General features: G+C 39.0%; 1 protein-coding gene and 1 non-coding gene across 2 annotated transcripts; both read left to right on the top strand.

Annotated features, from left to right (window-relative positions):
- The first annotated feature begins 14,810 nt into the window (after window positions 1–14,810).
- On the top strand, window positions 14,811–70,027 carry BUB1B (BUB1 mitotic checkpoint serine/threonine kinase B). The gene is made up of 23 exons (XM_005888937.2): window positions 14,811–15,070; window positions 18,003–18,149; window positions 23,100–23,159; window positions 23,547–23,691; window positions 27,598–27,794; window positions 36,832–37,001; window positions 38,178–38,392; window positions 38,554–38,645; window positions 40,337–40,563; window positions 47,227–47,339; window positions 47,861–47,976; window positions 48,560–48,609; window positions 50,134–50,194; window positions 50,327–50,432; window positions 54,158–54,432; window positions 59,535–59,668; window positions 59,962–60,102; window positions 60,434–60,534; window positions 62,604–62,753; window positions 64,363–64,505; window positions 67,001–67,172; window positions 67,950–68,056; window positions 69,478–70,027. Exons 1-23 carry the CDS (start codon window positions 15,036–15,038, stop codon window positions 69,707–69,709), a joined length of 3,189 nt encoding a protein of 1,062 aa, XP_005888999.1. The 5' UTR covers window positions 14,811–15,035; the 3' UTR covers window positions 69,710–70,027.
- On the top strand, window positions 32,715–32,786 carry TRNAS-AGA (transfer RNA serine (anticodon AGA)). Its single transcript has one exon. It is a non-coding gene; the product is annotated as a tRNA-Ser (tRNA).
- Window positions 70,028–72,089: the final 2,062 nt, after the last annotated feature.

The raw sequence follows: 72,089 nt of genomic DNA, 5'->3' as shown, positions 1-72,089 counted from the left end.
AGTGCTAGTGGCAAAGAACCTGCCTGCCAATGCAGGAGATGCAGGTCAGATCCCTGGGTCAGGAAGATCCCCTGGAGGAGGGCATGGCAACCCACTCCAGTATTCTCGCCTCGGAAATCCCATGGACAGAGGAACTTGGTGGGCTACAGTTCATGGGATCACAAAGAGTCAGACACAACTAAAGTAACTTAGCACACATGCATACTCCCCTCAGACCATCCCCCCTAGGGAGGGGATCCAGGCCTCGGAATTTTGTAAAACTCTCTGGGTTATTCAAACAAACATCTGAAATTTAGGGCTACAACTCTAGATAGAGACTTACATTAAAAAGGAAAAAAGAAGATTCAGCCTTTAAAATTAATAAATTTACTAATGCAGGTTGTAGTTAAAGTCCTAAAATGCCCCTTTTCCATCGATGCCTCCTCCTCCCAAATATGCCCTACAAGAAGGGAAAAACGAGAAAACAGAGCCACTTCTCTAACCTGAGGTTGAGCTAGTGGGTGTGGAACAGTGTGTCCTGCCCCTTTCCCTTAGGGTGACTGTCATCCCAGGGAACAGACACTGCAAGTTTGAGCCTGATGTTCATTTTTAATCACCTATGTTAATTCCCTCTGGAAGACTAGCAGGCGTCTGCCTTGAACACAGAGGGTCTCACGTCATTCAAATCCTTACCTTATTCATGAAACCAGAAAAATCCTTCATCAGCCCCAATCGTGCACCACAGAAGCCTGATCCAGGTTGTTCCAGCATGTAGCCTGTTCGCTGCATGTACGCTGCATGTACACCTTGCCTGATCTGGTGTATCTTTGATGCCTCCAAAGTCCAAGACTACTTCTCAGACAGAAAGAGAACTTGGTATGGAGGTCAGCCTCTCAGAGTGAAATGGAAGCCAGGGTGGCCTAGAGCTCTTTTATCAACCTATATAAGTGGTTGTGCAAGATATGGCCTCTGGAGGCAGCAGATATTTGCCCCTAGCCTTGCCAGCGATTACGAGGATAGCCACCAGTCTTGGTCGGGCTTGCCAGTAAAGCAGAAGCTTCCTCTGCTATGGGCAGTTTTAGGGAAGTAGCTAGTTAGTAAAAGAAGGGTGGAGTTTGGAATCTCAGACAGGAAGAAATCCTGCTGTGTCCCTTATAAGTTACTTAACATTTTTGCATCCTAGTTTCTTCATCTGTTTTTAAAAACTGGGGATTAAAAATGAGATGACGCACAAGCTCATCCTTAGCTTGGTGCTGATCACATAGATGCTCAGGAAATGTTAGTTTCCCTTCCCTTTCCCAGAAAAGGGAAGGAGCAGCAGGGGTATGATAGGCCAGTCGCCTGAGTCTCCTCTGTGACCTCCCAGAACCACCAGTGTCCCTGTATCTCAGCATCTGTGTCTTTCAGAGCTGCTGCTCATTAAAAACAGGATAAGATTTACATGTTAAATACCTCTTCAGTAACTACCCAACCAGGGCTGCAGCAAACCTGTGGTTTAATCCACTTTCAGTTACAATCTACATTCTCAGCACATAATTTAGAGACTCAAATAGCTGAGTATAAACTTTGTTTTAATTCCAAAATGATTATGACATTATTCAAAAAATAATATGACAATCTTACGACCCTATTTCTTTAATGGAGAGACAGTGCTTCCAGGCTGTACCCATTCCCATGAAAACTTGGGCTTTTTTTTTCTGGACTTTCAATTTTGGTTTTGGGTTCACATTTCTCCTTTCCCTCACTGAGTCTAAGGCTGAATTTCTACTAGAAAGAAGAAAAGGAAGTAGAGGGAGAAAGGACTGTTTTAAAAAGGAAACAGTTCTGTCCTTTAAATGCCCCCAACCCACATGAACCCCACGTGAACCCTGCATTTCCAGCCCAGGAACCTGAACAAAAATAACACTAAGATTCTTGGGATAGTCCAGATGTTGTTCTTATTTGCATATATTTGCATACACTTATAAGCAACCATGCACAGTGAATTAATTAGGGCGCCCAGTGGTGACTGCAATCAACCCTAATATTACAAGCTGGCCTGTGAAACAGGTGGCATGACCACAGGCCAGGGCGGAACAGTGCCACAGCCCAGAAGCTCCTACTGCTCTGGGGGGAGCTCCCTGAAGTGAGGCCAGAAACCCAGTGCCACAGAAACTGAGTGTTCTCTGTTAACCTCTCTACCCTCTTTACTTCCCCCTTTGCTTTGTTCCAGATCCAGATCCATCTGCCCTTCCCTTCTCTCCCTCCAGATCCAGGGAAGGCCATGGCTCAGTGACTCCCTCCTGAAAGCACTGAGTAAAGGCAGGCCTGAGCCCCCATGAAGCCTCAGACTGCAGAGAGTGCCCCAGTCTGGGAAGAGAGAACCTGCCAAGCACACATCCCTTTGGCAGTGCCTACTTCCCCCCAAGAGAATACACACAGCAGTTAGAGTAGGGCAGACATGTAGCAGCATGACAGTAGCGTGGAGCCTTGTAGGAAAATCTCCTGGAAGGCAGGCAGAGGAGCAGACCCTGGGGGGCTGGAGGGTGGGGGGATGGGGCAGGATTTGGCCCTGATCCATTACACCTGCCTTTAAAGTACACCATTAAAGTGGCATGCTGTTTTCTCCTGCAGAGCCCTTTGTTCTCTGGCCATTGCTGACCAGCCTGGCTCCAGACAAACCCAGACAGATTGTTCTAAAGTTTGAACTTTCAGGCTCTCTGCATCTAATGAGCTGTCACTCAGAACTCTGTCCTAGAAGCCTGGCGGTGCCTGGAGGGAGTAGGAGGGGATAGCATGTGTGGTGCACCCACAGCTGGGACTGAGCCTCCCCCAGTGAGGAGGAAGTCTGAACTCTGGCCCCAGATTTCACTCTCAAGGAGCTCTGTGCCCTTAAGCTGTTGAGTTACCTGGTTTCCTGAGGGCAGAGCCCAACCATGACTCATGTCTCTAGATCCTACATGACCCTCAGGCCAGAGCCACCCACACAGCATTGCGAAAGTTACCTTCTCTCGTCACAGGATTGTCCATACTTAGGCCAAGAAGGTAGGTGTTCATGCGGAATGACCTGAGAAGTGTCCCCAAAGCTCTCAGTTTCCACAGCCTGCTCTGAGGCCTGCAAATCCCACAGTTGGAATCCTTTTGGAGTATCGCAAGATCTTATTAAGATGCAGCAGTTGCTAGAAGAAAGGCTTGGAGAAAGAAGCCGAGGCCTCCCCTATAGAAGGTGCTTCAGTTTATCTGGGGTAAAGTTCAGCCACAACCTCCTCCTGAGGGCTAAGGGGTTTGTTCCCTCCTTTGACAAAAGCCACAGACCCAAATTTCCCATTTTACTTCCCTCCACTTCCACATGGGGCTTCACACCCTATGTGTTCAGTTGGCCATCCTTGGACAAACTGCTTTAGTGCAGTGTGCCTCGTAAGTGATTAAGAGGAATCAGCCAATGGGGTATGAAGCCTGCTAAGAAGGATGGTCCATTCTAAAGGAGATCAGTCCTGGGTGTTCATTGGAAGGACTGATGCTAAAGCTGAAGCTCCAATACTTTGGCCACCTCATGCGAAGAGTTGACTCATTGGAAAAGACTCTGATGCTAGGAGGGATTGGGAGCAGGAGGAGAAGGGGACAACAGAGGATGAGATGGCTGGATGGCATCACCGACTCAATGCACATGAGTTTGGGTGAACTCTGAGAGTTGGTGATGGACAGAGAGGCCTGGCGTGCTGCAATTCATGGGGTCGCAAAGAGTCGGACACGACTGAGCGACTGAACTGAACTGAAGAAGGGTGGTTATTACAGCCACAAGGAGGAAAATGACAGGTGCATGTTCACAACCCCTCATCCAAAACTCTGAAATGCTCCAAAATCTTAAAGAAACAAGCAAAAACCCACTTGGCATCAAAGCCTATTAAAATGAGGTGAAGCTATTCATAATTTCTATTCCACTTAGGGTAATTAATACTATATTTTTTCTGCCAAATTAGCAAAGTATTTACAAATGCAGTGCTGGCGCAGACCCTGCTGGAGGTGGTAGAAAAACCCCATGGTATATGCACCATATTATCTGGCCCCAAGGGTACATATAAGAGATTGTAAACACATATAGAAAGCTATTACAGGTGGAGTAGAAACAGGAGCCTATATAGACTATGTTAAGAAAGTAGGCTTTACATTACATTACAAAAGAAAAGAAAGAAAGCAGACTGTGACTCTGACCTGCTGAATTCAAATTTCTAGCACGGAAAGTACAGAGTCCTAACCACTGGACGTGGGGGCATTCCTGATTTCATTGGTTTCAATCAAAAAGTGCAATATATCAAACCTCAAGCTACTGGACAGATTTAATGCCTAAGAACATTTGACAAGAGAGACAGCTGGGAGGCACAAAAACATGGAGAAATATGGACGAAACTGACATCTGTGTGATCCAGAGGAATATGCTGCTCGGGTCCTCACTTTTCTTCTCTCCCTTCTAATGGAATTTGCTGGAGAGGAAGAAACCACCACTGTGTCACGGCCAGTGTAGATGTTTTCCCATAGTCAAAGAGGGCCCAGGATGGGCCTTGGGGAGGCTTGGAGAAATAAGCTAGAAGAAGGGGACTAGAGGGTGGTGTGCGAAGACTCAGATGTGGACCCTTCTTGGAAAGGGAGATGCAAGCAGAGAGGACCCAGAGAGGGGCCACGTGTAACTCATTATGTGTTAGTTTTGGATTTTCGCCATTTCTAAACATTGAGCCCTGCTTACTTCTTTCAGATCAGACCTACTCCAAGGGGTACAGATTTTGGTACAATCTTAAATCTTACCCATACCCTGATGATGCAAGGGTAAGACCATCAGTCTCATCACTCAGTATCTGTGCAGGGTGGGAACCACCATAGAATCGTGGGCTTTTAGATATGGAAGTTCCTTCCTTGGACCCAACACCTTCCCTTTAAGGTAAGCAAATACCAAACTCAAATCCAGTCCCAGTGTTCTCTAGAAGAGTCCATGGTGCTTCTCTTTCCCCTGGAGGAGACAGCCTGAACAAGGACAGCTGCACAGTCCTCACAGAATCATCCCTGTACCCCCTCTGCAGGGCACGAAGGACAAAGAGAAGAAAAGCAAATCCTCTGCCTGGGGTGGAGGGTGGAGGGCGAGAGGATTGGTTTATCAGCTTTTGGGCCACCCTTAGAGGCCAGCAGGCAGGATTGTATTCCTGGTGATTCAGTCTCAAGCATGATTCTCAAGAGGACTCTCAAAAGGACTCTCAGGAGGGCCTGCAGGAGGGGGGTCCAAAAGGTACCACCCCAGAGTCAGGAAGGACATGTGTCCAGATTTGCCTAGGATAGTCCAAACACGTAATATGTAACTGCTGCCCAGGCATAACTATTAAAAATGCCCCCTTTCACTACCTTGGGGCTTCCCTAGTGGCTCAGAAGTTAAAGCGTCTCCCTGCAATGCGGAAGACCGGGGTTCGATCCCTGGGTCGGGAAGATCCCCTGAAGAAGGAAATGGCAAACCAATCCAGTATTCTTGCCTGGAGAATCCCATGGACAGAGGAGCCTGGTAGGCTACAGTCCACAGGGTCGCAAAAAGTTGAACACGACTGAGCAACTTCACTTTCACTACCTATCACTGTTATTATTTTAGACAATCATTTCTCTGGTCATCCTGGAGTAGCTCTGAGTTTCTGTCTGGTGTCTAGGTCTCCACTTTGGTGAGAGTTATGGAGAGACACCCTTGGTGTGGTCAGAAAATTGCTCTGCCAAGTTTTCCTCAGAATTTCTCTCTTTCTCCTCCACATGTCCAAGCTGCATATGCTACCTCTCCTGAATCACTGACCCCACTGTACTGCAATTTTCTTTCCCACTAGGCTGGGGGTGACTTGGGACAAAGATCCCACCTTATTTGTGACCCTCTTGCTCAGTTAGTGCCTGGGATGTAATAGTAAATGCCCAATAAGGATTTGCTGACTGAGTGACTGAATGAAGAAATAGGAGTTGGACTGTGCCCTCAAATTTGCCCCCATTACATACTATGTGACCTTCTAGTAGATAACTTCTCTGAACCTTGGTCTCCTCATCTGTCATTTGAGAGAGTTGCTTTAGAAGACCTCCAAAATCTCTTCTCATTCTGACATTTGGTGATTTTTTTAACTCCCACCACAGACCAAAAAACTCCCGCCTTGGCAGGTGTTTCTTTGGTTTGAAATGTTAGCTCCTCACACGCATGCGTGCGTGCTAAGTCACCTTAGTCGTGTCCAAGTCTTTGCTATTCCATGGACTGTAGCCTGCTAGGCTCCTCGGTCCATGGGATTTTCCAGGCAAGAATACTGTAGTGGGTTGCCATGTCCTCCTCCAGGGGATCTTCTCAACCCAGGGATTGAACCTGTGTCTCTTATGTCTCCTGCATTGGCAGGTGGGTTCTTTATCACTAGCATCACATGGGAAGCCAGCTATTCAGATATCCCCTGTTAAAATGCACAACCACCACATGAGGAAGTTATAATAAAAAGTGCATCAACGTCACTGAGGAAAATTCTCTGGTGTTTATAATTAGATGGTCTCAGAGACAGGTGTCTGGAGGGAGGGGCCATAGGAGAGGTCTTTGTTGACGTGGATAGGAAAGAAAGTCTGAAGCAAGGTGAACTGTGTATTCTGGGGCTAACTGAGATTCTGCAAGAACAGGAGGCTAGGACCCTGGGTAACTGGAACATAGGGACATAAAGACATTGGGGAATTATAGGCACACGGAAAGTTGCCAGAGAAAACACCAACTGCCTGTGTCTGTCTATCAGAATAGCTGAACACGAGTCAGGCTGTGGAACAGACAGGCTGTGGATCTCAGAGCAGGCAGGGGCTGATAGCTTGCTCCCGGAAGGCAGACCAGGGAACTTGATGGGAGGCATCTCTGGGCGGCAGGCTGTCAGGATACAGGCTGGAGCCATTGACCTTCCACTGCGACACTTCATGGGACAGTCCTGGCATGGCTAAAACTGAGCAGAAGATAAAAAAGCCTGTCTTCCTCACCTTCCAGATTCCCCTCCACTCTGCATATACGAGGAAAGAATCAGACCCGAGGGTGCCTACTTTTGTCATTTGCATAACCTGTCACGTTCTCTCCCCCTCGCAGATAATTTTGCCATCAATATAATGGTATCACTTTATTATTAGTCACTTGCCCTGTGTAAATCACCTTTTTTTTAACCCCAGGTACACTGGATTAATCATAATCCTTGGTCTATAGCCCCCTTTCTTCACTGATCCTTGCATGGTCCATCTTTGTGTTTATTTATGTTTAACTGTTTATTTCAAAATAATATAAGAAACTGTCATGAACACTCAGTGCTAGAACCAAAATACGGACTCCAGCCACCTCTACCTATGTGCTCCTCCTTCAACCTGTCCCCCTCCTTGCCACCCACTACCCTCCACAGTTGTGGTTGCTTTCTTTTTTATTTGCTCTCCAAGGCTGATGAAGTGTAACACCCACTACCAAGCTTACTCATCAGGACCACGACCCAGTGCTTCTGATGTCTAACTGGCTGGGTGCGATCATGCTGAGAGGAGCCCCAGTCTCAGCGGATGACGTGTTCACAGCATCGTGGCTGGAGTCACTAATGCAATGAAGTGGCAATGAAGTCAGATTCCCCACAAATATAGTTCCCATTGTTTAAAAATTTTATCCGAGCCAGGGTTTCTCAGCCTTGGCAATACTGACATTTGGGGCTGGGTCATTCTTTGTTGTAAAGGGCTGTCCTATCCATTGGTGGATGTTCAGCAGTATACCTGGCCTCCACCTGCTATAGATGTCAGTAGCACCCAAGCCCCTCTCCCCCAACACTCCCAACTCCCCTAGTTGTGACAGTCAAAGTCAAAAATGTCCCCTGAAGGAGGAGGCAAAATCACTACCATGGAAAACCACCAACCTAAGCAAATATTTGGCAATATTCAGTTTAACAAATTCGGCAGGTAAAATGTCCTTCCCTAAAAGAAAAGACATGCACATTTGTGCTGTAAAGCCTTGCTTTGAAAAATGTTTGTGGTCTTGAACCAGCAGCACAACACCTGGGAGTTCATTAGAAATGCAGATGCTCAGGCCCCTCCCCAGACCCTACTGAGTCAAGATCTGCATTTTAACAAGATCCCCAGGTGACTTGTGTGCAGTGAAGTGTGAGGAGGAACACTGCTGCAGAGATTACACAAACTGCACCCTGTGAATAAAGTGGGCTCTGATGCAGTGTTTCCCAACTAGGGAAGTTACTGCCATTTGAGGGGACAATTCATTGTTCTATGTGGTTGTCCCGTGCTTTGCAGGACTTCCCTGCCCCATCCCCAGTAAATGCACACAAGGAGCTCGGTCTCCTAGGTGATCACAGTTATCCTCACCCTCTGGATGCCCTCTGGGGACCAGAACTACCCTGTGGTACAAACCCCCCGAGTGGAATGTTTCTTGAAGTATAGACAATTTGTCCAACAGCAGGCTGCCTCAGTCTACAGTTGAATCCAGGAGGCAAGGAAAGGCAGAAGTTAAAACATCACAACTCTCCACCACAGCCCCAGTTGGGGGAGGGTACCAGCTGCCGAGCACTGGCCTGGAGGAGCCACTCCAGCCAATGGGAACTCGTCAGAGCTGGGGGTGGAGGGAGGAGCTGGAGGAGGGGAAGCAGGGGAGACATAGGAGCCCTCTGGGAAAGACAGAGCTGCATCTGCAGCCCAACCAGTCAGACCAGCTGGGGCAGTCCCCCCTGGTCCTGGCAGCCTCGGCAACCTAGTCGGGATAAAGCAAATAAATGACAACAGTTTGGCATCCGAGAGCTGTGTCTGAGGTGAGGAAGGGAATGCATCCAGGTAGGCGAGGCGCCCATTCTGTGCCCTGCGCTGCCCCCTTCTCACCTGGGATGGAGGAGAGGGATCATCAGGCCCTTCCCAGAGCCAGCTGGAATACGTGGTTCCATAGCTGGGAAAACTGAGAGCTCCATGGAAGAGCTCCAGCTTCTAGACTACAGCTGGACGCCTGCCCTAAACGGGAGGTGAGAGGGCTGGGTTTGCCCTCCAACCTTGCAGTTTGCCAGGCGTAGGGGGCGGGGGCATCCATAGCCAGGTCTCCACGTCTCCTCTAAGCGCCTACCTTTGTAACACCCAGCGCACTCTCTGTTGCCTAGGATGACACATTAGCTATGCTGTTCCTTCTGCCTTGAAGTCACTTCCTCCTCTTCCAGTATCTCCTACACATTTTCTAGGACCCCTCTTCTGACTTCCCCTTCCCTCAGCTCCCAGGAAGGGAAGAAACTACATTCTCTTTTGAGTTCCCCTAACTCCAGGCTCATAAGCTGCCATATTATAGAATTTTTTTTAAGCACAGGACTTATGCAATTGTTCATATTTATATGAAAATGTGTCCATACCTGTCAGGTTTGGTACCTGACATGAAATACTTATGCAGTGTTTGTTGCGTGAATTAAGGACATCCCGCAGTGCTTGGTCTACCAAGGTCATGTTTTTGTGCTCATGCTGAGTCGCTCAGTCGTGTCCCACTCTTTGCAACCCCATGGACTGTAGCCCACCAGGCTCTTCTGACCATGGAATTCTCCAGGCAAGAATACTGGAGCGGGTACCCATTCCCTTCTCCAGGGGATCTTCTCAACCCAGGGATCAAAGCTGGGTCTCCTGCATTGCAGGCAGGTTCTTTACCATCTGAGCCATGTTCACTTCCATCAATCTGGGAATTCAATGAAGAGCCAGAACCGTGATACCCCACATCATGGTTCTCTTTTAAAAAGTATTTATTGTATTATTATATTTGGCTGCATTGGTTAGTCGCAGCATTCAGGATCTTTCACTGTGGCAAGTGGGCTTCTCGTGAGTTGAGGCACATGGGCTCAGTAGTGGTGGTGCATGCGCTTAGCTGCCCCGCAGCCGGCGGGATCTTAATTCCCCTACCAGAGATCAAACTCATGTCCCCTGCATTGGAAGGCAGATTCTCAACCACTGGACCAGGGAAGCCCCACCTCATGGCTTTTACACCCCACTGAGGGACACACTGTAGAATGTAGAGCCTCTGACTGCTCAGAGGAGCCAGCTGGTCCAATTTCTTTGTTTGCAGTTGAGGAAGAAACTGTCTCCCACAGGTGGGAGGGCTGAGCCTCTTTCACACCTGTCTGTGAGGCGTCATCTTCCCCATGAGAGCCGCCATAAGTAATACGCATCCAGGGTCTGTCTGTCCCAGACACAAGGCTCTCAGTTGGTAGAAGCCAGCCTCTCAAATACCACAGCTCCCCTGGTGAAGTTACAAGGACCACAGCTGGCAGATGTCCCTGGGTCACTTTTCTTGGAATGCTCACTGCCTTCTCTAACTCCTTACAAAGGGTCTGGATGGAAAAATCAGAAACAAGATCAGATTGATCTACTCTTGTCTTTAGCTGTTAGGAGATGGTATTTTTCTAACTCTGCCTGTTTCTGGATTCTTTCTCCTTCCTTCAGTTTGGGAACCTGCGTTGAAAGAAAGACATGGAAACTTCCCAGAGGCAACATGTCCTGAAGACCTCCAAGGAGAGAGAAAGTTTGTATGGTTCTGATCCAGCTCAAGAGCTTAGGGTTCTCATCACTGGCATGTCCAAGCCCAGGAGTGAGCCTGGGACTCTGAAATGTGAAGAATTTCCCTAATGTTGCTCTAGAAGTGGCCCAAGTTCAGGTCTTTCACTGGCTCTCAGTCTCAGAATTGACTTAAGAAAGGAACAATGTTGACCAGTCCTGTGAGGACCCACCCTTCCAAGCAATGATCAGAAAAGGACAGCCTGTAGAGGAGCAGGAGGAGGTGGGAGCAGAGGTCAAGTAACTTGTCACATCACTTAATTCTCTGAATCATCTCCCATCTAGCCACGGCCAGCTTTTACTGTGCAATCCAAATATTTCCATGCTTGGCTCCCACATTCAGCCAAACTAAGTTGTTTCCAATCATCTCATCCTGTCCCAGCCTGGGGGCCTCTGACCTCTAGTCATTTCTTGGAAAAGCATCACATAACCCAGATCCACAGAATGTCTCCCACAGCTGGGCCCCTCAGAATGTCAGAAGCAAACTTTCCAGTCTGCACCATACCCCAGGAGGCAATAACTGAGAAAGGGAGTGAGGAAGCCTTCCAGGTAGAGAAGTAATGGGAGGTGGGGTACCCATGCCCTACACACTCCATCCTCCTGTCAGTCTTCCCACACTGGTTGGCTCTGCCAAGAGCTATCCCAGTTGTGATCCACCTAGCATGTTATCACTACCTCCTTGAATGAGGACAGACCAGTATGAAATTCATTCTTAGCTCAATGCTATGGAGCCACCTGAACATGAATAATGAAAATTCCACTGGCTCTTCCATAGGCTCTCCAGACCCAAGGTCTTGGTTAACACATACATTGCTTTGTGTGAATTAGAGAAAGGAGGTCCCTCTGGGCATATTCCTTTTTAAAGTGCCTACTCTGAGTGAATGAAGCAGGAAAAAGCTTCTCCATTCGTGCCTCTGGCCAGGCATTCTTGGGCATAGCATAATTTGGACAATTATACATGAAGGCCTGACTCACCCTCCCTTTCAAAGCCTCCCCCAGGTCATCTGAGTGTTTCCCAGAGATCTGGCACTCAGCAACCAGTCCATTCCCCGCTGAAGCCACCCAGTATTTGCCATGCTTTTCCCTCTCTGCTCTAGCTCCCTGGTTGAAGGCCTCTACCTCTGAGACCACTGGAGGATATTTCCCCTCTGCTGGAGCCTGCAGCAAGGGTGCTGATGTGGCACTAGCACAGGGTCCAGGAATGGCCTCTCAGTGCTCTCACGATGGCCAGAAATTGAGATGTTGGAGCTGGGTTGTGCCCTTGGCAATTGGGCCTGAAGACAGTGCTGCTGGAGGCCAGCATTACACAGTATCAGTTTCTACAGCCTCTGCCTGTCAGTCCTTTCTCTACAAAGCCAGAGTCCTTGGGGCCAGGTCAAGAAGGGTCACTGCCCAAGACAGATATCAAGTGGCCCTCCCCATTCCAGTTCTCCCCAGGCCTATGGTTCCACCATTTTTCTTCCTCAAAACAAACAAAACTGCCTGCCAGGCACCCCATCCTTTTTTTTTTTTTTTTAATATCCAACATGTTGGAATAAGTGGAGGTTCCAACTCTTCATAATACTAGTTTCCTCCCCAAGAATTTGGCACCCAGAAGCTGAAGTTAATTAAACATAAACTTACGTTGAAAGAATTCAACATAAATTAAGATTGAATCCCTTAATTTACAACTGAAATTTGTGGCACCCAGATCAGTGGTCTAGAAGTAAGAAGCTGGCAGCATTCAGATCCTGTTCTGTTCTTCCTAAAATGGGTGACTCTCATTGCTACTCACTTCCTTGAGGTTGGATCACCTCCTGTATAAATTGAGTACAATGATGAGTATTTGGCAACTCTCTAAATTCTCCAAGACCTTCCTATAGGGTGAAACTCTGGTCGGGCTAATTCCAGATCAAAACAGCTTACTTTTGCACTTCTTATTGATGACATAGCTTGTATCTTACCTGGTATCTTAATGGCCCTGCCATATGAATGCTTCTGTTCTTAGCTTGTGATCCATTCTGACCTTTTGGCTCTTTTCTGCCAGATGCAGAAAAGTTGATAACTGGTATCTTCTTGTTCAGTATGTGTATTTTTTGCATATATCAGTGTGGAAATTCAGGGTCAGGCAATCTCCAGTGATTTGAGAAGACCCATGAAAAGTAGGGTAGTTCTTCCAAGAGCAGAAGTAGAGTCCAGAAAGAAGTTTTCATAGAATTGGAGGGAAACCCAGCTCCTAGGACAGTTCCCTAATACCTTGGCACAACAGCTACTGTGAGATGCAACTAGGCAGCAGCCAGTAGCTGCCAGCCCTGGGATTAATGCATCTTCTCACCCTTCCTCCCAGCAACACAAAGATGGTTTGGATTATTATGCCTCCTCCTCATTGGTTCTTCTACCTCAGGACAACTCATCACTGGTAAACACAAGATGCAACCACTGCCCTGATTGGCTGATCTGTTGCTGGGGCAAAGGGCAGCATGGTGATGCTGCTTTGCCAGATGTGGTTTCCTTCAGGTCCTGAACACACATACCCTCATTCAGTCTCTCTTGACCTTCCTCCCATCCTCAGAAAGTCCCTCTCTCCTTCTGTGGTTGCACAGTAAACAAGCAGTTTGTCCAGGGTTCCCTGGAGACCCAGAGGTTTTCATCTTTGCAGTGTTTAGCCTGCTAAAGTAGGGTTTTGTATAATTCAAGAAGGCAAAGTTGGGGAAAATCAGCCTTTGACAATCAAGAACACACACATCCCTCCATGACCAAGCAAGAGATCGTATATTTTCTGACAACTAAACTAAACTACCACTGATGCAGATAGGTATGGTTTTGCACGTAAATGGGTGAAAATGAGAGGCTTGCTAGTCCCCAACTCCTACCAGTTGCCACTGAACCTGAAATTCCATCATTAAGATTTATTCTGCTATAAATTTTCTTCCCCTGGGACCTACTGTTAGACTACAAAGAGCCAAAATCTGTTCTGAAAGATGTGTGAAAAGGCTTCTTTATGGTCAAATAAGTCTAGAGATGGCAACATATTTTGGCATCCCCTGTGGTAGGCAGAATAACGGTCCCCAAAGATGAGTAAGTCCTAATCCATGGAACCTGTGAATATGTCACCTTATGTGGCAAAAGAAACTTGGCAGATGTTTTTAAGGTTTAGGACCTTGAGACGGAAAGGTCATCCTGGATAATATGAATGGGTCTGATATAATTATATGAGTCCTTCAAAACAGAGAGATTTTCCTGACTATGATCAGAGAAAGACATGTGGTGACAGATACTGGGTCCGGGAGAGTGATGCTACTGGCTTGGAAGGTGGAGGAAGGGGGCCACAAGCTAGGGAATACTGGCGAATGTCTCTAAAAACTAGAAAACAGGAAACAAATTCTCCTGAAGGGCCTCCAGAAACACAGTCCTGCCAACATCTTGTTTAGTGTGAGACCTGAGTCAAATTTCTGACTTACCAAATTGTAAGGTAATAAATTTGTGATGTTTTAAGCTGCTAAGTTTATGGAAGTTTGTTAGCATTAGAAGACAGAATATACTCCTCCCTCAGAGATTCATGAGTGTAGTGAATCGGTCAGGACTGCTGTGCAGCTAGGCTTGTTCAAAAACCCTGCTCCCCAGCCACATCTGAGCTTACCATGGTTTCTTCCTCAAGAAATCAGAACTGGGACTAAAGAATGTCAGTAGAGGCTGGTCTGCTGAAGGGGAAAAGAGGCAAAACCTCCGGAGCTGTAGCATAGCTGTATTTTCTGCCTGGGACTGCAGCAGAGAAGCAAGGTGGTGTCATTACCACATTACAGATGAGTTAAAACTGAAGGTCAGAGAGAATATGTCGCTTGCCTAAGGCTGCACATTTGGTATGATTTCGACAGAATTAGATTCTAGTTTTCTTCAATTCAAGTGCGGGGCAGGAAACAGCTGGGTCAGAGCCGCCTAAGAACTCTGGACACTTGTGACACTTGGGGCAGACAGCAGGGGGTGGTCATAGCCTGGCCAGCCAGTCCAGAAATCAGGTCAAGCGCAAGCACTCAGAGATATCTCACTATGCTCATTATATCAGAGAATTCTGATGCTTAAAATGTTCCTCGCTTGGCTCAAAGATTAGCTCTAGAGCCTGGACGCAGAAAGCACCTGTTGAGAATTTACACCTCCTGAATTTACACCCGCTAAGCTTGCAGCACCTGGACAGCCACAATCCCCGGAAACTACCACTCCCACTATGCACCGCGACAGCGTTGACTAAACCCGGGATAAACTACAAGTCCCAGGATTCCTTGGGCACGAGCGCAGAGGAGCGGAGGGGCGTAGCACGTTGTCCGCGCGGGACCGTTAAATTTGAAACTTGGCGGCTGGCCGTGAGAGCTTGGGGTGGCTGGTTCGTGAGGGAATTAGGTGCTTGCTTTTTCGGGGAGCACCCTCCGGTCGCTTCAGTGCCTCGAAGGGTAGGTTGCAGAAGGAGGCCCAGGCGATCTGAGGCTCTGAAGAAAGGCCCGCGGGAGGACGAGGCCCTGAGCCGGGAATGCAGGATGGCGGCGATGCAGAAGGAAAGGGGTGCTCCGAGGTAGGTACCGGAGAAGGGCGGCCGGGAGCTGGGCCTGCGAGCTCCTAGGGTGCCTGGCAGTGACGGAGGCTCCGCTGAGAGCAGTCCAGGAGAAGAGCAGGCCCAACCGAATCGTCCTCCCTGCTGGAATTGGACGCGAGGAGTGGAGGTGAAGGCACAGGGTTAGCACTGACCTCAGTGCGCTGAGGGCGCGTGAGAATCCTGCTGCGTCCAGCTGCAAAGCCAAGGAGGCTGTGGGACCCCGGGGGTCCAAAGGGCTTGGAATTTGTGGTCTGTGTTTGTATCTCAGCCCAGCCATTCGCTAACTCTGTGACTTTGGATACGTCTTTAAATGGAAGATGCTGCTGTTAACGCTACCTACCATTCCGAGTTCTGGGAGAATTCAGAGTATTTGTAAAGTAACTGCCTCCAAATAAGTGCTTAGTACATGGTAGGTGCTGTCTTTAAGTTAGTAGCATAGTTAGAAATCTGAAAAGCCCTTCTCATGCTTGCTGCTCTTCCTTATTTATCCATAAAGAAATGGCAACCCACTCCAGTGTTCTTGCCTGGAGAATCCCAGGGACGGGGGAGCCTGGTGGGCTGCCGTCTATGGGGTCGCACAGAGTCGGACACGACTGAAGCGACTTAGCAGCTTAGCAGCAAGCTCTTCTGGATTGAAATTCTATGTGCGTTTTCATTAGGGGCTACACGGTACTTATGGGCTTCCTAGGTGGCGCAGTGGTATAGGATCTGCCTGCCAATACAAGAGACACAAGAGAGACTCGGGTTCGATCCCTGGGTTGGGAAGATCCTCTGAAGCAATAAATGGCAGCTCCAGTATTCTTGCCTGGAAAATTCCATGGACAGAGGAGCCTGGTAGGCTACACTCCATAGGGTCACAGAGAATCAGACACCACTGAGCACTACCACCACCACACAGTACTTAGATAAATGTCATTTTACGAGCTCTTTAATTCATGCAAAAGATATATATACTTTTTATTTTATATTGGAGTATAGCCGATTAACACTATTGTAATAGTTTCAGGTGGACAGCAAAAGGACTCAGCCATACATGTATCCATTCTCCCCTAAACTCCCCTCCTATCCCGAGTGCCACCTAACATTAAGCAGAGTTCCCTATGCAATAGGATAGGACCTTATTGGTTATCCATTTAAAATACAGTGATGTCATGCGAGATATATTTATTAACCACCTACAAAGTACTAGGTGTAACAAAAACACAAAAATCCCTATCCTTATGAAGCTTAAGTTCTGGGTGGGATGAGGGTAGGGAAAACAGGATAAATAAACTAAAAGGTAGATAGTGGTTGGTACAAAACAAACAAAACTGGGGAGGAGGAGGGTTGGTGCAATTTTTGATAGTTTTGAACAGAGGGCCTCACTGAAAAGGTGTTATTTGGATCAAGACTGGAAGGAAACTCAAGAGTTAGTCATGCATTGATCTGGGGGGAGAAGTACAAAGACTGAAGGTGAGAGTTGGGTGAGGCAGGGGCACTGGCTGAGTAATTGGAGCAGAATGAACCAGAGAATAAAAGGAAGTAAAAATGGTGAAGATGCAGGCATTGGAAGGACTTGGCTTTTACTCTGTAGTTGAAAGTTATTGGAGGGTTTTGAGCAAAAGAAAGACATGATCTGACATGGGTTTAAACAGGATCACTTTGGCTGCAGTATCGAAAAGACTAAAGGTAGAAAAGGATGGAAGCAGAGAAACCAGTTTAGACATTATTTAAATAGTCCAGGCAAGAGAAGATGGTGGCTTGAGTCAGGCTGAAAACAGTGGAGATGCTGAGAAGAAGGCTTATTTCTGGATATGTTCTGGAGGTGGAACAAACTGGACTTGCTGGATGACTGGGGGCTGTGAGAGGGGTGTCTAGGTTGGCATTAAGATTTTTTACTTGAGAGCTGGATAAATGAAATTGCCATTTATTTGAGATGAGGGAAAAAGCAGGTCTTTGAGGAGGCAAGAGGAGAAGGGAGGGAGGAAGCAATCCCAGCTCAATTTTGGACATTTAACAGATATTTTAATTGCTATTGTAAGAGAAGAAATCTAGAAACCTCAATATTTATTCACTGCTTACTACTGTTAGATCCTGTGTTAGATCATGAGAATAGAAAAATAAATGACATGGCCCTTATATTTACACAAAATAGTTAAAAAGATAAGAGTAGTTACAACTTACATTATTAATCACTTACACTTTGTTTTCCTGAAGGGAGTTTTTAGCTCTCGTCTAGACTGAGGTCACACAAAACTTTCACTTTATTTTTGAAAAATAGTGCCTGTCTGTCTCTGTTTTAAACACAGAAATAGCATCTCTTGGCCAGAAGTAAACTTCTCTTCGAGGATTGTAGAGCTCTGAAGTTCAGAGTATATACCCTTTGTGGTGATTACCTCCAAAAAGCTTTTGCAGATTCCCCCCCATAGAATTGACATAATTGGAGGAGCCATTTATGACCAGTAAACTGTATTTTTGTCTGCTTCTACTCTGGGCAACCTATATATATAAACTTCAGCTTTAAGTAATCAGTTGAAACATGGGGTTAGTCTGATAAACACTTTGCTAATTTTAAATTAAACAAGGTGATGTATTCAGTGATAGGCATCAATCTGACTTTTGTCTAGTTTGCCAAATTTATAATATTTTTTTCCCTTCTTTCTTCCTGTCATAAACTTTCTTCTTAGGATATTGCTCACAATACTGTAGCCATGTTCTCTCTTCCATTAGGTAATACTGCAGCCTTGAACTTGGAAACCAGGTCACAGATAGAAGGTTAGGAGTATAACATTAATAACACTACTAATCTGCTGGCCCACTGTATTTAACCCAAAGATCATGAATTATCACTTTTCTGAAAACATTTACAATAATCCAGTGTTGTAACAATTCAGTGTTAGTATGAGATTTACTTTTGTTTCTCTCTTCACAGTGAAGTCATGTCCTTGGAGGGAGATGAATGGGAGCTGAGTAAAGAAAATGTCCAACCTTTAAGGCAGGGGCGGATCATGTCCACACTTCAGGGAGCTCTGGCACAGCAAGAATCTGCCTGTAACACTACTCTTCAACAACAAAAACGGTATGTAGGATGGTTGGGGCTCCAACCAGTCATCATTCACCCCCAGCTGTGGTAGTTAATGTGGCCGTGGACCCATGCAGGATGGCATAAGGAGTGGAGTACTAAACTACTCTTCAAAAATTGGTAGTCTGAGAATCTGTTCCCCTCCTGCTTTCTTATCACACAACAGCTATCTAAAGATCCCCTCAAGCGCACTTAAGAAAAAGAGCTATAGGATTCCATTTCACTGGAGCAGCCAAACTCTTTATCAATAGAAATATTTCTCATACAGGGGTAACTGATAAGCAAAGCAGTATCATATTATAGTATTTACCAAAAGAATTATGTCATTCTGAATCCTGAAACAGAATTAACTCTTTGAGACTAATCAATTAATGAAATTGCTTCTTTGTGTTCTGAATACTGAGGGAGAGTGCATCTGTTTATCCTTTGTCTGTACTCAATTATTAATGTTCTAGGAAACTATTTTTGAGAATGTGTGCAAAAGAAATAGTGGTCTCCAAAGAAAATGTAAGCCTTGGAGAAACTGAATTTAAGGAACTCAGGGTGATGAAAAGCTGAAAAATACCACTATATTGTTCAATATAGTGAATGATAAAACTTGCTCTCCTTTGACAAATGTTTTGATAAATACACTTCTTTTCAAAAAGGTAAACTAAAGTATTGGTTTCTACCTGCAGTCTCGTGACCAAAAAATTCTTGTATTATCAGAAAATTATCATAATTTTGATCTAATGTAATGATTACCCTTGATCATCTCTTTGAATCTTTAAAAGCATTGGATTTTATGTTTTTGTTTCACAGATGGTGTTCTATTCTTAAATCTTTTTGATGACATTCTGTGACATTGTACTAGTTTTTCCACTTCACTAACTACTGTTCCTTTTTGCTTGTTGGCTTCCTACTTCATTTTACCTAAGTTTGTGTTCTTTGCCCTCTGTTCTCATTCCATATTCAAATTTTCCAGCATTATTTAACTACTGTCTACATCTCTTACTTGCCTTCTAAATATCTTTTTATCTTCCTGTAACATATGATGAGATAAATATTTCACTAGTGTATTAAATACTGAATATCTTCTCTCATGTAGGACCTTCCTTTTTCTACTCCATTTTGATTAATGGTATGAATTAATCTGAATGATTAATTAATTCAGATTAATTAACCTGAATTACCTCACTGCTCTCTCATACTCATTGATTTAGTTGATTGCTAGGAATTGGTGATTTTTTTTTTAAAGATCTAATTATTATTATTTTAAACTTTTGACTGTGCTGGGTCTTTGTTGCTGTGTGCAGGCTTTCTCTAGTTGTGGTGAGCAGGGAGTACTTTTTGTTGCAGTGCGCAGGCTTCTCATTGAGGTGGCTTCTCTTGGCCACCTAGGCACATGGGCTTCAGTAGTTGTGACTCTCAGTCTAGTAGTTGTGGCGCACGGGTTTAGTTGCTCCAAGGCATGTAGGATCTTCTCAGAGCAGGGATCGAACTTGTGTCCCCTGCGTTGGCAAGAAGATTCTTAACCACTGGACTACCAGGGAAGCCCCTGATTTTTTTAAGTATAATTTGCATGCAGTGAAAGGCTCAAATTTTTAAGTATGCTTAGGTGATTTTGATACACATTTCAAGACAGAACATTTTTATTACCTCCGAAGATTCTCTCCCGCACCTTCCCAATCAATCTTCCCCTCCTCCATGAAGAAACCAGTGATCACATTTTTATCACCATAGGTTAGTTTTGTTTATTTTACTATATATAAATGGAATTATGCAGTACTTTCAATATATTTTTTAGGCATTTTCACGTTGCATGTATTTAGTAGATTGTTCCTTTTTTTTAACTGAGTAGTATTTCATTTGTTTATCCATTTATCAGTTGATGGACAAATGGATTCTTTCCAGTTATGTGTTTTGTGGGTAAAGCTGCTATTTACATTCTAGAGTAAGACTTTTTGTGGACATAGATTGTCATTTCTCTTGGAATAGCATTGCTAGGTCATAGAATAAGTGTTTGTTTTCCAAAAAGGTTGTAATATTTTACACTCCTATCAGACACGTATTAGAATCAATTTTCTCCAGATCCATTCCCATATTTAGTGTGGTGGGTTTTTTTTGTTTTTTTGTTGTTTTCATTTTAGCCATTCTGGTGGATGTGTAATAGTATCTCATGATGGTTTTACTTCCCATCTCCCAGGTGACTACTGAAGTGAGCACTTATTTATTTGTTTATTGGCCATTTATATATCTTCTTTTGTGATGCATTTGTTCAGATATTTTGCCTTATTTTACAATTGGAAGATCCCCTGGAGGAGGGCATGACAACCCACTCCAGTATTCTTGCCTGAAGAATCCCCATGGACAGAGGAGCTTGGTGGTCTACAGTTCATGGGGTCGAAAAGAGTTGGACATGACTGAGCATCTAAGAATAGGACTGAAAGAGTTCTTTATGTAGTCTGTATACAAGTCCCTTATCAAATATATGTGTTAAAATATTTTCTCCCAGTTCATGGCTATCTATTTTCTTGGTATTTTTTGACAAGCCGAAGTTTTTAATTTTGATGTCTGATTAATTAGTGTTTTTCTTTTAGTACCTTTTGTGTCTCCTCTAGGAAATCTTTGCCTGCCTAAAAGGTCCTTTTTTCTGAAAAAAGGAAAATATCCTGTAATTTTTTTTTTTCTCCTAGTAGCTATGTTTTAGCTTTTATGTTTAAGTCTGTGATTCATCTTAAATTTGTCCTTGTGCATGGCGTGAGGTTAGAATAAAAGGTCTTATGCTTCCGTCCCTACCCTCATATGCCTATCTGCCTTCAGTTGTTGAAGAGAGTTTTTTGTCTTTCCCCATTAAATTGCTTTGGGGCTTTTGTCAAAAATCATTTGGTTGTGTATGTGTGGATCATTTCTAGACTCTATTCTGTTCCATTGATCTAACTGTCTACCTTTTCATCAGTTGTATGTTGTCTTGATTAGCTTTATATAATAAGACTTGAAGTCAGAATAAGTTCTCCACTTGTTCTTTTTCAAAATTCTTTCAGCTATTATTGGTCCTTTGCTTTTCCAAATTTTAAAATCATTGTGTCAGTTTCTAGAAAAGAGACTGCTAGGATTTGAATTGGATTGCATTGAATCCATAGATAAATTTGGAGGTTTGTTGATTTTTATCAATAGTGTCTTGAATTTTTTTTTTCATTATTTCATTATCTTATACTTAAATCACCATTTTAGTCACACAATTGTGGCCCCTTTTCTAATTTCTCCTATTCTTATACTGTTGTTATCAAACAGGGTTCTTGGATTCTTTAATCAATAGAAATTGATAAGAGGCCAGACAAGACATTCAAGCAAGGCTTTACTGGGACTAGAGCTGCAGGGAGCAAAAACAAGTAACAGGTTCCCTTGCTTGCTTCCTGAACATGGGCCAACTGGTGCCCTAAAGGGAATGAGGGTAGCGGTGGGTCCAAGGTTTGGGCTGGAGCGGTGGCTCCGGTGATCTGCCCACCCCCTTGGTTTTGCTGTATGCAGGGATCATACTGCAGTACCCTGCTTTTGCTCTGGACACCTTAGAAGCAGCAGTTGAGTTTTTGGACTTTTTGTATCTTGTTCAAAATTTGTTCCAGCTGTGTTCATGTACACAGTTATTTTTAACTCCCTTATAGTTTCTTTATATTCTCTTGCTCCAGAAAACATTTCTCCAGGTACAAGCACTGTAGCCAAGGGTCCCAGGTCTCAGCCTTTTTCAGTGTTACCTGATTAATCTTCTTGAAATCTTTACTTACCATATTCAAGATACTCTCCAACTGAAGAACCAGTACTGGCTTGAACAGGCAGAATCCAAGCTCTTTAAATTTGCATTTAAAGCATTCTCTTACCTCTCTAGATATCTCCATTTATTCCCAATACTGACTCTATGTTATAGCTGGATAAGCTCTCTGATTTTGACAACTGTATTCAATACTGATTTCCCTCTCTCTTGGAAAACTCTCTTTTTCTTTGAAATCTTATGTTTCCTTCAGAGTCCCACCTTCTACGACTGCTTCTATAACGCCTCCTTTTGACATCATGAAGCCTTTACTATCAATTCTTGGCAGTTGTAATATACTGCTCTGTATTGTTAATTTTTCATTTATGTACTGTCTTTCTTATTAGAGTTTAAGGGTCTTTTGTGTCAGGGACTACTCCTTTATGTTAAACATAATCCCTTATACAGTTGTTATTGATAAATTGTTTATTTAAATTGTGGTTTATTACATAATGCTTCCCCTCTATTCTGACTGGTCAATCTTTAACTTCATCTTAGCCCTCTGCCTTTGTAAGCACTTTATAAAGTCATATTTCACACTTTCTCTGAAACATTCCTCCAATTTTTATATGGTCTAATTCTTCTTTGACTAATGTTATCCATGGAATTTCTCTGTAAGAGTCTTATTTCTGGGTATATATTTATGTGTGTGTATATATTTAGCTTCTTCAGTACTATCATATGCATATAAAGGTAGTGGGTGTCATTTATTGAGTACTTAACTACTTACTTTGTTAAACACTTTACACTTAAGACTAATCAACCTAATAAGATAGATCATATTATTATCCCCATTTTACAGATGAGGTAACTGAAAGCAGAGTTTAAGTAGCTTTTCTAATGTCAGTTAGTGATTAGTGGAGCTGCACTGGAACCTTGGGAGTCTTGTTCCAGAGCTTTAAATGCTGTGTAATAGTGCTTTTCTATAAGTTGTCTTGAAATTTCTCTAATTTCTTCATATTTTGTCTCTCCAGTTATGTTATCAAACAGAATCCTGATTATTTCTATTCTTTTTCTTTCTGTTTAACAAGCTCTCAAACTCCAATACAGTTATCTAGATTGATATTAAATACTTAATAATGAATAAAAATAAAGGTGACACTTGTTCATTTGGCTGTTATCACTATTGCTTATGCTAACATTTTCTGTTTAAATTTCAGAGCATTTGAATCTGAAATTCGATTTTATGCTGGAAATGACCCTCTGGATGTTTGGGATAGGTGAGTCTTTTTTATTTAACAGGGCAATAGAAACTCAATAGATGGAGTTCTTTTAGCTATGCTTCTCAAACTGGGTTGTGTGAAGCAGTGTGTTAGAGTAGAGAGTAGTGTTTTTGAGACACAAAGAAGCAGAATAATCATAGTGTATCTTCCTGAGGTGTGACTGTGAGCTATACCCGTCTGCCACCATCCTCATTTTTTCCCACAGGTACATATTAGCAATATTTAGAAAAGTTTGAGAGATACAGGTTTAGGACATGTCACTGAAAAACTCTAAATAAACATTGTCAACATATTAGATATTTCTACTTTGAAAAGTCCAGAATGGATCTTGGAACAAGACATGTTAAACTTGAAAAATAATTCATTTCCTCTCTTCCTATTCAGATATATTAACTGGACAGAGCAAAACTATCCTCAGGGCGGGAAGGAAAGCAATATGTCAACATTATTAGAAAGAGCTGTAGAAGCACTACAAGGAGAAAAACGATATTATAATGATCCTCGATTTCTTAGTCTCTGGCTTAAGCTGGTAAGTCTTTCTGAAGTGCCATCTGAGTTTAAAATATTAAATTAAGAGATATTTCTCTATAGGTATCTTATACATCCAAAAACTGAGCTGTTCAGTAGATACTAAACATTCCATAAATACTCAATATTTGTTAAATTGTTTCCATCTAGAGATGCATTTTACTATATTTTTTTAACCTATTAAAAGTGATCATAAGGCCATATCTGGCCATATCATAAGGCCAGATAAGATCATCTCTCTCTGTAGGAATGGGTTATTTATCGATTTTAATCATCATTAGTCCATGCAGCTGTACTTGGGGAGGACATATAGGAACCAGCACGTGGTAGGTAGTAGTACAGTTGTTTGGGAAAAGCTTTTGTAGGTGATTCTGCTGTTCCTTTCTTCCATTTTTTGAATCATCACCATAAAAAAAAGTGTTGTTTATATTTTATCTATCTTTCATTTTTTTTTCATTTAGTATGTTGCTATAATTAAAACTATTGACCTGACCACTTTGTACTGTCTTACTTGACATGTAGTTCTTTTAAGAACACTTTTGAGGATTTTTTATGAAAACATCTTTATAAAAATGATGACCAGAGTTTCTTAGACATTAACTCTTCTCTTTTATTCTAAAAGAGATTAGAGAAAAGCAACTGGGGACTTCCTGGTGGTCCGTGGTTAAGAATCTACCTTCCAATGCAGGGGACACAGTTTCAATCCCTGGTTGGAGAACTGAGATCCCGCAGGCCATGGGGCAACAAAGCCCACACACGACAACTACTGAGCCTGCACACCACAACTCGAGAGAAGCCCACACGTCTCAAAAAAAGACCACCTAACCCAACTAAGACCTGATGCAGCCAAAAATAAATAAATAAATAATTCTTTTAAAAAAAGGAAAAATGCCAAGTGGTAAATATTTAGAATAGAATTTTAGGTGATAGAATTAGATATTGGATAAAAACTTTAAATAAAATATATAAAAAATTAAAAATAAGTAGTCAAGTAATTCTAAATAATAGACTGTTTTCAACAATCATTGTAATACGATGAAATACCAACATTGGAAATTAATAAGTTTTCTGGCTAAAATATATCTCCATATTTCTGGCTAAAATAAAATAATTATTAATATAGTTAAATGAATCTTGAAGACATAATTATCTTGATTTCTGCAGGTCATTTGACATATCTTGGCATCCTTATGTAAGTTGGTGACATTACCTTAGGGATAGTAGTTATGGAAATTTATAAGAAAGGGTGGCACACAAAGAATGCTAAACAGATTTGTTAGTATGGAGACTGCGGTTCCTGATGGTGTACCAATAGATTTTGTTGTTCATTCTATATATAATATTCTTATATGTGACTTATTAGAAGGTTGAACTAAATAAACCTCTAAAGTGACATTTAATCCCAGGTTTCTATGATTATATTTAGTTGGGGCTATTAAAAGTAGTAATTGGAATAATTTCTCTGTTCACTTGTGTTAACCCAATGTTTATAGTGAAGAGTAATGATTATCATAGAGTAAAAAGCATAATCTAAACCAGTGCTCCTGAAAGAATGATCTGTAGACTGTTCAAGGTAAATACAAAAATTGAGAGTAAGCGTTTAGAAATTTTATTAACAATTTAATGTTGTGCATCTATGCACATCATTTTTCTTGTAACTTCTATTTTTATTGTCTTTTTAAAAAATATTAGTCAACAATGCAATGAAAACTTTTAAACACACACGCCTAAAACTGTCCCCTTCACCACAGGTAATTGGAAAAGCACTGGTCTAGATAACCCTCAAGTTCAACATTTAAAAAAAAAAAAACTGCCCCCTTCACCACAGGTAATTGGAAAACACTGGTCTAGATAACCCTCAAATTCAACATTAAAAAAAAATAAAAACCCTCAAATTCAAATTATTAGTCCTAGAGTGATCAGCAGTAATCTCTAAACTTTATACCTGGGAAACAAGGTGCATATTAAATTATTTTGCTCTCTTTCTTAGTCTAAAGGAATAAAGATGGGTTCCTCAAACTACTCTTTTGCTTTGCAGAAAGTTTTTTCCAGTCATTTTTATAAAGGATAACTAAAATCTAGCTAAGGAAAAATTTGTTCTTAGAAAATATCCAGTATTTTTAGTTAAAAGTTTAAAATGGTTTTAATTTGGCTTTTTAAGAGTTACCAGAAAGATATGTTTAATAACTTTTGAATCGATTAATCTAACCATCTTATCCTTTTATTTATTTCTTAAGTGATCTTATTCAGCACTCTAGAATAACCCAAACTGTATTCAGTGCCCCATGCTGCACCACAGTTATTCAGAAAACCATTACTGAAGTGCAGTCAATTTTAAACTTTATTTATGTAGTAATAGATATCAAGGACTTGCTCTTACAGTGATAAACATTGAGAATTATTACTTTGCTTGAAATATCATCACATGTGGGAAAACATCTCTAATTTGAATAAGCAGAAAAACTCCATTACTGAATTACTGTGAAATTAAACTATAAGATACTAATGGATTTTGTTAAAGATATAAATGGAACATTTCATTTTTTTCTACTAGACCGTGGGTAGGGACTGGAATGTAGTAGAGAGCAATGTTTTCTGCCTTTGTGGGACTTACTTTATTGAGAAAGACAGATGGGTTAAGTCTAACAGAAGAGAAAGAGGGAAAGTGTTGAGATGTATGGTAAAACATACGAGGCAGACTAAACCAAGGCTACGCAATCAGGAACAGAAAGATATGAATGAAAATACATGTAGTAAATGAACAGGAGAAAATATTATCCTCTGCAGTAGTAAAAGAACTCTTAATGAGAACACTGAAATGTTATTTTTATATGAAAGTAGAAACTTTTAAAAATAAATATTAGCTATGAAATTATATTTGGAAATAACTACTAACATTTTAAATTTGTATAACCATCTTAGAAAGCAATTTACTTTTTAACATAGTTCCACTTATAGGAATTTATCTTAAGGGAATAATGTAAAATGTGAAAGGCAATATGCTTAAAGGTATTCATTACACAGTTATTTACAATTGGGAAAAATTAGAAGTGATTTGTCCAAAAAATAAGGGAATAGTTAAATGATGAAAGATCTACTAGATGGAACATTGTTCACCTGTTCAAAAATATTAATTAAGTAGCAGCATGGAAAAATGAATGATGCACAGTTAAATGGAATAAAAATATTTAATTATGATTAAAACTATAAAATGACAAAAATCTTTTTATCCTGTGGAAAAATGATATATGTTCCTTTTTTTCCTCAAGAGAAAAATAAAGACTGAAAAAATACATCAAACTTGTTAGTGGTGTGGGATTTTACTGATCCGTTCCCTTTCCCTTTTCGCTGCTCGAATTATCTGTATTGTAGCTGGTCTTAATAAGGTCCCTTTTAAAATACAGGTTTGACCGTGTCATTTCTTAGCTCTCCTACCCCAACACATATAACATTGACTATCAGGTATATTTACAATTGATGAGCTTGACTTTCAAGCCTGGTCACACCTTTTTTCCTCAAACTTCTATCTAGCCTACACCTCCACAAATTTAGTCTTCCGTGTCTTTGCTTATGCTTTTTCCTCTGCCTAGAGTGCACTTCATTTCCCACTCTTTACCTTATATAAGTCTATTTCTCCTTAAGGGCCACACTCAAATGTCATGCATTCTTGAAAGCTTTCTTCCCCATTTCTTTTTCTTACAAATTAGTTCCTTACTTTTGTCAGGTAAGGGATTAGTGTAAATGTGTTTTAGGTCCTCCCAATATATTCCTTATAATCTTGTGTTATAATAATAGATAATATTTTTTTCAGTGCAGAAACTACATATTGTATCTCCAGTGACTGGCACATAACAGACAAAATGTGAAGAAAAATTGGTTAACTGCTAATGCTTTTAATTTGTTACAGGGGCATTTATGCAATGAACCTTTGGATATGTACAGTTATTTACATAACCAAGGAATTGGCATTTCACTTGCTCAGTTTTATATCTCATGGGCTGAAGAATATGAAGCTAGAGAAAACTTTAAGAAAGCAGATCTGATATTTCAAGAAGGTATTGAACAGAAGGCTGAACCACTGGAAAGACTGCAGTCCCAGCACAGGTAAACTTCCTCTCTGCAGCTTTTTGTAACTCTTTAATAGATACAAAAAGTTGTTTTGCATCTGAATAAAGTGCTCTCTGTGGATTGGCAAGTTAATTTCATTACTATTCGGTTTTTTAAAAGACAATATTTCAATATTTTCTATTTAATATACAGTAAAATCTAGTCTTTGATGTACAGTTCTGTATGTTTTCACAAGTAAATAGAAACATGTAACCATTATCATCATTAAGATATAGTTGAATTATTTCATCACTCCATAGAATTCCCACATTCTATCCCTTTGTGGTCAACACCTACTCACAGTCCCAACCTCTGGCAACCACTGATCTATTCTCCAGCCCTATAGTTTAGACTTTTCCATAATGTCATGTCAGTGGAATCATATAGTATATAGTCTTTTGATTCGGGCTGCTTTCATTTAGCATAATGCATTTGAGTTGTAAGAGTTCTTTATTCTGAATACAAGTCTTTTGTCAGATGAATGATTTGTAAACCTTTCTCCCAGCTTAATTCTGGAAGTGACTTTTACAGTACAGAAGTTTTTAATTTTGAAGAAGTTTAATTTATCAATTATTTCTTGTATGGGTTGTGCTTTTGGTATATCTAAGAATTTCATCTAGCTGAAGGTCACAAAGATTTTTCTCCTGTGTTTTTATCCTGAAATGTTATAGTTTTACTTTTTGTTTTTAAATTTGTGATCCATTTTGAGTTAATTTTTGTAGAAGGTATTAAGGTTCTTTTTTTTTTACCTATGAGCCTTATTTATTCACGTGCCTTTTGTTGAAAAGGTTTTCTCCATTGAAGTACCTTTGCATTTTTGTCAAAAATCAGGTGATCATATTTGTGTAGGTTTATTTGTTACTCTGTTTTCTCTTTTGATCTTAATGTCTATCATTGGTATATATTACCCTTATCTAGATTGCTGAAGAGTTATAGTAAGTCTGGAAATCAGTTAATTATTCTTTTTAACTCTTCTACTTCATTTGACTTTCTGTATAAATTCTAGAATCACCTTTCTAGGATTTTGATTAGTATTATGCATGAACAAGATGTATTTCTCCATTTATTTAGATCTTTTATTTCTTTGAATAGGCTTTGGTAGTTTTTGTCTTTCAAGGACTTGGTCCGCTTCATCTAAGTGATGAGTTAGTAGGCATAGAGGTGTTCATAGTATTCCTTTATTATCTTTTTAATGTCTATAGGTTAGGTAGTGACCTTCCTTCTTTGTTTTTTCATATTGATAATCCTGATATTGGTCCTCTGGTTTATCAGTTTCTATTGATCTTTTTAGGAAATCAGCTTTTGCTTCCATTGATTTTTTAATCTTAATTGATACTCTGCTCCTGATTTTATTAATTTCTGCTCTTTATTATTTCCTTCTTTGTGCTTACTTTGGGTTTAACTTGCCCCTTTTCTAATTTAAGGTGACACTTAGAGCACTGTTTTCTAGAGCTTTTTTTCCTAATATAAAAGATTTCTGTCTAAGCACTGCTTTAGCTGTATCCCACAGATTTTGATAATAATACTATATTTTCATTTTCATTCAGTTCAAAATATTTTCTAATTTTCCTTATGTCTTCCTTTTGATCCATGGGATATATAGAAGTGTGTTATTAGGAAATGTTTGGAGATTTTTCAGACATCTCCCTGCTACTGATTTCTAGTTTAATTCCATTATGGTTAGAGAACATAACTTGTATGGTTTCAAGTCTTTCTAATTTATTAAGGTTCACTCTATGGCCCAGAATATGTGAATGTTTTGTGTACACCTGAAAAATGTGTTTTCTGCTATTTTGGAATAAAATATTTTATAAATGTCACTCTTAGGTCAAGTAGATTGGTAGTCAGTTCTGGTCTTCTTTATCCTTGCTGACTTTCTGTTTACTTATTCTGTCAATTACTGAGAGAGGAATCTTGAAGTCTCTTTTATTGTGGGCTTTTTTTTGTGGGATTTTCTTTTTCTTTTTTTTCCCACACAGCCTGTGGGATCTTTGTTCCCCTTCCAGGAACTGAACCTGGGCCCTCGAAAATGAGAGTTCAGAGTCCTAACCACTGGACCACCAGGGAATTCCCTCTTTTATTGTGAATTTATCTCTTCTTTGAGCTCCTATCAGCCTTGCTACATATATTTTGAAGTTCTATTAAGTAAATACACATTTAGAATTGATCCCTTTATCATCATATAATGTTCATCTTTATCCCTGATCATACTTTTTCTGAAGTCAGCTTGATCTGATATTAATATAGCCAGTCCAGCTTTCTTTAGTTTTCATGATATGTCTTTTCCTTTCTTTACTTTTTTTCCTAACAGTTTTAAAGGTATGCAACCATTGCCACAATCTAATTTTAAACATTTTTAACATCCCAAAATGAATTCCATACTTACTATTATTCCACAGAACTGGAAAAGGTCAGTTTTCATTCCAATCCCAAAGAAAGGCAATGCCAAAGAATGTTCAAACTACCACACAATAGCACTCTTCTCACATGCTAGCAAAGTAATACTCAAATTTCTCCAAGCTAGGCAGTTGCGACCCACTCCAATACTCTTGCCTGGAAAATCCCATGGACGGAGGAGCCTGGTAGGCTGCAGTCCATGGGGTCGCTAAGAGTCGGGCATGACTGAGCGACTTCACTTTCACTTTTCACTTTCCTGCATCAGAGAAGGAAATGGCAACCCACTCCAGTGTTCTTGCCTAGGGAATCCCAGGGACAGGGGTGCCTAGTGGGCTGCTGTCTATGGGGTCGAACAGAGTCGGACACGACTGAAGCGACTTAGCAGCAGCAGCAGCAGGCTTCAACAGTACGTGAACCAAGAACTTCCAGATGTTCAAGCTGGATTTAGAAAAGGCAGAGGAACCAGACATCAAATTGCCAACATCTGTTGGATCATAGAAAAAGCAAGAGAATTCCAGAAAAACATCTACTTATGCTTCACTGACTATGCTAAAGCCTTTGACTCTGTGGATCACAACAAACTGGAAAATTCTGAAAAAGATGGGAATACCAGACCACCTTACCTGCCTCCTGAGAAATCTGTATGCAGGTCAAGAAGCAACAGTTAGAACCAGACATAGAACAACAGACTGGTTCCAAATTGGGAAAGGAGTACGTCAAGGCTGTATATTGTCACCGTGCTTATTTAACTTATATGCAGAGAGTACATCATGTGAAATGCCGGGCTGGATGAAGCACAAGCTGGAATCAAGATGGTCAGGAGAAATAGCAATAACGTGAAATATGCAAAAGACACTACGCTTATGGCAGAAAGTGAAGAAGAACTAAAGAGGCTTTTGATGAAAGTGAAAGAGGAGAGTGAAAAAGCTGGCTTAAAACTCAACATTCAGAAAACTAAGATCACGGCACCCAGTCCCATCACTTCATGGCAAATAGATGGAGAAACGATGGAAACAGTGACAGACTTTATTTTCTTGGGCTCCAGAATCACTGCAGATGGTGACTGCAGCCATGAAATTAAAAGACACTTGCCCTGAAGATAAGCTATGACCAACCTAGACGGTATATTAAAAAGCAGAGACATTACTTTGCCAACAAAGATCCATATAGTAAAAGCTATGGGTTTTCCAGTAGTCATGTATGGATGTGAGAGTTGGACTATAAAGAAAGCTGAGCACCGAAAAATTGATGCTTTTGAACTGTGGTGTGGGAGAAGACTCTTGAAAGTCTCTTGGACTGCAAGGAGATCAAACCAGTCAATCCTAAAGGAAATCAGTCCTGAATATTAATTGGAAGAACTGATGCTGAAGCTCCAATACTCAGGCCACCTGATACAAAGAAGTGACTCGTTGGAAAAGACCTGATGCTGGGAAAGATTGAAGGTAGAAGAAGGGGATGACAGTGGATGAAATGGTTGGATGGCATCACCAACTTAATGGACATGAGTTTGAGCACGCTCCCGGAGTTGGTGATGGACAGGGAAGCCTGGCCTGGTGCAGTCCATGGGGTTCCAAAGAGTCAGCTACAATTGAGCAACTGAACTGAACTGAACTGGTTAGCAGTGACTCTCCATTCCCTCTCAACCCAGTTCCAGGCAACCATTAATCTGCTTTCTCTCTCTGGGTTTCCCTATTCTGGACATTGCACATAAATGGAATCCTACGTTATGTGGTCTTTTGTGACTGGCTTCTTTCACTTACCGTATAGATGAACATAGTTGTGGCATATATCAGTATTTCGTTTTTATTGCTGAATAATATGTCATTCTATAGATACAGTGCATGACTTATCCATTCATCAGTTATTGGGCATTAGGTTGTTTTCATTTTTTGGCAATTATGAAATAATGCTGCTACAAACATTCATATTACAGGATTTTGTGTGGATTTCCTTTTATTAACAAAGGGGGTTCTTTTTATTGAAGGGTAGTCGATGTACAGTACTGTAGAAGTTAAAGGTATACAATGTAGTAATCCACAATATTTAAAGGTTATACTCCGGGTGGTGCTAATGGTAAAGAACCCACCTGCCATTGCAGTAGGCATAAGAAATGTGGATTTGGTCCCTAGATCAGGAAGACCCTGCATGGCAACCACTAAAGTATTCTTGCCTGGAGAATCCAGTTGGCAGAGGAGCCTGGCTGGCCACAATCCATAGGGTCACAGAGTTGGGCACGACTGAAGTGACTTAGTGTGTGCACACACTCCATCTATAGTTATTATAAAATATCGACTATATTCCCTGTGTTGTACAATATGTCCTCGTAGCTTAGTTTGTACCTAATAGTTTGTACGTTCCTATCCCCTACCCCTATTTTGCCTCTCCCCACTAGTAATGACTAATTTGTTCTCTATATCTGTAAGTTTCTTTTTTGTTTATTCACTAGTTTGTTGTATTTCTTAGATTCCACATTTAAGTGATATTATGCAGTATTTGTCTCTTTGTCTGACTTATTTTGAGTCCCTGGTGGCTCAGAGGTTAAAGCATCTGCCTAGAATGCGGGAGACCCAGGTTCGATCCCTGGGTTGGGAAGATCCCCTGAAGAAGGAAAATGGCAACCCACTCCAGTACTCTTGCCTGGAGAATCCCATGGAGGGAGGAGCCTGGTAGGCTACAGTCCATGGGGTCGCAAAGAGTCGGACACGACTGAGCGACTTCACTTCTCACTTCTTCTGACTTATTTCACTTAACATAATCCCCTCCAAGTCCATCCATGTTGTTGCAAATGGCAAAATTTCATTCTTTTCTGTGACTGAATAGTATTCTACTATATATGTATACCACATCTTGTTTTTCCATTCATCTGTTGGTGACAATTAGGTTACTTCCATATCTTGGCAGTTGTAAATAATGCTGCTCTGAACACTGGGGTGCATGTGTCTTCATATTAGTGTTTTTTTTTTTTCAGATATATACCCAGGAATGGAATTGCTGGGTCATATGGTAGTTCTATTTTTAGTTTTTTGAGAAACCTCCATGCTCTTTTCCACATTGGCTGTAGCAGTTTACATTCCCACTAACACTGTACAAGGATTCTCCACATCCTTGACAACGTTTGTGATTTGTGTTCTTTCTGATGATGGTCATTCTGACAGGTGTGAGGTGATACCTCGTTGTGGTTTTGACTTGCATTTCCCTGAAGATTACTGATGTCAAGCATCTTTTCATGTGCCTTTTAGCTATCTGCCTTTCCTCTTTGGAAAAAGTCTGATAAGGTCTTCTCTCCATTTTTAAATCAGGTTTCTCTTTTCCCTTTTAACTTGACAGTGTCTTTTTATTAAAAGTGGTTCTTATACACAGCAAAGAGTTGGATGTTGTGTTTTTCTCAACTCTCACAATGTTTTTTATGTGGTTTATTTAGAACATTTTGATGGAATTACCAACTTTGTGGGATTTAGATATGTTATTTTAATATTTGTTTTCAGTTTCTCTGTCTTTTGTTCCTTTGTTGCCCCTTTACTGTCTTCTTTTGGATTTTTTTTTTTTTTTTTTTTTTTAGTATTTCACTTTATTGACTGTTATTTTTTTAGTGGTTCCTCTAGGGTATATAATACATATACCTAACCTTTCACAGTCTACTTAGAGTTAATATTTTACCACTTCAAGTAAAATAATAGAAGCTTTATAATCATATAGGTTCTATATCTTCCCTACTTTCTTGATATACTGGTGTTAAGTATTACATTTACATACATTGAAAATCTCATCAGACAATGTTATAATTTTTGCTTTCAAAAGCCATATGTATTTTAAAGAACTTAGGAGAAAAATAGTCTGTTATATTTACCATTTTTGTTCTCCTTATTCCTGAAGTTCCAGGTTTTCCTCTGATATCATTTCCTGTCAGACAAAAGAAGTTTTTTCCTAGTCATTCATTTAGAGTGAATCTTTTCCAATAAATTCTCTTAGTTTTTCTTCATCTGAGAATGTCTCTCCCTGCCCCCCCACCTCCAGCCTTACAGCATGCAGAATCTTGATTTCCTAACCAGGGATCAAACCCGTGCCTCCTGTTTTGGAAGCGTGGAATTTTAACAACTGGACCCCCAGGGAATCCCCTGAGAGTGTCTTTATTCATCTTTATTTCTGAAGGATATTTTCATTGGATGTAGAATTTTGGTCCAACAATTCTTGTAGCATGTTTTTGTCTTCTAGACTCTCTGATATCTGATGGGACATCTATAGTCATTTGAATGGTTCTTCCCCCTTTTTGTAATGAGTTGATTTTCTCTAAGTTTTTTTTTTCTTTAACATTGCTTTTCAGCAATTTGATCATGATGTATCTGGGTATGATTGCCTTTATATTTAATCCATTTGGGGTTTACTGGGCTTTTTGAATTTGTAAAGACATGCCTTTCACAAAATTTGAAAAGTTTTCAGCCATTATTTTTAAAATACTTTTCTATACCTTTTTTTCTGGAACTTCAGTTCCACATATATTAGACTCTCTGATACTGTCCCACAGGTCCATGAAGCTCTATTCATTTAAAACAAAATTTTAACTTAATTCTTTCTATTCTTTAGGGTGGGCAATTTTTATTGATTTGTCTTCAGGTTCATTTACTCTTTTTTTCAGTCTTTTCCATTCTGATATTGAGTATATCCAGTAAATTGTTTACTTCAGATATTGTGTTTTTCAGGTCTAAAATTTCCATTTGATTCTTTTTCATAGTTTCTGTGTGTCAGTTGAGAATTTCTGTCTTTCCATTCATTTAAAATATTTTTACCTTTATATTATGGAGCATCATTGCATTAGCTGCTTTAAAATCTGTCTGAAAACTCAACACCTGGGTCATTTGATGTTTTTATTTATTTTTTTATTAATTAGTTTATTTTAATTGGAGGATAATTACTTTACAATATTGTGATTTTTTAAATATTATTCTTTAAACTATATATAAAATTTCTACATAAATACCAATCATGGTTGTGCTGTGATTTCTATATTTATATTTTTGGTCACTGTGCTGTAATGTGCTTAGTCACTCAGTTGTGTCCAACTCTTTGCGACCCCACAGACTGTAGCCCTCCAGACTCCTCTGTCCTTGGGAATTTTCCAGGCAAGAATACTGAGGTGGGTTTTTATGCCCTTCTCCAGGGGATCTTCCCAACCCAGGAATCGAACCCAGTTCTCCCACATTGCAGGCAGATTCTTTACTGTCTGAGCCACCAGGAAGCTGTCATTTGATTTGTATTTCTGTTTTTCCTTTGAGAATTGGTCACATTTTCCTAGTTCTTTATATGTCAGGTGATTTTGGATTATATACTAGACATGTATACTGGTATTATTAGACTCTAGGTCCTGTTAGTTAATGTTGATGCTTTTGTCTTATTAGGTAACCAGCCTTCAGATATAATTTCTTTTTCAACTTATGTGAGTAGTGGTTCTAATGTCAGTTCAATTTTCAGAGACCTTTAGGTGTATCCCATTTGTCTGTTACTCCAGGGTTAGTCTAGTGCTTGGACAGTGGTTTATATTATAGTTCAGTTCTCAAAGCCTTTTCTGTGCTGCTTTGGGTCTGCTTTGTGTATGCATAGCTCAAGGGTGGTCCAGGGCTTGTGCCAATTCATGTACAGAATCAGGTGATTCTCTTCTTTAGCTCATCCCCTCCAATATTTCTCCCATACTCATTGGCCCTCACAGTCCACTTTTTCCTTTCCTCTGGAAAAAAAGATGAGATTTCCTTAGGAGTTTTAGCTTCCTGCACTGCTAATGTAACAATTCAAAACCAAATGGAAAAGAGAAGGGGGAAAAAAAAACAGGAAACAGCCTTGAGTGGGTTGTTTCTTTGACTCCTCTCCACAGTCTACTTGCTTTTGTTTACTTTTTAGAGACCTCGGTTGCTTTTTTTGTAGTTTGTCTGGAGTTTTTAATTCTTTTTTTTTTTTTTTTTAAGTTTTTTTTTTTAGAGTTTTTAATTCTAATCGGTGAGAAAGAGAGAAGCTAATATGGGCTTATTGCATCTTGGCCAGCATTTGCAGTTTATTCAATTTCTTTACCCTTTTGATAATACTTAATACTTTGGCAACTGCACAGAAGTTTAGTCTTCAAACTTCTACCAGTTTTACTAAAATGTCATGTTTAATGCAACTTCATTCATCTGATTCAGGGAAAATGTTGGGGTAGGGAATCCGATGGGGATTCTATATAGCAAGAGAGACAAGAAAATAGATGTGTCAAGATGTTAACAATTAGTTAATCTAAGTAAAGAATATATGGGTGCTCACTCTTTCAACTATTTTGTGAGTTTAAAAAGTCATAATAAAAAGTTGATGGGAAACTCTGATCTTAATATATTCTATAATCTTAATCTAAGACACTGATCTAATCCCGAGGTCAACCTGCTGGTGCTCTTCAGAGTATTTTTGATTGGTCGAATTTGGACATACAAATTTGGACCTTCTCTGATTTCAAGGTGGCTTTCTTTGTTTCTGAGAGAATAAACACTTTCTTTTGGCTATTTTTATATATTTCTTCCCTTACATCCCACTCTTTTCCCCTGTTTAGGAAATTAGGAAATTGAATTTGGACAGTAGTGTTCATCTCACCAACTGTTAATGGTCCCTTCTCTTACTTTAGACAATTCCAAGCTCGAGTGTCTCGGCAAACTCTGTTGGCACTTGAGAAAGAAGAGGAGGAGGAAGTTGTGGGATCTTCTGTACCACAGCGAAGCACACTGGCTGAACTAAAAAGCAAAGGGAAAAAGACAGCAAGAGCTCCAATCAGCCGTGTAGGGGGTGCTCTCAAGGGTAAGTTTGTTAAGTGTTATTATGGGAAGCTTTTAGTTTCGGGTGGTAGGCAAATTATGTAAGGAAATCATGTATAAATATATATATGAACATTGTCCTACTGTTCTGACTACTAGGAAGCAAAAAAGAAGTCTAAGGAGAAGCTGAGATCACAGTGTACAGTAACACTAAAACATGTCAGCATTTTGTGTCATTAATTAAGAAACACCTACTCTGGGACTCTTATAATGCAAAGAAAGAGGGAAAGACAGACGGAAGGAAAAGAAAAAAGAATAACTTAATCTAATATTTATCTAGAGTAATAAGCAACTAGAGTTTCTGAGTTTCAGTTATTAGTTGAAAGATATGCAGTAATATAGCAAGTATTATCAAAGTAAAGCTTACATGTACCAAATTCACAAAGAATGTATTAATTTGATCTTCAGTTTTGGAGGGTGAGAAATTGGGCTCTCTTTGTATACTTAAAGATGATCAGCAATAGCTGTTTTTTAAATCTACTATTTTTTTAGGTAAATTTTAGGTTCCCAGCAAAATTGACCAGAAGATACAGAGAGCAGTAAGCTTTTATTAACCACATTTATAGCAGTTAGACACACAGACCAGATATTTAGATCTCTTATCCCTATCCTGATATATCAACTTTGTAATACTCAGAATGTTCCTTGGAGATCTGAGAATTAGAGTACAGAGAATATAGTCCTAAAAAATATTTTATCCAGGTCATGATGAAGCTTGAGTCTAATAAGCAGCCCCACTAAAGAGAATACCAATAATAAGTGAGCTAACTTGGTTTTTTTTTAGATTCAGTACATTTCAGCTGAGAGAAAAATTTTACCAGAAAAATGAATATTAAGATTTCAGTTAATCCTGATAAAATTAAACAATGTTAGAATGATGACTGAAGGAAGATACAGAATTTGTTTTTTGGATATCTATATGTAAAAGATTACAGGTGAGGGAAAAGAGGGAGGGTATAAGTAACAAATGCAGAATAGACTTAAAAATTAATTATTTGATGCATTAAGGTTTTTAAAAATTATTATTTAAAAAAATCTCTGATTCTATGGTAGTAGAAGTAGTCTTGATTTGGGAAAGGTTCAGGTATACCTTATTGGGCATCTAAATTGGTGAAGATTTTTAAATTTAGATTTTGAAAGTTTAATATTTTTCTCTTAGCTCCAAGCCAGAACAGAGGTCTCCAAAATCCAGTTCCTCAACAGATGCAAAGTAATACTAGAATTATTGTTTTTGATGAAAATACTGATGAGGCTTCTAGAGCAGAGCCATCTAAGCCTACAGTCCAGCCATGGATAGCACCTCCTGTGTCCAGGGGCAAAGAGAATGAGCTGCAAGCCGGCCCTTGGAACACAGGCAGGCCTTTGGAATACAGGGTAAGGACTCTAATCCAATTTATTTGTTAACATAACAAAGTTCAAATAGAGGAGTATTTTTAGCATCTCTTTTAATTCCTCTTGAATAATTAGGCATGGTCTGCATATGGTGCATCAGAATGTAAAACCATGGTAATTTTAGTTTTCTTCTTCATCGCCAGCCTCGAGGCAATACAGCGTCTATGACAGCTGTACCCTCTATGCTTCCAAGTTTTACTCCATATGTGGAAGAGACTGCACAACAGCCAGTTATGTGAGTTTGATTTCCAGATATTTTGTGGTGGAAATTACTAAGTTTGGCAGGGGCACCTATCTAATTCCTAAAGCCTTTTCTTCTTTGTGGAAATGAAAGTAAACAAAAGTTTTATTTCCTTTATGTCTTTTTTTTTTTTTTTTTTTAGTGTGTTAGGGCTAAAAGACCACTTGTTATTCTTATTAAGGAATAAACTCAATAGGTTTATATTTAAATTGGTGTAGTCAAAGATAGTCACTGTTATTTAAGGGAGATGTTCTACCTTTATTATTAACAGTAGTGAGGAATTATGGCAGTTTTTGCTCATAACCTGCTTTTTCTTTCTGAATGTCTTTTTCTTGGCATTTCTATGAGATATAATAGATGATTAAATAATCAGGCAGTCTGAGATTCAGTCTAATATATAACATTGTGGAGTGGTAATATTAGGTCATATTTTGTGTCCCATTGCAAGAGTTTCTTCATATATAATTTGTAACCCCTCATTATATGCTAGGTATATGATGTTTGTGTAGGTTTTTTCATAAAGTCTTTTTATCAGTTGAGCAAATTGAGGACGCTTTTTAAGCATGTAGATGCTTGGACCATTAAAAGTTCTGATCCAGTGTATCTGAGTTGAGGACCAGATACAACTAAAGAACAATCTTTAGTTGTAAAAAGATACACAAAAAAATAAAAGATATATAAGTGATTCTGATCCTGACTGAGGTATGCTCCATTTTCAAACCTGTATTACCACTCTCTACTCTTCCCCTTCAGCTGATAATGTTGAATTTTACATCATCAGTTCTCTAAATGCTGTATTTCTAATTCTTCTGGGTTCAGAACAGTGAGAAATGGGCATAAGTTAGCTTCATTTTGTACACTGGATTCTATTTAGATTTGGTTATTCACCACAGTCATAGAAAACAAATTTATGGTTACCAAAGGGCAAAGTGTTAGTGTTAGTCGCTCAGTCATGTCCGACTCTTTGCGACCCATGAACTGTAACCCACCGGGCTCCTCTGTGCATGGAATTATCCAGGCAAGAATACTGGAGTGGGTAGCCTTTCCCTTCTCCAGGGGATCTTCCCAATTCCGGAATAGAACCCAGGTCTCCCTAATTGCAGCCGGATTCTTTACCGTCTGAGCCACTAGGGAAGCCCACCAGAGGGGAAAGGTATGGGATAAATTAGGGGATTGGGATTAACATATACACATAACTATATATAAAATAGATAACCAACAAGGACCTACTGTATAGCACAGAGAACTATATTCAATATTTTGTAATAACCTATAAGGGAAAAAAATCTGAAAAGGAATATATATATACATATAATATATAATATATAACTGAATCACTGCTGTACATGTGAAACTAACACATTATAAATCAACTATATATACTTCAATAAAAATATTACCTCCTTTGAAAAAAAGATATGTTATTCAGATTTATTTTTACCTATAAGTAATATAAGCTATTTGATGACTCTTAACTTATAGCTAATTCCTTCCTCATCCTAGTAGTACTCAGAACATAATTGTTGATGGACTATGTAAATTATTTTTAGCCTCTTAATCATTTTTGTTTTTTGGAATCCATCATATATAATCTTACAACTGACATCATCCCTGTGTTTTGTCAAAACGTAAGAAACAGCTCGTTTGATCTATATGATAAATAATAATTATCTTGCTTCTTTTAGGACACCATGTAAAATTGAACCCAGTATAAACCACATTCTAAGCACAAGAAAGCCTGGAAAGGAAGAAGGAGATCTCCTGCAGAGAGTTCAAAGTCTTCAGCAAGAGTCTGAGAAGAAGGAGAAGATGATGTATTGTAAGGAGAAGATTTATGCAGGAGTCGGGGAGTTCTCCTTTGAAGAGATCCGGGCTGAGGTTTTCCGGAAGAAATTAAAAGAGCGAAGAGAAGGTATGTGTATTTATCTAGCTCAAGTTTGTAAAAATAACTTAGTTGTAGGAAGACTGGGTTGCTATTTTAAGCCTGAGGAAAGTTACTGCTGTTGTGTGTAACTTTGTGTGATGCTTCTGTGGTTTCTATGTTTCTCTATTTAAGCTGAACTTCCATTGCTGCTTTCTATGAAACCCATAAGGGAAAATTTTAAACAACTAAGTTTGTGTTCAAAAGTAAAGAAACTGCATGACCAGTTCATCTTTCCCTGCAATAGGCAGACAGAAAAGTGCTTTTTCCTAATATTTCCTAAATATTTCACTTTACTTTTGATACTGTGCCTGAAATTTCTCCCAGGGCTAATTTAGATTAACGGACTCTGTCATTTAGATGATAGTAGTATGTCCTGTTTATTAAACAATTCTTTCTGAGTTAAGGGAGGCTTATACATTGAAAACGGAGAAGGCAATGGCACCCCACTCCAGTACTCTTGCCTGGCAAATCCCATGGACAGAGCAGCCTGGTAGGCTGTAGTCCATGGGGTCGCTAAGAGTCGGACATGACTGAGCAACTTCACTTTCACTTTTCACTTTCACTTTTCACTTTCATGCATTGGAGAAGGAAATGGCAACCCACTCCAGTGTTCTTGCCTGGAGAATCCCAGGGACGGGGCAGCCTGGTGGGCTGCTGTCTATGGGGTCGCACAGAGTCGGACACGACTGAAGTGACTTAACAGTATACGTTGAAAAACTGGAAATTTGGAAAAAGTAGGAAGTGGTTCTGATTCTAAAGCCTAGAGATGCTTGGGGGCAAAAGGTGCCCAAAACAGGCTGAAAGTAGGGAAGTTTAGCATTTGGAATTTAAAGCATTAGAAGATGAGTGAGAATACAGAAGAGGAGGTTGGGGGTGGGAGGAGTACAAAAATAAATTTTATCCATTTAGGCATTTTGACTAGGATATACCAAGAATGAAGAAATGTTTATTATTATTATTATTTTTAACACAATCATCCAGAGTAACCTGCAGCTCAGCTCACTTAAAGAGATGTGACATTCATAGAGCTAGCTGGGAAACTTAACCGTCACTTATAATTTGTTTGAGAAAAAAAATCATTTCAGAGTTTCAGGTGGCAGGTTAGAAGCAAAGCTCTGTAAAGCAGCCTGTTAGTAAGTTTGGAATTGCCTTATTTGTTACATCAACTAGTGCCTTCCAAGACTGACAGAAGTGCTCTGGCCTCAATATATGGAAAAATGGAATCTATGTGTCTAGGTAGGAGAGAGGGAATGCATAAAAGTTAAGGGACTAGTTGTGTGAAGCTTTTTAAAAGTGGAAACCACCACAGCAAAGAAATAGGCTAGCAGAATAGCCACATATGAGCTGGGAAAGGAGCAAGGCACTTAGGTGAAACTACTGCTTCCTGAAGGGAAGGCTCTAGCGACGCCAAGTATATTAAAGTAAAATAGTACATTTTATTCTCAACTAGCTAAAGAAGAAGCTGAGCTAGGGTTAGTTGGGATTTGAGTACTGAAAGAAGTATTGACCTCTGAGGATATTGTAATACTCTTTTCCTAATCTTGTCTCTGAATCTAGTTTGTACTCTTAAGAAATCCTCATGCCTATAAGAAAGTGGTTTCTTGTTATATTTAAAACTAGCTTCAAAGATTATTGCTGAATTCAACTCTCAGGTAGGGACATGAGAAATGAGGAAGCCACAGGTTGGGTCTAAAGACAAGGCTGTTATCCTTTCTTCCCATTACTACTTCTAAAGCATTTTCCCCCTTCTTCAAAAAGTTTCTTTCCAATTCATGTCTTCCAGTTTTTTTCCTACCCATCAAACCTCCTTAGTATTCTACATACCTGCCTCATTTCTTATTTCTACCCCTACACCATCCATTCTATTGTATTCACCTGGCAAAACCTCAACCCTAGTTAAATCCAGCTATCTCCTCACACTCTGTACCTGCATCCAAGTATAATAGTTTAAATGTAGCTGGAGAAAAATGCAACTATGAATTGGTCTCATTTTAAATCCTTTTTATTTTTTATTTTAGCTATGCTGGATCTTCGTTGCTGTGCGTGGGCTTTCTCTAGTTGTGTTGCACCAGCTTCTCATTGTGGTGGCTTCTCTTGTTGCAGAGCGTTAGCTCTAGGGCACATGAGCTTTGCTGGACCAGGGATCGAACTTGTGTCCCCTGCATTGGCAGGCGGATTCTTAACCACTGGACCACCTAGGAATTCCTCATTTTAAATTCTTGACCACGACATTTACCAGTGCCTAACAATCTTACTAGTTATCTGATAGGTGAATTTCTTCTTTCTGCTAAACAACTAATTTAATTTTCTTTCATTTTCAAATATACATCCCTGTACCTCCTGACCTATCTCCTTTGTAACCTCATTGAGAAAATAGAAGGAATGTGATGGTAACTCCATTTTCTTCCACCAAATCTGCCATCTCTGCTATCTGTACACTCATTCTTTTTGTTAAAATTTAGCATTTCTCTGTTCCTATCAAAGGAATGGTCCTTATTTCTTCCCCCTCTAGCATTTTCCCTTTTTACTAAACCATTCTTAGTAATTTAGGCAAATATAATGTCTCCATTTTTTAAAAAGAAAGAAAATCTTCATTATCCTTATTCATCTCCAACTACAACCCCATTTTTATACTCCCTTTCACAGCAAGATTTGGGGGCAATTGTAATCTTTTGCTGCCTACTATTTCCTCAACTGAAAAAGCTGGCTTAAAACTCAACATTAAAAAACAAAGATACGTCATCTGGTTCCATCACTTCATGTCAAATAGATGGGGGGAAAGTGAAAACAGTGGCAGATTTTATTTTCTTGAGCTCAAAAATCACTGCAGATTGCTGCCACAAAATTAAAAGATGTTTGCTCCTTGGAAGAAAAGCTATGACAAACCTAGACAACGTATTAAAAAGCAGAGACATTACTTTGCCAACAATGGTCCATATAGTCAAAATTATGGTTTTTCCGGTAGTCATCTACAGAAGTGAATTGAACCATACAGAAACCTGAGTACCAAAGAACTGATCCTTTCGAACTGTGGTATTGGAGAAGACTCTTGAGAGTCCCTTGGACAGCAAGAAGATCAAACCAGTCCATCCTAAAGGAAATCAACTCTGAATATTCATTGGAAGGACTGATACTGAAGCTCTAATACTTTGGCCACCTGACGTGAGGAGTCAACTCTTTGGAAAGACCCTGATGCTTGTAAAGATTGAGGGCAGGAGGAGAACGGGGTGACAGAGGATGAAATGGTTGGATAACATCATCAACTCAGTGGACATGAGTTTGAGCAAACTTGGGAAGATAGTGAAGGACAGGGAAGCCTGGCATGCTGCAACCTATGAGGTCGCCAGGAGTCAGACATGACTTACTTATTGAACATTTCCTCAAGCATCATTTCTATTCCATTGATCACAGTGACCAGAAACCTCCTTTTTGCCGAATCCAATGGCTGTTTCTGAGTCCTGATCTTTATTGACTTCTTGGCTTCATTGAGTACAGTTGATGAAATGCTTTATGAAATGCTTGTCTTTGGCTTCTTCCTTGGTGGTGTATTCTTGCTCCATTTCCTTTACTGTTCTCATCCAGGACCTCTTCCTCAGGCCCAGGAGAGTTCTGAAATATCCCAATTATCTCTTCTTTCCACAGCCATCTTTAAGTAATGGATTAAATACTGTTTACAAGCTATCAACTCTCAAATTCATATCCCCATCCCTGACATTTCACCTGATCCCCAGACTGATATTTAGTTGCCTGCATTTATTGGCTGTCCTAATAGGCATCTTTTAAAATTTATATGTATTTGGCTGTGCTGGGTCTTAGTTGCAGCACACAGCATCTTCAATCTTCATTGAGCATTATGGGGGTCTTTAGTTGAGGCATATGGAATCTAGTTCCCTGACCAAGGATTGAACTCAGGCCCCCTGCATTGGGAGTTCAGAGTCTTAGCCACTGGACCACCAGGGAAATCTCTCCAATAGACATTTTAAGCTCTACATAACCAAAAACAGTTGATTTATATCACAAACCACACCCCAATATACAAATGTACCACAGGCTTCCCTATTTCAACAAAAGGCATCACCATGCACCAAGTTGGTTCAGTTCAGTTCAGTCGCTCAGTCGTGTCCGACTCTTTGCAACCCCATGAAATGCAGCATGCCAGGCCTTCCTGTCCATCACCAACTCCCGGAGTCCACCCAAACCCATGTCCATTGAGTCGGCAATGCCATCCAACCATCTCATCGTCTGTCATCCCCTTCTCCTCCTGCCCTCAATCTTTCCCAGCGTCGGGGTCTTTTCCAATGAGTCAGCTCTTCGCATCAGGTGGCCAAAGTATTGGAGTTTTAGCTTCAACATCAATCCTTCCAATGAACACCCAGGAATGATCTCCTTTAGGATGGACTGGTTGGATCTCCTTGCAGTCCAAGGGACTCTCAAGAATCTTCTCCAACACCACAGTTCAAAAGCATCAATTCTTTGGTGCTCAGCTTTCTTTATAGTCCAACTGTCACATCCGTACATGACCACTGGAAAAACCATAGCCTTGACTAGACGGACCTTTGTGGACAAAGTAATGTCTGCTTTTTAATATGCTGTCTAGGTTGGTCGTAACTTTCCTTCCAAGGAGTAAGCATCTTTTAATTTCATGGCTGCAATCACCATCTGCAGTGATTTTGGAGCCCAGAAAAATAAAGTCAGCCACTGTTCCCACTGTTTCCCCATCTATTTGCCATGAAGTGATGGGACTGGATTCCATAATCTTCGTTTTCTGAATGTTGAGCTTTAAGCCAACTTTTTCACTCTCCTCTTTCACTTTCATCAAGAGGCTCTTTAGTTCTTCTTCACTTTCTGCCATAAGCGTGGTGTCATTGTCATATCTGTGGTTATTGATATCTCTCCCGGCAATCTTGATTCCAGCTTGTGCTTCCTCCAGCCCAGCGTTTCTCATGCTGTACTCTGCATATAAGTTAAATAAGCAGGGTGACAATATACAGCCTTGACGTACTCCTTTTCCTATTTGGAACCAGTCTGTTGTTCCATGTCCAGTTCTAACTGTTGCTTCCTGACCTGTATACAGGTTTCTCAGGAGGCAGGTAAGGTGGTCTGGTATTCCCATTTCTTTCAGAATTTTCCACAATTTATTGTGATCCACACAGTCAAAGGCTTTGGCATAGTCAATAAAGCAGAAATAGATGTTTTTCTGGAACTCTCTTGCTTTTTCCATGATCCAGTGGATGTTGGCAATTTGATCTCTGGTTTCTCTGCCTTTTCTAAAACCAGCTTGAACATCTAGAAGTTCACAGTTCACATATTGCTGAAGCCTGGCTTGGAGAATTTAAGCATTACTTTACTAGCGTGTGAGATAAGTGCAATTGTGTGGTAGTTTGAGCATTCTTTGGCATGGCCTTTCTTTGGGATTGGAATGAAAACTGACCTTTTCCAGTCCTGTGGCCACTGCTGAGTTTTCCAAATTTGCTGGCATATTGAATGCAGCACTTTCATAGCGTCATCTTTCAGGATTTGAAAGAGCTCAACTGGAATTCCATCACCTCCACTAGCTTTGTTCATAGTGATGCTTCCTAAGGCCCACTTGACTTCACATTCCAGGATGTCTGGCTCTAGGTAAGTGATCACACCATCATGGTTATCTTGGTCATGAAGATCTTTTTTGTACAGTTCTTCTGTGTATTCTTGCTACCTCTTCTTAATATCTTCTGCTCCCCCAAAAAAACTCTGAAAGGCATCTTTTATCCCTCTTTCCTTACCATTCCCCCACATCTAACGAATAAACCAACTTTGCCACCAAAAAGTTTCATACATCTTTCATTTATCACCAGTCCCATTATTACCTCAGTCCAAACCACAGTCTTTTAGCTGGACTACTACAGTTAAGACTTTCTGCCCTCTTTCTGGCCTTCCCAAAATTCATTGTGTTCACAGCACATTATCATTTTTGGAAAATCAGGTCATGTCCCTCCTTTATTTAAAATTCTCCCGTGTTGTTTCATTGTCTTAGAATGCAGTACAAACTCTTATAAACCCTACATGATTTGGCCCTTGCCTAACTTTCCAATCTCATCTTTTACTTTGCTCCCTATTTCTATGCTACAATCATGTTGGTGTTCTTTTGAGTCCTTGTACCAGTGATCTTGTTCCTCCATTAGGGCCTTTATGCCATCTAGTCCCTTGCTCTAGAAACTTTCCTCAGATCTTTATATGACCAGCCTCTTGTTATCCAGGTTACAGCTTCATAATGTAACTGACTTAGATGATCTCCCCTGATCACTGGTTTAGTAGCTCCTGACCTCCATTCCCCTACCCAATAACACATTTTCACATCACCTAATTTTTATTTTTAGCACTGATTATCTTGTTAATTTCTGTGTGTTTGTCTCTGCCAAATTGAACATTAGCATCACATGACCAAGGACTTTGTATTATGTGCCACTAAAACCTAAATACCTTGTTGTGCTTGGCATGTAATGGATTTCTATTTCTTATTGACTGAATAAATAATAGAGACCGAGACCTCAAGTTGAGGACTTTGCTCCATTTGTGTCATTCTTATCTGTAATATTGACTGTCCCAAAGACAATCTTTGACAGGATAAATTGCTATGAGGAGTAATGCCTCAGCCAACTTTACTGTTTCTAGCTGAGCTACTGACCAGTGCAGAGAAGAGAGCAGAAATGCAGAAACAGATTGAAGAGATGGAGAAGAAGCTAAAAGAAATCCAAACTACTCAGCAAGAAAGAGCGAATGAACAGGTCATTTTCTCTTTTCAGTACATAACAACTAATGCTTATTGAAACAAATTTAAAAATATGAAAATATAGAAGGTAAAAGTCCTGCCAGTGCCCACTCAGTTTTTGGTAGTTTCTTAGCTACTAGTATCAGCAAAGTTGAGCAGAAAAGTAATTTTAACAGGTGACTTCAAATGGAATTTGTGGCATATAAGTGATATAATTTATTGACATCTTAGTTATACTCTAAATCACTATTCTGTTACTTCTGACTTTAATTTTTTATTCTAGTTATGTTCAATTAAAAAGAGATTAGCTAAAGAAATTTAGTGTGTATTTGCTTGCCACTACTTAGTTAAGTACAGCAGTATCAGTTTATACTGGTAACATAAATTTAAGAACTTCTGTGGGACAGACATTCTATATGGTTAGTAAATATCTTGGGAAAGTGTATAGTAAAGCTAATTTTGGCACTAAAACTTGAAAATAGGTAGCATTTTCTAGATAAGAGGGACATACTAATTTTGTTTATTTAATGCAAATAGCAAGAAGAAAAGATGCCTACAAAGGAGACAGCTGAACTGCCAATTGCTTCAGAGTCTCAGGAAATATCAGGAATGGCTCTGTCCAATTTTGTTTGCCCAGTAAACTCTTGTGCCAGGTAGGACCACATTGGTGGAAGAAATGATACTTATAGGAAGGAGGGCATTTAGAACCAGCCTTTGACTCTCTAGACTTGAAGTCTCCTTAACTTTTATAGTATTGAGACATGATTTTTGCAACTCTTTGTCACAACGTCGGCTTTGATACTAATGAAGGAGGTCTAGGTGCTGGCTTTTTTCCATTAAAAAAAAAATAACGTATTTCTTATAATAACAACCAAATAATTTTTTAAATGGTAAAACCACTCATTTCTACCACTAAAAGATGACTAGTATTAACATTGCTTTATTTCTTCTTTATGTGTTGTTTTGGATTTGTTTATAAAAATGAAGGTTTATCATTTTGTAATCTGCTTATATTGTTAATGTAACTTGATGTCTGCTATCAAATATATTTCTGTAACAATTCTAATGACTGAAGGTTCTATCTTAAAGAATTTGGTTTAATGGTACTAGAATATTTTCTTTATCTTAGAATGAAGATTGTATTTAATTTTTTAAAAAGTCTCTTGGACTTCTGAAAATTAAATAATTTGTTCTGTGGGTAGTAAGCCACATGTTTAAAATCGAGTTTCTTCACAGGGAAACATCACTTGCAGAAAACGTTTGGCAAGAACAACCTCATTCTAAAAGTGAGTTGTATTTGACAATCTCATGAAGACCTTACTGATAACAAATGCATTATGTAACAAGTATAAATAATTTTATTGATTGTAGTAAAAGGAGGTGAAAGAAAGCAAAGAGAGGGACTCAGGTTTGTAATCTTTGAATCATGGAGTTCAATTTATTAGCATATAATTCAAGATAGGATAGACATTTGAAAAAATATTTTTGTAAAATAACTCATTGCTTAAAAATATTTGATTTTAAATGTAATTTAAATTTATACTAACTATAAAATAATATTTCACTTTAGTTAGTGCACTCTAACTAATGGCACCCCACTCCAGTACTCTTGCCTGGAAAATCCCATGGACGGAGGAGCCTGGTGGGCTGCAGTCCATGGGGTCGCTAAGAGTCAAACATGACTGAGCGACTTCACTTTCACTTTTCACTTTCATGCATTGGAGAAGGAAATGGCAACCCACTCCAGTGTTCTTGCCTGGAAAATCTCATGGACGGAGGAGCCTGGTGGGCTGCAGTCCACGGGATCACTAAGAGTTGGACACGACTGAGCGGCTTCACTTTCACGCATTGGAGAAGGAAATGGCAACCCACTCCAGTTTTCTTGCCTGGAGAATCCCAGGGACGGGGGAGCCTGGTGGGCTGCCATCTATGGGGTCTCATAGAGTTGGACACAACTGAAGCGACTTAGCAGCAGCAGCAGCAGCTAAGCATAGCAGTAGCACCCAGGAGCCAAGACTGGAAAGTGGTTTTTTGATAGGAAGAGGGGGGAGAAGCTTAAAATTAAAGCTATTTTATATTCAAATTTGGTCTTTTCAGAAACATGTTAAAAGTGGTAGAAACATGAATATCCACCTAGTAGTTTAAAAAATTCAGTAGAATCTGATTAAATGTTTAAGTCTAACCATCAGTTTATAGGAAATGCAAGGCATAGAAGAACATTTGAAACAAAAATATAATTGGCCAAAAATCCAGCATTATGGGGTGTACAACCCAGTTTCTAAAATAAAAAATTAATAGCAAAAACAAAAACCCTATAAAATAAAAGCAATTAAAGAGACAATTTCAACTGGTCACAGTGTTTGAATCTACTTTGCATTCCTAATTCAAACTTTCTAAAAAGTTTTGATAAAATGTGATACTTTTGATTGTATGTGTGAATTCAGAAATGGTTAATTCTGTAGATATGATCATGTTTTGAGATTATGTTTTTTAAAAAGACACTATTTCTAAGAAATGTGTACTGAAATATTTACATATGCAATGATATGGTGTTTTGTATTTGCTTCAAAAATAATTCAGAGTTGGGTTAGATTTGGGGAGCAGTGATGGGGAATAAAGATGAAACAAGATCATCCATGTTTAGATCATTGTTATTAAGTGATCTTTACTTTTGTACTTTGGAAATTATTTATTATAAAAGATAAAATTGTTTTTCTGCTTTCAGACAGCAAAAATGTTAATTGACCTAATTGTCTTGAAGAGTAGGGCATTTACTCTAAAGAGTGTAAATTTAGTCTCTCTTTCTATAGGTTCCAGTGTACCTTTCTCCATTTTTGATGAATCTCTTCTTTCAGAAAAAAAGCCTGTCAGGTTTGAGGGTTTTTTTTAATTTATTTTGTTTCAACAATTAAAAGTTTTCTATTATTATATATAAGGGTGAAATAGGAGGTTACTGTTATCTGTGTTAAGAGAAAAATTGCTAAATGAGATGTCTTTTTCTAGTCCTTCTGCAGCTCCCTCACGTGTTTTAGCCCAACGAAGACCTCTTGCAATTCTCAAAACTTCAGAAAGCATCACCTCAAATGAGGATGTATCTCCAGATGTTTGTGTAAGAAACAGTATCCCTAAGTTTATATAAATGGGCTAGTGTATAGTTTCATTCATTTCTCACAGAAGTTTAGAGTTAAAGTAAAAATCATTGGCTTGAAATAAGCACATGAAAAGATGCTCAACACTGTTATCAGAGAATGCAAATCAAAATCATGGTGAAATACTATACACATGCACTTGGGTGGCTATAATCAAAAAGACAAAATAACAGCTGTTGGTGAGGATGTTAAGTAACTAGAACCCTCATACGTTGCTGATGAGGATGTACAGTGGTACAACCTGTTTGGAAAACAATCTGTCAATTCCTCAAAATGTTGACAATAGGGTTACCATATGGTCCAGCAGTTCCCTCCTAGGTAAATATATCCCAAAGAATTTTTTAATTTAATTAATTTTTAATTGAAGGATAACTAAAAGAATTTAAAACATATCATCACACAAAAACTACATAAATGTTCATAGCAGCATTGTTCGTAAGAGCCAATAACAGGGAACAACCAAACATTCATCACCTGATGCTTGGATAAACAAAATGTGTATCTGTAAAGTGGAATAGTGTTCAGCCATAAGAAGGAATGGAATATTGACATATCCTACAACATGGGTGAATCTTTAAAACACTGCTAAAATGAAAGCACGCCTAAAAGAACACATACTGTATTATTCTGTTTATGTGAAATAAACAGAAGTCTTTCATAAAGGCAGAAAATAGATTAGGATTTCCAGGGGATTAGGGAGAGAGTGGATTGGAAAGTGACCACAAATTGATATAGTGTTTCTTTTTAAGGTGATGAAAGTGCTCTGAAGTTAGATAGTGGTGATGGTTGCAAGTGAGATAGTGGTGAAGGTTGCAAAGCCTTATGAATGTGTGATACTAAAAACCACGGAAATGCACATTATAAAAGAGTGTATTTTTTGGTATGTTAATTATATCTCAATTTTTTTAAGTAGGGAAAGATCACTGTCTTCAAAGCCCAGGATCTTTTTTCTTTATAAAAAAAATTTTGTAGCAATGAAAGTTATGTGAACCAACCTTTTTTTTTTTTGTAGTAATGTTCTGTTTTAACCACTGTGAACTAGTGACCCTGCACACATTCAAGTCAAAGTAAATAAACTTTATCAATGACATTTTATTGAAGGTTTAAACCAGCATCTGGAAACTTGTCTTAATATTTAAAGAGAACTGAGTATGTTTAATCTGAAGCTTATAAGGGGAGACATGATCAGTATCTATAATGATTTTAACAGTGTTAAATCAGTGTATTCCAATGAATCAAACATGTTTTTCTTTTTGTTTACCCATTTATTGAGGTATATCTTATATCCATGGACCTCCCTCAGTAGCTCAGTTGGTATAAAGAATCAGCCTGCAATGCAGGAGACTCAGGTTTGATCCCTAGGTTGGGAAGATCCCCTGGAGAAGGAAATGGCAACTCACTCCAGTATGCTTGCCTGGAGAATCCCATGGACAGAGGAGCCTGGCAGGCTACAGTCCATGGGGTCACAAGAGTTGGACACGACTTAGCAACTAAAGAGAGAGAGAGAGCTCTTATATAGATACATTGCACAAATATTAATTGTACAGCTAGGTAAAATTTTAAATATGTGAATATCCATGTAGTCTTCACATATATCAAGATACAGAAAATTTGCAGCAACCCAGAAGAACCTCAGGAGCCATGTATGACTGAAGGTGCTGAGGCCCCATTCCAACTATACTGAATTGGAATTTCCAGAGATAAAATCCAAGTATGTATTTTTGTCTGTTTTAAATACTTGCCCAGGTAATTCTAATGTAGATAATAAAGATGAAGATGTAGAAGAGTAATTTTTACATACTGGATTCTGGAGAATACCACCAGAGAATAGGCTGGATTTGGAGGTAGTCGTTCTAGGTTCAGATGCTCAAGGATGGACTAAATTATTAAGAGGATATCTTAGGTTTTTTTGTCTTAAACCTTTTACTTGAATTTTGTTAATAGGTACCTACCAGCATTTTTTTCCCTAAAAAAAAAATCATATTTAAAGTGTCTAAACTAATAGGGCCATAAATAGTATTTGCATAAAATGTATCCATAGACTACAGACATCTATTTTACTCTAATCTTACGATTCTTCAGTTTCATCTATTGTTTCTTCTAGATGTATCTCTCACCTCTACTTAATTATGTTGAACCAGAAATTCGGAGTATATGTCATATTGGTAATGATCTAGAAAATTAATATCTAGTATCTATGAGGGTTAAATGAAATAGGCACTTTTGTGTACTTCAGGTAAATGTATAAAGTGGTACAATATTTCTGAGGGAAGTTGGGCAGTATGAATAAATACCCTTAATGTCCCATTACCTTTTTGACCTGGTAGTTCTATTTTTATGAATTATTCCTAAGAAAACTAACATATTCCTAAAGATTTAAATCTATAAGAATATTTAAAATAGTTTCATGATAGTAAAATACGGGGAATAGCCTAAAACAGTTGGTCAACTTCTGATAGACCCACAGTGTTACCAACATGTTTTTAAAGAATTTTTAATAGCACAGAAAATAAACTAAAAAATATAATGATAATGAATAATATGGACTAGCATATATGCTGTAATTTCACTTGTTTTAAAACCTCTTTTTAAAATGCATAAAATATGCATGTATCCTACCAGATGTATATGGTCATAGCAGTTGTCTCTGGATAGTGGAAACTGGGGACTTCCCAGGTGGCACGAGCGGTAAAGAACCTGTCTGCCAATTCAGGAGATACAAGAGATGCAGGTTTGATCCCTGGGTCCAGAAGACCCCCTGGAAGAGGGCATGGCAACCCACTCCAGTATTCTTGCCTGGTAAATCCCATGGACAGAGAAGCCTGGTGGGCTACAGTTCATAGGGTTGCAAAGAGTCAACACAACTGAAGTGGCTTAGCATGCACATACCAATAGTAACTGGGGTGGAGAAATAGGAGGATCAAGTGTGGGAGGGAGACTTTTTTACTACAGATTCTTTTAAAATAGTTGACTTTTTAAAACTATATACTTGTATTACTTTTAAAGACAAAGGCATATTTTAAGTGTTTTCCATTATTTTATATTTTTTCCCCCATATCTTCTATCATCCTGAATTGTTGTTTAGTCGCTAATTCATGTCTGACTGTTTGTGACTCCATGGACTGTAGCCCACCAGGCGCCTCTGTCCATGAGATTTTCCTGGCAAGAACACTGGATTGGGTTGCCATTTCTTTTTCCAGGGGATCTTTCTGGCCCAGGGATTGAACCAATATTTCCTGCATTGGCAGGCAGATTCCTTACCATTGAGCCACCAGGGAAGCCCATGATCATGAGTTACCTTTTAGAAATAAAATAAAAATTGTCATAGAATAAGACCTAAAAGCTAGGAGGATAGTTGATTACCAGAGGGTATTCTAGGCCAAAGCCAGAAGAAAAATGGTATTGGTTCTTTGGTTCCTAGGTGAAATTGATTGAGGAGAAAACATTGTCCAGTATTTTTCTTTGTGTGGAGAATCTTCAGTGTATTTTTGATGAAATATAGTTTGCTGTTTTCATAATACAGAACCTTTTTCCTCAGATGTAAAGATGTACTTTTAAAAATTGTCTTTCTCTAGAGATTCTGTGTTAAAAATCACTTATCTAACGCCTCTTTCAGTAAAAAATATAGGCCATTCATATGCTCATTGAAATGTTTCAGCTAAATTTTATGTGGTTTTTATTTCAGGATGAATTTACAGGAATTGAGCCCTTGAGTGAGGATGCTATTATCACAGGTTTCAGGAATGTAACTATTTGTCCTAACCCAGAAGACACTTGTGACTTCGCTAGAGCAGCTCGTTTTGCATCCACTCCTTTTCATGAAATAATATCCTTGAAGGATCTCCCTTCTGATCCTGAGAGACTGTTGCAGGAAGAGGATCTAGATATGAAGACCTCTGAGGACCAGCAAACTGCTTGTGGCACTATCTACAATCCACCTCTCAGCATCAAGAAGCTGAGGTAAGTGGTGATTATAGGTTGCACAAACCAAATTGTTTGAGAGCTCTTATTCTGTGTATGCCTGTCAATTATAGCCATCAATTATCAAGCTTTTACTACCTGCCAAGTATTGTGCTAAGTGCTTTACATGACAATTAAGCTCCTTCAGATAAAATGTTAATGGGATTTAGTAATTTATTTGAATATGAGAGTTAGAAGTAAATTTTTAAAAAATATTTATTTATTTATTTAGCTGCTCTAGGTCTTAGTTGCATCATGTAGGATCTTCCATCTTTGTTGCAGCATGTGGGACCTAGTTCCCTGACCAGGGATCAAACCCAGGCCCCCTACATTGGGACCATGGAATCTTAGCAACTAGACCACCAGGGAAGTCCCATGGAAGAAGTAACTTGGGGTGATTATGGTATCTTTGAGGAAACTCAGAAAGGGTCCCTGATTGGTAGAGAAGAGGCGTGTATTTTTCCTTTAATATTGAATTTTAAATAATGGTAGAGTAGCTTGATGCTAATTTTAAATAGGCTGTTAGAGATATACTCTTCAAAAGTATCTTGTGATAGAGAGAAATGAATGAAGTAATAGCAGGAATGGCATCGAGAGCCAGGGACTAATAAACCTTGTGATCTATCCGTATTTAAAAGTCACCTAATTTAAACAAGTTCCAGTTTTAGGAATATTCTTTAATTTGCCAGTTTGTGCTTTTAAAGCTGTATTTTCAAACTTTGTCCCCAACAAACTTTTCTCAGTTTCTAGCACATAGTCACCTTGATTAATTTCCTGTTTTCTTTCTTGACCTTTGCTTATTGAAGAGTTAAAAAGTCCAAAGAAGAGATAAAGAGGAAGAAAACTAGTGTCTTAATCAGTTTTTCTCGGTCTAGTTTAGGATAGATGGAGAATAAGGCATTTGCTATAGATTAGGTTGTTGTTTAGTTGCTAAGTTATGTCCAACTCTCTTGTGATCCCATGGACTCTAGCCCTCCAGGTACCTCTGTCCATAGGATTTCCCCGGCAAAAATACTGGAATGGGTTGCCATTTCCTTCTCCATGATAGATTAGGTTGACAAAGCACAAATTTAATAGCTGGCGTTGCTCATCAACCATGGTAGATAAAGTTACCTAGATTCTGATTATGAATCTTTTTTTTTTTTTTTTTTTTTCAGGAAAATAATAGACTTTAAAGTGAGATTGAATAGTGGATACTTTTTTTTTTTTTACTTTTGTTTACATTTATTTTTTGCAGCATTTATTCCCAGGCCATAAGTTTTTATTTCTTTGGTTTCTTCTAGGGTATCTTCTATGCAACTTCCTCTTCTGGTTTAGGACCTATTTGTTCTTTTTCAGTGAGAATTGATCATCTCAGTGTGGCAAGGAGAGTTCATATATGGGTTGATCTGACCATGAACTCTCTTAAGTTCTGTGCCACATCTTGGGGACTTTGTTCACCTGGAATGTGCTCAGTAACTAGAGAATCTATATCTAAGCCCTTAAGTTCAGAATTACTCTCTGCATTTTTGAGCATGTGCAGTAAACATTCAGCACTCTTTTTGGGCCATTGACCCTGCATCCACTGCATCCCTGACCCACTGTTTAGCCTGTGCCCACATTACCAACTCTACCATTGTAATGACAGAATGGCACGCATTGCTTCTTAAAGGCGACATTTGTTAGATACTTGGTTGCCTTTCGGATATGCATACCCTTAATGGCCTGGGCAGTTTCATGAATGTTCTTAAAGTGAACTGGAAGATTTGAGCCTCTTGATTTACATGATTTTGTGGGGTTTTCTGGGTCAAATAAATAGCACACAATTTTTAGAGGTCACCTCGGGCCACTTATGGTTCCCAGGTGGCTCAGTGGTAAAGAATCTGCCTGCCAGTGCAAGAGACCCAAGAGACTTGGGTTTGATCCCTGGGTCAGGAAGATTACCTGGAATAGGAAATGGCAACCCACTCCAGTAGTCTTGCCTGGAAAATTCCACGGACTGAGGAGCCTGGCGGGATACAGGGGTCGCGAAGAACTGAACTTGACTGAGCATGCTACTGGAGATCAGTGGAGAAATAACTCCAGAAAGAATGAAGGGATGGAGCCAAAACAAAAAGAATACCCTGCTGTGGATGTGACTGGTGATAGAAGCAAGGTCCAATGCTGTAAAGAGCAATATTGCATAGGAACCTGGAATGTCGGGTCCATGAATCAAGGCAAATTGGAAGTGGTCAAACAAGAGATGGCAAGAGTGAATGTCGACATTCTAGGAATCAGCGAACTGAAATGGACTGGAATGGGTGAATTTAACTCAGATGACCATTACATCTACTACTGCGGGCAGGAATCCCTCAGAAGAAATGGAGTGGCCATCATGGTCAACAAAAGAGTCCAAAATGCAGTACTTGGATGCAATCTCAAAAATGACAGAATGATCTCTGTTCGTTTCCAAGGCAAACCATTCAATATCACAGTAATCCAAGTCTATGCCCCAACCAGTAACGCTGAAGAAGCTGAAGTTGAACGGTTCTATGAAGACCTACAAGACCTTTTAGAACTAACACCCAAAAAAGATGTCCTTTTCATTATAGGGGACTGGAATGCAAAAGTAGGAAGTCAAGAAACACCTGGAGTAACAGGCAAATTTGGCCTTGGAATACGGAATGAAGCAGGGCAAAGACTAATAGAGTTTTGCCAAGAAAATGCACTGGTCATAACAAACACCCTCTTCCAACAACACAAGAGAAGACTCTATACATGGACATCACCAGATGGTCAACACCGAAATCAGGTTGATTATATTCTTTGCAGCCAAAGATGGAGAAGCTCTATACAGTCAGCAAAAACAAGACCAGGAGCTGACTGTGGCTCAGACCATGAACTCCTTATTGCCAAATTCAGACTGAAATTGAAGAAAGTAGGGAAAACCACTAGACCATTCAGGTATGACCTAAATCAAATCCCTTATGATTATACAGTGGAAGTGAGGAATAGATTTAAGGGCCTAGATCTGATAGATAGAGTGCCTGATGAACTATGGACTGAGGTTCGTGACATTGTAGAGGAGACAGGGATCAAGACCATCCCCATGGAAAAGAAATGCAAAAAAGTAAAACGGCTGTCTGGGGAAGCCTTACAAATAGCTGTGAAAAGAAGAGAAGCAAAAAGCAAAGGAGAAAAGGAAAGATATAAACATCTGAATGCAGAGTTCCAAAGACTAGCAAGAAGAGATAAGAAAGCCTTCTTCAGCAATCAATGCAAAGAAATAGAGGAAAACAACAGAATGGGAAAGACTAGGGATCTCTTCAAGAAAATCAGAGATACCAAAGGAATATTTCATGCAAAGATGGGCTCGATAATGGACAGAAATGGTATGGACCTAACAGAAGCAGAAGATATTAAGAAGAGATGGCAAGAATACACAAAAGAACTATACAAAAAAGATCTTCACGACCTAGATAATCACGATGGTGTGATCACTGACCTAGAGCCAGACATCCTGGAATGTGAAGTTCAGTGGGCCTTAGAAAGCATCACTACGAACAAAGCTAGTGGAGGTGATGGAATTCCAGTTGAGCTCTTTCAAATCCTGAAAGATGATGCTGTGAAAGTGCTGCACTCAATATGCCAGCAAATTTGGAAAACTCAGCAGTGGCCACAGGACTGGAAAAGGTCAGTTTTCATTCCAATCCCAAAGAAAGGCAATGCCAAAGAATGCTCAAACTACCACACAATTGCACTCATCTCTCACTCTAGTAAAGTATGCTCAAAATTCTCCAAGCCAGGCTTCAGCAATATGTGAACCGTGAACTTCCTGATGTTCAAGCTGGTTCTAGAAAAGGCAGAGGAACCAGAGATCAAATTGCCAACATCCGCTGGATCATGGAAAAAGCAAGAGAGTTCCAGAAAAGCATCTATTTCTGCTTTATTGACTATGCCAAAGCCTTTGACTGTGTGGATCACAATAAACTGTGGAAAATTCTGAAAGAGATGGGTATACCAGACCACCTGATCTGCCTCTTGAGAAATTTGTATGCAGGTCAGGAAGCAACAGTTAGAACTGGACATGGAACAACAGACTGGTTCCAAATAGGAAAAGGAGTTCATCAAGGCTGTATATTGTCACCCTGTTTATTTAACTTATATGCAGAGTACATCATGAGAAACCCTGGACTGGAAGAAACACAAGCTGGAATCAAGATTGCCAGGAGAAATATCAATAACCTCAGATATGCAGATGACACCACCCTTATGGCAGAAAGTGAAGAGGAACTCAAAAGCCTCTTGATGAAAGTGAAAGTGGAGAGTGAAAAAGTTGGCTTAAAGCTCAACATTCAGGAAACAAAGATCATGGCATCTGGTCCCATCACTTCATGGGAAATGGATGGGGAAACAGTGGAAACAGTGTCAGACTTTATTTTTCTGGGCTCCGAAATCACTACAGATGGTGACTGCAGCCATGAAATTAAAAGACGCTTACTCCTTGGAAGGAAAGTTATGACCAACCTAGATAGCATATTCAAAAGCAGAGACATTACTTTGCCAACCAAGGTTCGTCTAGTCAAGGCTCTGGTTTTTCCTGTGGTCATGTATGGATGTGAGAGTTGGACTGTGAAGAAGGCTGAGTGCCAAAGAATTGATGCTTTTGAACTGTGGTGTTGGAGAAGACTTTTGAGAGTGCCTTGGACTGCAAGGAGATCCAACCAGTCCATTCTGAAGATCAGCCATCTGAAGATCAGGGATTTCTTTGGAAGGAATGATGCTAAAGCTGAAACTCCAGTACTTTGGCCCCCTCACGCGAAGAGTTGACTCATTGGAAAAGACTCTGATGCTGGGAGTGATTGGGGGCAGGAGGAGAAGGGGACGACAGAGGATGAGATGGCTGGATGGCATCACTGACTCGATGGACGTGAGTCTGAGTGAACTCCGGGAGTTGGTGATGGACAGGGAGGCCTGGCGTGCTGCGATTCATGGGGTCGCAAAGAGTCGGACATGACAGAGCGACTGATCTGATCTGAGCATGCATGCAGGTCACTTACTAGAAAAGAGCAAATAAAATTAGAACAAAGATAAGTTGATATAAATTATCCTTTGGAAGACTGATTCATTTGTGGTTCTTTCAGCCCAATTATTGAAGACAGCCGTGAAGCCACACATTCCTCTGGGTTCTCCGGATCTTCTGCCTCAGTTACAAGCACCTCCTCCATCAAAAGTCTTCAAATTCCTGAGAAACTGGAGCTCACTAGTGATACTGCAGGTAGGTTCATATATACCATTTGTGAGGAAATATCTACATCTGCATCCAGTGAGCAGTTGTTTATCAGAGCAAACTGAGGTATATGTATTTCTTCTCTGGAAAAGTTGCCATAAATTGTGAAATCACTAGACTAAATGAGTACAAACTGAATTCAGTATCATAAAGACCTGAGATAGATGAGTGTTGTTAGATTAACAGTTTTGATCATGCAGTCTTGGGGGTTTTTTGCCCTCCTCTATTAAAATACCCATTTTGGTTTTAAGGTAATTTTTTTCTCAACTTTTTTCACCCAGACAGCCCTACTCAGTCACCCTGGTGTCCACAGTATCGCAGACAACTGGTAAAATCCCTACCAGAGCTGAGTGTCTCTACAGAGTTTTTTGTAGAAGATAGACCAATGCCTAGTTTGGAAATAGAGAAGGAAATTGAATTAGGTAAGTATCATTGAATACATGGCCTTTTGTGTGTGACAGTATATAAATAAGTGACTATTTATACTTGAACTTGATGCTTAAGCACAATCAATATTTCTAGAATGTAAGAAACAGCATTATAGAAGTTGACACATTCATAAGTTTATGTCCCAGTAACAATAGGAATTCTGTCTTCCCCTCTTTCAATTTTTAACAAATGATTTTCAAAAGTATTTTAGATGCTACTAACTGGCAAATATAAAGTTCCTTTAGCCCTTAAACCAGGAAATAAAACCTAGGGGGCTGTACATATTCACAGTGACTTTTAAATGGAATCAAACCTTCTCAACAGATAATGAGGAATATTGCATTAGACAAGAATACCTGGTATGTGAAGACTACAAATTATTCTGGGTGACACCAAGAAACACTGCCGAGTTAACCATAATAAAGGTAGGACTGATTCTTTGTCATTTCATTTACTTCATAAATAATGTCAGTTGAAGCAGTAATTGTAACTCCATAGCACCATCAAAATCCCTCTGTTAGTCTAGGAGCTGCCTTATATGAAAGTCAGTGATGCATCAAGAAATCGCTCACCATTATATGCCAAGGTCTGATGTGAAAAATGAGAGGGTATTGTGTAAATCTCTTAATGTGTTCAAACATGTTAGGTATTCTGTCAGTTTTATCTTCTTGAGGACATCCGAAATTTCCTGGCTTCCTTCAATCTGGACAAGTTACATTCTAGGATACACACACACACACACACACTATATTACTTTGAAATTTCCATTCACCGTCATCTCAGGGATTCATATTACTTCTTTTTTATATTGACTGCCTAGTTACCTTGGATCCCTGTTTTTTTCCTTCTTTCTTGATTTAAATCCTCATATTTCAGTAGCTCCTTGAGAAAGGATGTATAGGATATAAAATTTTTGAAACCTTGGATGTCAGAAAATTTCTTATTCCACATCTTTATTTGATCGGTAGTTTAGCTCGATATCAGAATTCTTGGTTTAAGACTTTTTTCCTTAGAATTTTGAAGATGAGCTTCACTAGCTTTTGGCTTGTAACCTTGCTTTTAAAATCTTTTGCCATTCTCTGATTTCCACCTGCCCCACCCCTGCCCCCCAGATCCTTATAGGATCTTATGTTTGTCCCCAGGATTCTAAAATTTCACAATTATGTGCTTTGGTAAAAGTCTATTTTCACTCATAATCATAGGCACTTGATGGCCATTTCAACCTGGAAACTTCTTCAGTTCTGAGAACTTATCTTCAAAGAAAAAATTATTTTTCTCTCAGTCTTTGCTCTTCTTATATCCTAGAATTCCTTTTGTTAGGATTAAGGGTTTCCTGAACAGATTTCTTTAAAAATCTTACCTTTTTTCCCCCTGTTTCTCTTTATATTTTTGCTTTACTTTCTGGAATGTTTTATCAACTTTATTTTCAGCCTTTTTACTGGGTTTTTAATTTCTTTTATCATGTTTTAAATTTGTAAACTTTCTTGTTTGCACTCAAATTTTTTCTTCTTTGTAGAATTCTGTTCTTCATTTCAAAGATGAAATATTCCTTACCTCTCTGACTATATTAACAGTGCTTTAATTTTGCTTTCTCCCTGCTTCATCTATTTTCTTTTGTCTGTTTTGATCTCCATCTTTCATATTTGAGGCTTTCTTCAAGTCTTTGGCTCTCTCTTCATATTTAAGCATGGGCCTCTAGAAAACCAGTTAAAACTATGTATATGGAGGGACCTTGACAGCTGTAGGCCTCACAGTACAATGATCTCATTTGACCTTGATGTTGGAAAAACCTCCAGTCTTTAGGTCTTTTCTCTTGAGCTTATCAGATACCTCAGAGAAAACTTCTGGTTTCTTACCTAAGGTATATAATCCTGGCTGCTAGTCTCCTAAAAGTTTCATGGGGAAATAAGTTTGGAAAGTAGAAGGGCAGGAAGGTACATCTTAACATTTGACATGTAATAAACTTTTTCTTCTTTTCCTTATGGCCTTCCCACTTTCAACAGTGCATAAGTGTCCTTTAGTCTAGAGCCCTTCTGTTTTATATTCTCTAGGGAAAAAAAATGGTCTTCAAGAATGAAAGAGAGGCTGGGCTACAGGAGCTGGAAGGGTAGTCAGGGGTCTAACTTTCTCTTTAACAGAGTTCAACCCCTCCAGTTATAGCTCCACATTCACTCTTACCTCTATAGATAATTAGTGCTACCAGTTTCATATTACAGAAAGGTGGTCTTGTAATATAAATTTGGTTGCTGTCAGCTTTCTCCACTGCTAGAATCAGCTTTCTTGGGTCTGTTAAGTGGATTGTTACCTCTTAATATTCTGTTTCCAGCTTCCAGAATATCCTGCTGCTCTGTTCTTTCCTAAAGATTTATGCCTTTTCAAATATCCCTTTTCTACTATTACTTCTGATCAGAAGGGCTGGAGGGAATGTTTTCAATCTGCCAACCATTACCATAGATTCTAATGGCTTTTATTTTTAAAATATATTTTCTTACAGGTATCTTCTCAACCTGTCCCATGGGACTTCTATATCAACTTCAAGTTAAAGGAACGTTTAAATGAGGAGTGTGATAATTTGTGTAGCTGTTATCAATACCAAGATGGCTGTATCGTTTGGCATCAATATATAAACTGCTTCACCCTTCAGGTTTGCAATAATATGAAAACATACCATTTAAAATCCTCAAGTAGAGAGATTTGTATGCCATTTGGCAAAGGAATTTAGTATACAATTCCTATTAATCTTCTAGAAATAGACTAATTAATTTATTTTCCGAAGTTATTTTGACCAAGAACACATTTTAACTCTTTATTATGTCAATTTTCAAACATATAAAAGGAGACAGAATTGTGTAATGATCCGGTCATTTATGATCATCACCAGCTCATGGCCACTTTTGTTTTAAATTCCTGGTCTGATAATTCCAATATCCCTGCCATGTCTGGCTTTGATGCTTATTAAAATTGTGTTTTTTGCCTCTTAGTATGCTTTGTAATTTTTTCTTGATAGCCAGACATGATATACTAGGTAAAAGGAATTCCCTTTAGTAATGTGATGATAACGTGTGAGGGGAAGGAAAGTGTTGTACAGTGCTATTATTTATCATCTTTTGTAATGCGCATATGCCTTTGGACTGTGAACTTCACAACTTTCTCAGTTTCCTAAACCGGCCCCCATAAACTCCCACCTGCCCAGCTTAGGTGGGACAAAATAGCTGGAGTGGGCTGGAATTGGATATTTCTCTTATCCAAGGTCAAGTAGACTCTGATAATATCCCAGTATGTTAGGCTCTGGTTAATTAGTTTCCCCTGAAGGCAGGCCTTGTTAAAAAGAACAGCGTGCTCTGGCCTGTTTCAAATGTTTCTTTTTCCCCTCCCCCTGCTGAAAACAGTAGGGAGATTTTTCTATGATATTTACTGTGAAAACCTGATCTGCTCCTAGAGGTGAAATTCACAAAAATGTAGGTGCTTCCCCTATACTTACAGATACTAGAAGAGTTGTTGATTTTTTAGTTTGTTCAGCTTTTTACATGTTCGGACAGAGTAGCAACTTCCAAGTTCCCTACATGAGGAATGGAAACCAGAGTCTATTTTTGCCACTCTTGTTTTATCTATACTACCCCTCTGGATTATTTTTAGAACCCAAACACAATATGTCTTTTTTTTGACCATGCTGCAGGGCTTGTGGGAATCTCAGTTCCCCAGCCAGGGATTGAACCAGGACCCTTGGGAGTGAAAGCCTGGAATCCTAACCACTAGGCCACCAGAGAACTCCTTATAATATGTGATTTTATTCTTTGGACTATTCTTAAGACAATTTTATGGCTTTTTTTTTTTTTTTTTTTTTTGAGATTATTTCTCCTATCATTTTTATTTTTTTTTAATGTTTCTGAGATTATTTCATTTCTCATCTCTTTTTTTAAATTGAAGTATAGTTGATATACAATGTTATATTAGTTTCAGGTATACAACATAATGATGGTTTTGCTGCAATTTTGATGGTAATATGAATTCTCCAAAATTGTTGGCATGAGGATAATTTTAAACTACCATTTATATAGAGATCCTACTATGGGCCAGCCTCACCCTGTATGAACGATCTTACTGGAGAGCAGCATTGTTAAAAATGGGACAACAACCAATCTGCAAAGGAACCCACATTCTAACAGAGAACCAGGAAGAGTACAGAGCAGCAGTAAGCAAGGTATTGAATATGTCACCCCAATTTAAATACTTTTCTGTCCTTCTATTTCCAGGATCTTCTTCAACACAGTGAATTTATTACCCATGAAATGACGGTATTGATTATTTATAACCTTTTGACAATGGTGGAGAAACTACACAAAGCAGAAATAGTCCATGGTGACTTGAGTCCAAGGAGCCTGATTCTTAGAAACAGGTTGGTCCTTTTCATTCTCTTATAATTCTATCAGCTTTGGCTTAAAACATGGGTAGTTTCCATTTTCTTTTGCCTTTTGATAAATACCATATTAAAAGAATACTGTATGTTAAGAGGATATTTGCTTCCTAAAAGTCAGTAGTCACTGAGAATAGTTTAAAAGTATTCAAAGGAAAAAAAACACACACACATTGAGGAAATAATCCAGAAAAAAAGAATTAACTCTATTGTGATGATTCCTGTTTAGAGAGATGTACAAGATAAATATTTGGGGAATGTGAAGTAGATTGTCTAGTGTTTCTTTGTGTGGGGCCAGCGCAGAGGTAGATTGCTAGCAAAGTTGAGGCACTGCTCAGTTTCAAAGACCAAAGTTTAAATCATACCAAGCTGAGGTAATTGCTGAGAGAAGTAAGTAAAACCAGAGAGCGAATGCAAACCATGCCAAGAAAAGGGGCTTAGTGTTGAAATCCAGTTTAGCCGTCAAGTTCAAGGAAGGAAATTTCAGAGCATGAAATAAGAGATGAAACCCAGATACTCAATTAAGAAAATATAGAAAACATTGAGGCATAAACAAGGCAAAAATGGTCAACAATTTTTGTTTTATGGAAAGGACTAGAGGACCAGCACACCTAGTCTAGTGGTCATTGATCTCATGGTGTTTGAGTAAGTAGTGTAGTTTAAAGATGCTTTTTCTGTCCCAAGCTTGTGACTTGGGTAAGCAGTTAACTTTCTCTTTGAGGTCTTTGGTGTACACAAAAAGCTGGAATCATCCTCTACATTTCTCCTGACTACTTATTCTGTAAGAAGAAACTGAATTAGACTCCAGATCATAGTTGGCATGGAAATTAAATAAAAGAATCTGCAGTGTATTCTTGCAATCATAACCTTTTGGTTATGAGCATCCTGCCTTCTTTCCTGAGATGGTGGAGTCTTAAAGGCTTCCCCAAGCATAATACAGCAGCATTTCTCATCCAGAGTACCATAGGTACTTAGTGCAAGTCTGGTCCAAGCATTTCAGGATTTTTATATCTATTCCCCTATAATTACCTCCCACCAAATTAAATACAAGTTACAGTCAACCAGTCATTGTGATCACCAAAAAAATCTCCCCATATGTTTCTAAATGTGAAAAACCCTGGTATAGTTTTTATTTTGACTCTGTTTCACAGCACTGAAATTTCAGAGGGATAGTACTAGAGTTCACAGGGCTTTTCTCAGGACTTGTAGGCAAAGAGATTTTCTAAGCCTTTTTAGGATTGGGCATTTGTATTCTGTATATTTAGATATCCTCTCAGTCCCCAGAGGACTCCAGAAAACCACATAATGTTCAAGGGACATTGCCTTTTAATATGTCACAACTTTTCAAATTTGATAGGAAATTTTGTGTAGATTCACAAGGAGTTGAAAGAGCCTTTTGAATGATTTAATGCAGTTTCTATATTGTGTGTGTGTAAAATGAGATCCAAGAAAGTGGAATGTCTTTCCCAGGGTAACAGTGAATGGAAGATTAGAGAGTTAGGAGACCTTTCTGCTTTTCATTATTCTAAGAAACATTTTCCTACCTCTCCCAAGTTTTGAAAATATTTGGGGATTACAGTTTTATGGCCAAAATAAAATTGTAAAGCAAAATGGGAACAGTTGTAAATTTTAAAGTAAAATAGATAAGCTGGTGCTGTGGAGGTATATGTGATAGGATTAATCAAAGCCTCTATTTAGAAATATAGGACCTGCCATTGATATCAGGAACTGAGAAAGCAGGGAAAGAAAAGGAACACATAAAAAATAATCCATTTTTTCCTCATATAAATAATTCCTTTATCTCTTTGGAGAACAGCTTTATTACATGGAATAGGTAATTCCAAGGAAAATCAGTAGTGAATTAGTGCTGTAAAGTTGTTTATGTGTGTATTTTTTAAGAAAATAAGGGTTGGAATTACAGATAAGTGTAAGATAGAGTATGGTATTAGTTTAATGTAAACAGGATAGTTTACAGTATTTTGTAAAGGTGTCACTTTACCAAAAAACAGTCTTATGTTGTTTTTAATTAAACTCAGTGAAGGAGTCTGAATGATTCTCAGAAAGCCTAATCTATAATAGTAAACAAGAAAGGCTATGCCACCTATAAAAGCTTAATTTCCTCCATCATAATCCTTGTTAGTGTTTATATAGTACAAGGTCAAGGCCTGCATTCTGCTTCTAGTACTTAGTTTATGTAATATGGAAACTTGGTAAATGTTCTGTTGTGACCATGCACTTTGGCTTCTATAGCTTATGCCAGTAAACTACTCTTGACATTGCCCAGTTGGGTGGATACAGGCACTTCTCTTATAGGTGCATTTTCATAACTAACCACTTGAGGGAGCTATTGGCATAGCTAAAGCACACCTGCGATACCTCCTTTTTTTTCTTTGCCTTTTTTTTTTTTTAAAAGACCAGCTATGCAGCTTCTTTCATGGCCTGTTTTTTAAATCTCCTTCTCTTAAATTTGGGCTTAGAATCCACGATCCCTATGATTTTAATAAGAACAATCAAGCTTTGAAGATAGTGGACTTTTCCTACAGTGTTGACCTTAGGGCACAGCTAGACGTTTTTAACCTCAGTGGCTTTCCGACTGTACAAACCCTGGAAGGACAAAAGATCCTGGCTAACTGTTCTTCTCCATACCAGGTAAGTGTAAAACAAGCCAGAGCAAATATGGTGAGGGTTTCTTCATCTCTTTCTTACCTAAATAAGCCATGAAAGCTAATGTTTACTGATACTATCTCTCCTGAAACAGATGACCTAGTTTTCCTATATCACCAAGTCAAGCAAAATGTACCATTTTTCTGTCACAACACTGAAGAATATACACATACACGTGCAGACACATGACTAACTCAGTAACTGTCAGGGCCGTTTCTACCACTTATCTGTGTTGTATTTTGTAAATCATTATCTGTGATCCTCTGTAAAATAAAGAGTTTGCTATATGTACATTAGAATTCTTGTGAGGAATAAATGAAATGATGTATATAAAAAGAACATTAGGACAAATGTAAAGTGTTTTATATGGTGGCATTATATGCAAAAATCCCTTCTGACTCAGCTCTGGATATACGGCGTTTGCTGATTGAATATACAGCATAACCCTGAACTAGTCATGTGCAACACACTTAGATCACAGCTGGAGTCCATGCATATTTAGTAGGTATACAAATTTGAATTTGACAGTCCAGATATTTTTGTCATCTTTTGTTCTTAAGGATAATTCCTAGAGTTGGCTCTGCTGCTCACTTCTTTGGGGAGTTTCTCCCTTTACTGTAAGGATAAGAATAGTCTACTGAAATGTATGTCATAAAATAAACTTAGCTAAGCACTATAATGCCTGTCAACTTCCTATATAAATAAATTGTCATCATAGTAGCAGAGAATGGTTTTAGCTGATAGTGCTTTTTGTGATTTCAGGTAGATCTGTTTGGTATAGCAGATTTAGCACATTTATTATTGTTCAAGGAGCACCTACAGGTCTTCTGGGATGGTTCCCTCTGGAAACTTAGCCAAAATATTTCTGAGTAAGTATTGGTGATTTCAGGGTCTTTGCCTGTCCAAATGATCTTCTCTTTATCTCCGGTGCTCTCTCTGCATTGACAGCTTGGTTTCTTAATCCAAATGCCATGATTTCATTAATTTTAACCAGTTTTCATTAGATCTTCAGTGGAGTACCTTGTTCAGGACAAAGGAATTATTAATAAAAAGGGAATCAAACTATTCAGCTTCAGGACATTATTTTGAACCTAGATATATAAATATGACATATAGGTTGACTAGAGTATGGAAGTCTCTCAGTTTAGAAGTCTTAATAGAAACATTTGTGAGAATAATTTTCTAACCAATTGGTGTTAGTCTTATACCCCTTTTTAATTGCTTTTATGAAAAGGTAATAAGCATCTCTTGAAGAGAGTTAAATTTCTAAATTACATAATAATTTTAGGCTATTATTTAGTTAATGAATGGATAAAACCAAAGCAGAGAATTGAATCTCCTTGGTGAGGAAGTAAATGCTCTCTTAATAAGAGTTGCTTGGTCTCAGAACCTTAGTATTCCCTCAAGCCTGCTCATACTACTAAATATCCCATCTTCCATCTTACCTTATCATAGCTGTTAACTTCCCAGAATAAGTATAACAATCTATCACCTACTAATAGATTCTTTAGTTAAAAGAAGAATCAGTATTGATACTTTAACACCACTTTACTTCCATTTTCCCCTCCCAACAATTGAATTGTTGTTTTTCTTTACTCAGAATTTGGCCAGTCTTATTTGTCTCTAACATATACTTTCAAAATGGGTTTGAAATATAATTAAGGCATAATATAGGATAGAGTTAGGTATCTCCAGTTGGTTATGGTCCTAGATGAGTCTTACATAAGCAGAAGCAGGTAGGGGCAGGTGGGATTTTCTAACAACCTTGCCTTATACAATAATAGAAGCTTATCTGATTAAAAAAAAAAAAATTTAATACAAACATCATAGACTTAAGCAGTAGTTACTTCAGTCGAGCTTAAGATTCTGAGAAGGTTGTAAAGATAATAAAATACTGGGCAAGGGGAGAGAGGAAGCTGTCATCTTTCTAATGACCTAGACGTTAGGAAAGTTAGAGGAGAGGAGACAAATTTTGTTTTTCTTCTAGTCGTAGAAGAGAAGTGCTGCATCTCAGTACATGGAGGAAATTTATAGATTCAAATGAAAGATCTTTCCCTTTAGGTGCGTTCATCGTATTATAACTTTTCCCACTGTGGTAGTCTTTTTTTTTTTTTTTTTTTGTAGTTTCACCTTGCGGTTTCAAAGGACACTGCTTGAGTGATCTCTAACCCTAGAGTTAGGTATTACCTTAAACCATGTTGGTGCATAAATATACCATTGAGTTAAACACAGAAAGAATTCAAACTCCTATATGCCTAATCTTGATGAAAATGGTTTTATATATTTTTAGGCTAAAAGATGGTGAATTGTGGAATAAATTCTTTTTGCGGATTCTGAATGCCAGTGATGAGTCCACAGTGTCTGTTCTGGGGGAACTTGCAGCAGAAATGAATGGGGTGTTTGACACCACATTCCAAAGTCACCTGAACAAAGCTTTTTGGAAAGTGGGGAAGTTAATCAGTCCTGGGGCTTTCCTCTTCCAGCAAGATAGGCAGTCAAGCCTCTCACAGATTCCTGCCTAAAATCAATGGTTGTACTATGGAACACTGGATCTGTATATGCTGTGATTTAATTTAGGTACACTACTAATACTTTTCTAGTTTTTGATAGAAGTATATTTCTACGTAACTGGCAGTTTCTTCTCAACAATGTACCTACTCTTGGCCTTGACTAAGTTTAACAAAGAACAGTTTTATTCTAAATAGATTCAATATTAATGGGTACCTTGCTGTCATTTAACACATTTGCCTCAACTTTTCCTTGTACTTTTCCCATTTGTAATTTGTTACATGTATCCTTGTGATCACTATGTATTTTGTAAATAATAAAATAGTGTTTGTTAAATTTGTGCTTCTAACATCTCATCTACTTTTTGCCAACTAAGATAATAAATAGCCTTATTTTGCAGACAGGAGCTACTTTACCATGGAATTTTGTGTATTCTAGACTTGTAACTGTTATTATAGGATCATAATAATACAGAATAGCCAACCATTCCTGTAGGTGTTCCTGACTTTCCACTAGATGGTCTAGATTGAAAAGTAGATAAAATGGTTTATACAAGGCCAAATTTTCTTAAGTTTCAAGTGGTAAAGTTTTTTTTATTATGTCTTAATGTTTTCATTTTTTTATCCACCACGACCCTTGGTCTTCTTATATAATCTAGTGGTGCTGTTGCTGCTGGGCCTCTTGATAAGGGCTGTGTGAGTTAGGGGAAAAAGGATTTTGAATGGACTTTAGCAACCTTTCAGAAACGGAATGATCATCATTCTGTTACATATAAAATGACTTGTTAGGGGCAAGGTTAATGAAGGATTAGAAGAAGGTTTTTCATTTGAAAAATTTGAAGAGGCAGAATATTAGAATAAAAAGATGACTTGACACAAGGAATCATTTGGGAGTGCATAGGTCTAGATGAAGTATTAGACCACTAAACAAGCTTGAATTATATCAGGTTTGGAGATAGGGAAGAAAATCCGTAGAAAGGGCAGTGAAAACTATTTCATATCATAATATCAAAATTATCAAATGTGCCTCTTATGTTGGTGCCTGTGTTTTTTTTGTTTTTTTTTTTTTTTTTTTAACTCTAGTTGTCACTGTTACTGCTCTAAAATTGCTGGAAAGCAGAAGGTTCTAAGTATATCTTAACTAAAAATATTTAAGCATATATACTTGAAGCACTGAAACATGACTTGCATCTGAAGGATAATCAACTTAGAAATTTTTGCTCTTAACCAAAATATGACTTTTGATACATTTTCATGTTTGTTTCTTGTACAACTAAAGATATAAAATTATATACTGTACCTTTTATGTAACTGAACCCATCTATCCCTCTGCTGTTCTCTCATTTCTCAACCCACCACTTTGACATGTAAAGTCATTACTCTGAGGCTAGATGGTAAATTTAGATTCTTTCTTAACATAGGCTTAGCTTCCATCTAGTGAATTTTTCAGCAGCCTTGACAGCATGACTGACAAAGCACTGCTTTATGGATACAGCTTTATTTCTGAAAGTCTGCTCTGAGGAGAGGGAGGGAACTCTGAGGAAGTTAATTTATTAGGGAACTTGGAACTGTTTTGCCGCCTCTTCCTGCATTCCCCATCCCTTCCAATCCTTTCTTTGTAGAGGGAAGAAAATAGTACCTGATCAGTTAGGACCAATGATGTCTTCGTTTTCTCTTAGCCTGAGCATAAAACTATAAAGTGGGTGTGTTTGCCTCTTCCTTATAGTTTATGTTGTTTGTCTTGGGAGAAGGAAGCCTCTATTTGACTTCCTTCAAATGGTTATTTCTTGTCTCACTAAGGCAGTGATAGTGTAACGATGGACCTGAGGGGAAAAGAACACAGTTGAAAAGAGGATTTTCACTTTTGTTTGAAAAGAAACCATGGAAATACAGTGACTCACCATTCACAAAGTGTACATCCACTAATTTTCTACTACTGTTAGCATCTTCACCCCCTGTGACAGTTGCACAAGAAAGCTTCCACCCAAGTCATGGTGCTCTGCTGCCAAACCTGAATCTGGAAATGAAAAGAGCTCCTGGAGCATTAGGACTTTTGACTGTTAGTTGGGCTGTTATCTCAAGATAGATAAGAAAGCCTTTCAGAGGGTTAGCAGAAAACTCTTTGAAATGACTCTTGTATTTAGGCTAAAATCTTTAAGCAAAGACAGCAAAGAAATGCTTCTTTTCTATTGCTTTGGAAAAAGAGGAATTCTTCCTCCAGCCTCACCAACTCTTACACCAAATTTGCTTCCAATCTGGCTTCTAAAATTAAGACTTCCCTAGTGAGGAAAATGCATTAAAAAAAAAAATTTAGTATGGCAAACTTCAATCTTAATGAGGTTCTTGGTTCCACCAAAGATATAAGAAGCTACAAATATTTAATAGGATAAAGGTG

This window comes from Bos mutus, chromosome 10 (assembly GCF_027580195.1).
Source record: "Bos mutus isolate GX-2022 chromosome 10, NWIPB_WYAK_1.1, whole genome shotgun sequence".
Classification (NCBI taxonomy): Eukaryota; Metazoa; Chordata; class Mammalia; order Artiodactyla; family Bovidae; genus Bos; species Bos mutus.
This window is presented reverse-complemented; position numbering and strand designations above follow the sequence as displayed.

What these genes read in the sequence shown, in the direction of transcription:
- BUB1B (XM_005888937.2), top strand. Translation starts at nt 15,036, where the DNA reads ATGGCGGCGATGCAGAAGGAAAGGGGTGCTCCGAG. An exon ending in TTAGTCTCTGGCTTAAGCTG is followed by an intron (nt 23,692 to 27,597) that starts GTAAGTCTTTCT and finishes AATTTGTTACAG; the next exon opens with GGGCATTTATGCAATGAACC. An exon ending in CCAGTAAACTCTTGTGCCAG is followed by an intron (nt 47,977 to 48,559) that starts GTAGGACCACAT and finishes GTTTCTTCACAG; the next exon opens with GGAAACATCACTTGCAGAAA.